We start from the raw sequence: 72089 nt of genomic DNA on the forward strand, positions 1-72089 counted from the left end.
CCAAGTGTGCAAACTTATATCCCAACTTGTATCCACCTCTTCACTAGCTCTCATTATTAATGGGGCTCCATATGATTTCTTCAAACTATTAAGAGAATTAAGGCAAGGAGATCCCTTTTCTCCCATCCTCTTCATCATCATAGAAAATTCTATTGGCAGATTGATTCTAAGAAAAAGATAGGAAGAGTCCTTGAGAGGAATCAGTCCTTCTTCAAGGCATTTATCTTTCACTCACTAATAGTTTGTGGGTGACATTATAATGGGCAGAGAAGCTTTGGTCTTGGAGGCCAAATTGATGAAGAGCCTTCTAGATATGTATACCAAAGGAACTGGCCAGCTTGTTAATTGGGTAAAAAGTTTGGTATTCTTTATCAATACTCCTATAGACAGACAAAGGAAGATTGCAGGAATTCTTGGTTGCAGGGTTGGAAGCCTACCTTCGAGCTATCTAGGACTTCCGTTGGGGAATAAGCCACTAAATTCCTTCTAGAATGGGCTTATTGACAGGTTCAACATGAAGCTAGCAGGTTGGAAAGGAACCACTCTTAGCCAAGCTAGTAAATGCCTTTTGGTGAAGTCCACCCTTCAAAACCTTCCCATGTATGCCTTGAGTCTCTTTGGGATTTTGACCAAATATGCTAAGAAAATGGAAAAGATCCAAAGAGATTTTATGTGGTTTGCATTCGAAGAACATAAAAGATACCCCCTTGTGGCCTGGGATAACGTTTGCCTCCCTAAGTGTTATGGGGGCCTAGGAATTAGAAAACTTAGGCATCTCAATAATGTCCTCCAAGAAAAGTAGGTTTGGCATATATTTAACAGCACTGGAGAATGGAGAGATATTTTGGTGGATAAGTATATTAGAAGACCTTCTCTAAGATATTTTCTCAATGATTCTAATATCCCAACTAGCTTAGTTATATGGAAGGGGATCTTAAAGGCTAGAACCCTAGCTAATTCTAAGGCTAAATGGAAAGTGGGAAATGGAGAGAACATCCTCTTCTAGCATGATAATTGGATAATTTAGGGCACTCTTATTAATAATCAAACCTATGATAACTTGGCCAATACCTGTACAAGGCTATTTAGAATGACTATAGAATATACCAGGGATGGAGAGACCTATCCTTGATATCAAATGATCTCAAACTAATAATGGTGATGCTGAACTCTTTGATTTTGAACAATAACAAGGATGAACCGATATGGGAGAGAAACCCAAGCGGATCCTACTCAGTGGCCTTGAGATATAGCTCCCTCTAGAGTCTAAAGGAGAAACCTCTTTGGGTTAAGGCATGGATGCTTGGCCTTACCCCTAAAATCAACATTTTCTTCAGGTTGATGCTTCAAGATAGAATTCTCACTCTAGACAACTTGGTATAAAGAGGTCTATATATCCCTAACAGATGTATTCTTTGCAACCACAACTTGGAGAGAGTAAACCACATCTTCATCCATTGCCCCTATGCCATGGAGATTTGGGACTATCTCACCAAGAACTATGGTGTCAGTTGGTGTAGGCTAGGGAATATCCTGGACTTCTTCTGCCAGTGGGATAACATGTTCAAAGGCATGAATCTACATAGTATAATCACATGGACTTTGCCCCACTTCTACTGGGGAGTATGGAAAGAGATAAATAATTGAATTTTTAGAGAAAAAGGGGCTCTTGCTAATGTTGTTGTATATAAAATCAACAACAACCCAAGAGAAAATTTTCTTATCAGGTAGGGTGGTGATCCTAATTAAGGGAGTAACAGTAAGGATAGAAAGAAGGATAGGAGAATGAAAAGACAAAGGGTCAAGTGAGGACTCCCCCCTAAAAGTTGGCACAAAGCCAACTTTGATAGAGTGACCAAAGGAAATCCTGGTCCTACTGGATGTGGGGGCATCATTAGAAATAGCCATGGTGTGGGCATAGCTTCTCTCTCCCACCCCTTGGGAAACTAGACAAATCACTATGCTAAAGCCAGTGTTGATCTCCACACTACTAAGTTGGCCCTGGAAGTGGGAGTCAAACACCTGTGGTTGGAAGGGGACTCAAACAATATCATCATATTCATAAAAGGTGATCTCCAACCTACCTAGACCATTGCAAATATAGTGGAAGAAATCTACACTACCCTTGGAAAATTTGATAGTGTACATGTTAGCCATGAGTACAGGAAATCCAACTCGATCACCAACTGGTTTTCTAATGAGGCAATCAAGAATGAGATGGCAAGAATGTGGACCACCAGAGGGAATATTCTATTAGTCATGAAAGGTCTAATTGATCAAGAGAGGATCTAGGGAGGTACGGGTGAAATCCCCAGTTAATTATGGAAGCTAATGAAAAAAATTTCTCAAGCCAATGTATTTATGGAAAGTACGCAGTGAACTAGAAGATGACACATTCAGTGTCTAATTGCCACTCTTTATGGGTTGCTTATTTTCTTTTCCAATTTGGAATTGAAAGAAAAAGAGATCTTGGATAGAGTAAGTAGAGGATTAACAAAGGTGTAAAAAGAACTATGTTTATGCAAAAGGAAACCACCTAGTTGATCAAGATGGTGGGAAAATGGAGCAAAAGGGAACTAGTTGCAGAGCTAGAGAAATGGAAACAAAGAACCAAGTTCTGGGAGAAACTCAACAAGGGAGGCATTGCTAACTACATTGCTAATCTTCACATGTATGACTCAGTAGTTACCAATCTCATGGTTAATTCTTGGAAGGATGGTAGGGTTAAGATTGATGGGGTTTCATATCATGTTGATGTGGGGGTCATCGCCCATGTTACTGAAATCCCTGATGAGGGTTTGAAGTTCTATAGAGATAAAAAAGTTTCTACTAATGTGGTGAAGGATTTTTCCAAGAACATGAAAGAAAACAAGGAACTAATGAAAAGTGAGACATACTATGAGATGGACTCGACCAACAAGCTCCAGAGGTATGTCCTGAGGGCTATCATTGAGTTTATTTCTCTAGATATGTGGTTTGATAGGGTTCCAGAACCTACCATTTTGTACTACTTAACCACTTCCATTATGGAGCTAAAGTCTCTGTTCCTTTTAACCTATACTCTTCTATGAACAAGAATATTTTGGGGTATAAGAGAAAACCCAGTGCCAACCTTGCCCTACACAAGGGTTTACTCCTTTTCTTCTTTGAACATTTTAAAGCCCAGTCTAGGGGTAAGCCTCGGCATCATGTTGTGGCTACTTTTGAGGAGATAGAGAGCTCCAATTTCTCCTTAGACATGAAGGGAACCTTGAGCTTAAGTTTGAAGGAGGAGGAAGACTATCAGTTATTGGGGAAGAAGAGCAAGCAAAGAGATAAGGAAATTCCCACTCATAGTAAAGCTCCTTGCAAAAAAAGCCCTAGGGATCATATGCCCAAAATGACTATTTAAGGGGAAGATGAGTATAATGAGGAAGGAGAAGGTATGGACATAGATGAGGAGACCAAGGGTGTGGAGGTTGAGACAATAGAGGAGTCAGCTGCTAAACCCAAAAAGAAACAGAGGAAGATCAAGGAGGAGGATATACCACTGGAGGAGGAGACCGAGGGTGTGGATGTCGAGTCTAGAGAGGAGTTGGTTGATAACCCAAAAAAGAAGTAGAGGAAGACTAGGGAGGAGGATATGTCACTAGAGGGGGAAAATGATAAGGGGTCAGATCTCTCTATTCTTCCTGCCCTTCCCAAGCCCCCACAGGAGCAAGAAAATGAGAAAATGGAGGGAAACACAAGCAGTGTGGTTGTAATTAAAGACATGCATATGGCTTGGAAGAACTTCAATGCTAGAACCGCTAAAATGGGGATTTTCAGGGGAATTATGAACTCCCAAATCCTTGAAGAAAAAGAGGGGAAAGTCCAATTGGAAGAACTCATAGAACCAGCGTTGGTGGCCATTATTGACAATGTGAGGGAGGTGGGTTTGAACTTGCTCAACAAGGCAAAAAACTACATTATTGTCAACTTTTGTTCTATAAAATGGCTCTTTCATGAGTTGGAGGAAGTAAAAGAAAGAATGATGCGAATGGAAGGCCAAGTGAAGAAGAATGAGCAAAGGAACTCAACTAACTTGGGGGATCGAATCAAGATGGTTAAAGTAAGGATGAAAAATATGGAGAACTTCAACCACAACATCACCAACTAGATGCTCACTATTCTTAAATCTCTCAATGATAACATTGTTAGTCTTAGTGGCAAGTTGAAAGCTAGGGGGTTTGTTACAGAGAAGGATGGGAAGGACAATGATGAAGACAAGATGGAAGAGGACACCATAACTGACATAACCCAAATCCACATGGATCAAAGCTATGAGAAGAACTAGGAGCTCTTGGAGGAGGAGTTTCAGAGAGCCAATGAAGCGTCAGAGACCATCTAGGGCCTTGAGAGGAGGGCAAGGGAGTAAGTGAAGAATATACAAGTACCACCTTTGGCTTTTGTCTCTGTATATTTTTTCTTTTTGTCTTTTTGCCTATCCTTCATTCTGGCCTTTTAGTTGGTCATTGTTCTATTGCTGGGCATTTTCGTTAACTTGTTGCCCCATTTTATGTAAGAACTTTTGGGTTTCAGGATCCCTGTAAAACTTGTTTTTCTTAATGAAAAAGAAGTGTACATATTAGTACCAAAAAAATCATTATTAGTGTAATATTGTTCATTTTTAGGTTAGAGTTTTGTAGAAATAAAGAAAAAAATTATCTTTATAGCTGATAGTGTCCAACTATAGGGTTATTGATTGTTCTTTTGGGTTAATGGTGCATAAATTTAGAGTATGTTATGGAAATTTTAGATTGTAGGATGTAGTAAGACATCGAATAAATTGAAAATGTAAGTGAAAAAAATAGATTATGATTTAAATAGATTTATATATAATAGTGCATTTTAAAAGTCATTTTAAAATTAATTATTATTTGAACATATATTATTATTGATTTCTTTTTGTTTCATATAAAAATAAAATATAACTGAAATAGATGTTATTATAAAATATTACAGAGTCTTAAGAATTCAATAAGTTGAATTATAAGATGTAGTTGAATATATGTTTTCATAAGAGATGATGTATAAAAAATCAACTATTGACAATTTTATTATTAAGTTTTGGTCAAATCTCTAAAAAGTTATTTTTAGGATATGGTAACCTTAACAATATAAAGGTAGTTGGTTTGTGTACATAATTTTTTTAATATGAAATCTAGAAATTATTTTAAAGACACTTTGAACTAATTTTACAAATATGAAATTTAAATAGTTATTTTTAGGACACTTTGAATTAAATTGATTATTTTGATAAGTTTCATGATGAGTGGTAGCTGTTAGAGTAAATAATTAATTATTAATTATTTATTCTATTTACTTAAGCTTACTTAGGTAAATGCATTTCATTTATTAGTTGTAGTCTAGGAGTTTGTTATAAGTTGTTGACAATATGAGAGTTTGTTCTCTCCTAAGTTATACTTATCCTCTCACCTTGTTCAAGGACTTTGCACCTCATGTGAATGTATGCTTAGTTGTCACACTTATCTCCTAGCGTCTTCTAGCTTGTTCTGGGAGATTCCTTGAGCTCTTTATATTCAAGCTCCCTCATTGTATTTCACAACTCATATCTCGTTCAACATATTGTAAATACATATTTTCTTGTGTTTTCATATCTTGTTGTCTCTCATGTCCGTTTAGGGTTTTTCCCTAGCTCCACACTCTTCCTTCCTTGGCTTCTCTTTGACAGGTTATTGCATGTAGGTGATCTTGGGTATCTTCGGAGTTGGATTGCATCAACTCCAACATGGTATCAAAGCCTTCCTGTTGCTTCTTGTTCGAAGGATTTTTGAAGCTATGATTTGGAGTCACAAACCTTAGTTTGTTTATGTATTTTTCTTCAAATCAGGGGGACAACAAATTTTTGGAGCACTTTGGACCCAAACAGTTCCTTCTATTGGATCCAGAAGGCCATTTCTAGTTAGGATTCATATAAAACTTGTCAATTTTGGAGACAGAGCTCCGGGAGGCAAAAAAATTTAGCTCGCAGGGCTTTCTGTATGGACTGTACGGACGATTTGGCAAAAAAAAATTAAAAATATATAAAACCATGTTTCCACCACCGAGCCACTCGCGTATAGCCCCATGCAACTATAGTCGGCAGCGCCATCCCAAGGTCGTCGCGGCCTGGTCGCGGCTCGTCCTCACCTCTCCGTCAACATTTTCCACTAGCGTGTTGCTCCTATAGTGTTCACCCAGCTCCAACTCAGCACCAGTGATAGGTCTTCTACCTGCATGGTGGTTATTCAGAGTCCAGTCAGTAGCTATGGGGGTGACACATGGCACGTATGCCATGTGCACCCTGCCACATCAGCTTGCTGCCACATGGCGTGCTACGTGGCTTCTTTTTTGCGGTGACGGATGACTGGTCATCAATTTTAATGGCGTGAATTGCTGATTTCATCATGACATTAGCACTACATCAATAGACCTTGCTTGCATATCTCTAAGGTCGTTTTGACCTGCCTTTGATTTTTTGGCCATAACTTGAGCATACGGAGGTATTTTTTCAATCTGAAAGAAGTGCCGAAAAGCTGGTTCCAAGACAAAGACATTGGTCAAGTATTTTTAGATTTTGATGCAGTTTTATTTCCCATTTTTTAGTTGAAGTCCAAAGTTTTGTTTTTAACTTCGGCTTTCATATCTTTTGCGTCCCATGTCAATTTTTTGAAAACGTTATATTTTTGAAAAGTTGGTTCTGTCATCTTTTTAGAAATGTAGTCCTTTTCCTTATATTTTGGCCCATGCTCTTTCTATCATATTTTTGGCATTTTTGCTCTATGGTGGATATCTTGGGTGTTTCAGGTCGAAGGATCATTTTCTTGGTATGGTTTCTTTTGTTTTGGGATGTCCTTTCTTTTGTGTTAGCTTTTTCTTTGTTATGATCATTGTAGACATCATTTGTAAGATCTTTTGTATACACACTAAGATAAAATGTCACTTTTGCATTTCGGGTTCATTAATGTTGTTTTGAGTCAGTTGCACATGCACTATTTTTATAAAGCACCATGGGGGGATAGTTGTTTGCTATTTTAGGCCTTCTCCCTTTGTCAAGTGAGTGTCCCTTCCATGATATTAGCCCCATGCAGCGTCGTTGTGACTGTGTCTTTATAGGTGTTTGCACCTCTTCCTCTCTCGTTGTTCTTGGTTCATCTACAAGAGACTTTGGCCCATCTTCTTAGTTACCTATCATCTTACCCCGTCTACATTAAGGGGGGGTTATGCTATTGCTCTAATGCATCCATAGTTTGATGGTTCGATAGTGTGAACTATGTATTCAATGGTTGATCCTATATACAAGGCGATTGCAGTGGCTGGCTACTTATGCATTTCAGTGAGATGGATCATCTACCATATAGACTCACTCGGTTCATGGCTTCTTCTTCTTTGGAGGTTCTTCAGATCAGCTTTTTTCTTTTTGGTGGCAGATTTGTGGCTTCTTCATGCTTCAGTGATGCTCTTCATGATCACTCCTTGTTCCTATTTTAGGGGACATTCCCTTAGTTGGAGGCTTCTTTAGTTCTTCACTAGGCTCTTACCTCTTTTTGGGGGAGGGTTTTTCCCACGTGGTTTTCTCTCTTTCCCCATTTTCAGAGGTTGCATCCTTTGCTTTGTACATGGGTACCTAACATGGCCTTGTTGCCGAGACCCATTTCTACATTTCTTAGTTTTGTGAGCTTAAGGCATTTCCCTAAGTTGCACTTAAGGGGGGGTGTTAGAGTAAATAATTATTTATTTATTATTTATTCTATTTACTTAAGCTTACTTAGGTAAATGCATTTCATTTATTAGCTGTAATTTAGGAGTTTGTTATAAGTTGTTGACAATATGGGAGTTTGTTCTCTCCTAAGTCATACTTATCCTCTCACCTTGTTTGATGACTTCCCACCTCATTTGGATGTATGCGTAGTTGTCACACTTATCTCCTAGCGTCTTCTAGCTTGTTCTAGGAGATTCCTTGCGCTCTTTATATTCGAGCACCCTCATTGTATTTCACAACTCATATCTCATTCAGCATATTGTAAATACATATTTTGTTGTGTTTGCATATCTTGTTGTCTCTCATGTCCGTTTAGGGTTTTTCCCTAGCTCCACACTCTTCCTTCCTTGGCTTCTCTTTGACAGGTTATTGCAGGCAGGTGATCTTGGGCATCTTCAGAGTTGGATTTCATCAACTCCAACAGTAGCTTCATTTTATATATTAAAAAAAAAAAAAACAAAGACATTCCATGCAACAAGTACTTGTTGAGAATTTGGAGACTAGGTTTGATAGTCGCCTATACATATTAGAGCAACAAAATATCATTATCAATATAATTTAGTTTTTCTTTTTATCATATTTGATTATGATTCTATTTGCTATAAATATTTATTAATTTAAAATGTTATATAATTTATTTATTTCAATTATGATTGGCTCAATCAATTTGCTCACCCCTTTTTCCCCACGAGTACTCCATATTCATTATTTTAGCAAGTTTTTAAGAACGGTTAAATCTAGATAAAATTATAAGTGATTATAATTGTCATATAAACTTATTTTATCTTTTTATACTTTAACATTAATTTAGTTATATAATTTACATTGCAATCAATTTATTTTTACATGATAATTTACATTTATCTTTTTTATAATTTTATTTAAAGATAGATAGATAAATAAATATATATATATATAATCAAAACTAAATTAGCCTAATAAAAGTAAATTGCATCTGACATGAATTTGATTTTGAAATGGAAATAAAAAAATACAAGTGAAATAAATAGATTATGATGTAAATAATTTTACATATAATAGTACATTTTTTAAGTCATTTTTAAAATTATAATATAATATTATTCTTTGAACATATATTATTATTGAATAGTTGCATTCATATATATTTTCATAAGAAATGATATTTAAAAAAATAATTATTGACAATTTTATTATTAAGTTTTTATTAAATTTCTAATAAGTTATTTTTAAGATATGGTAACCTTAATAATATAAAAGTGGTTCATTTTGTGTATATCATAATTTTTTAATATGAAATCTAAAAAGTTATTTTTAGAACACTTTGAACTAAATTTTTTAATATAAAATAAACTTTGAAATAATATAAGACTAGGGGGGAGGATATGCCACTGGAGGGGCAAAATGATAAGGGGTCGAAGCTCTCTATTCTTCCTCCCCTTCCCAAGCCCCAATAGGAGTAAGAAAATGAGAAAATGGAGGAGGGCAACATAAGCGGTGTGGTTGTAATAAAAGACAGGCTTATGGCTTGGAAGAAATTCAATGCCAAAACCTCTATAATGTGTATTGTTAAAGAAGTTATGAACCCCCAAATCCTTGAAGAAAAAGAGGGGAACGTTCAATTGGAAGCTCATAGAACCAACGTTGGTGGCCATTACTGACAATGCAAGGGAGGTGGGTTTGAACTTGCTTAACAATGCAAAAAATAACATGATTGACAACTTCTGATCTATAAAATGGCTCTTTCATGAGTTGGAGGGAGTAAAAGAAAGAATGGGGTAGATGGAAGGCCAAGTGAAGAAGAATGAGCAAAGGAACTAGACTGACCTGGGGGATCGAATCAAGGTGGTTGAAGAAAGGATGAAAAATATGGAGAACTTCAACCACAACATGGACAACCAGATGCTCACTATTCTTAAATCTCTCAATGATAACATTGTCAGTCTTAGTGGCAAGCTGAAAGCTAGGGGGTTTGTCGCAGAGAAGAATGGGAAAGACAATGATGAAGATAGGATGGAACAGGACATCATAACAGACATAACTCAAAGTCACATGGAGTAGAGCTGTGAGAAGAACCAAGAGCTCTTGGAGGAGGACTTTCAGAGAGGCAATGAAGTAGCAAAGACCATCCAGGACCTTGAGAGGAGGGCAGGGGAGTAAGTGAAGAATATACAAGTACCGCCTTAAGCTTTTGTCTCTGTAGGTTTTTTTCTTTTTGACCTTTTGCCTTTCCTTCATTCTAGCCTTTCAGTTGGTCATTGTTTTGTTGTTGGGAATTTTTTGTTAACTTGCTGCCCCTTTTTATGTAAGAACTTTTGGATTTCAAGATCCCTGTAAAACCTATTTTTCTTTATAAAAAAACAAGTGTACATATTAGTGCAAAAAAAATCATTATTAGTATAATATTGTTCATTTTTAGGTCAAAGTTTTGTAGAAATAGAGAAATTTTTTATCTTTATATGTGATAGTATCCAACTATAGGGTTATTGATTATTCTTTTGGCTTAATGGTGCATGAATTTAGAGTATTTTACGAAAATTTTAGATTGTAGGATGTAGTAAGACATTAAATAAATTGAAAATGTATGTGGAAAAAATAGATTATGATTTAAATAGATTTATATATAATAGTGCATTTTAAAATTAGTTATTATTTGAACATATATTATTATTGATTTCTTCTTGTTTCATATAAAAATAAAATATAACTAAAATAGATGTTATTATAAAATATTAGGATTCTTAAGAATTCAATAGGTTGCATTATAAGATGTATTTGAATATATGTTTTCATAAGAGATGATGTTTAAAAACTCAATTATTGACAATTTTATTATTAAGTTTTGGTCAAATCTCTAAAAAGCTATTTTTAGGATAAGATAACCTTAACAACATAAAGGTAGTTGGTTTGTGTACATGTGTATCATAATTTTTTAAATATGAAATCTAGAAATTATTTTTAAAACACTTTGAACTAATTTTTTTAATATGAAATTTAAATAGTTATTTTTTGGACACTTTGAATTAAATTGATTATTTTGATCAGTTTCATGATGAATGGTAGCTTTATTTTATATATATATATATATATATATATATATATATATATATATATATATATATATATATATATATATATATATATATATATATATATAAGTACTTGTTGAGAATTGAGAGACTAGGTTTGATCGCCGCCTATACATATTAGGACAACAAAATATCATTATCAATATAATTTATTTTCCCTTTTTATCATTATAGGTGATAGAGTGTCCAACTATAGGAATCATAAATAAGTATTTTTCCATTATTTGATTATGACTCTAGTTGTTTTATAAATATTTATTAATTTAAAATATTATATAATTTATTTATTTGAATTATGATTGGCTCAATAAATTTGCTCATCCTTTTTTCTCCCATGAGTAATTCATATTCATTATTTTCAACAAGATTTTAAGAATGGTTAAACCTTTTAATGAAGATAACATTACAAGTGATTATAAACTTATTTTATCTTTTTGTACTTTAACATTAATCTATTTATATAATTTACATTGCACTCAATTTTTTTTAAATGATAATTTACATTTATCTTTTTTATAATTTTTATTTAAAGATAGATAGATAAATAAATAAATATATAATCAAAACTAAATTAGCCTAATAAAAGTAAATTGCATCTAACATGAATTTGATTTTGAAATAGAAATTAAAAATGCAAGTGAAATAAATAGATTATGATGTAAATAAGTTTACATATAATAGTTCATTTTTAAAGTCATTTTTAAAATTATAATATAATATTATTGTTTGAACATATATTATTATTGAATAGTTGCATTCATATATATTTTCATAAGAAATGATGTTTAAAAAAATAATTATTGACAATTTTATTATTAAGTTTTGATCAAATTTCTAAAAAGTTATTTTTAAGATATAGTAATCTTAATAATATAAAAGTGGTTTTTTTTTGTACACCATAATTTTTTAATATGAAATCTTAAAAGTTATTTTTACAACACTTTGAACTAAATTTTTTAATATAAAATCACAAAAATATTTTTAGAACACTTGAAATAATATTTTTTATATAAAATTTAAACGTTATTTTCAGAACCCTTTGAACAATTGATTATTTTGAAGATGATAAGAATAGCTTCAAACCTTAGTTGAAATTCGTCAAGTGTCTATTTTAAATATTTTTTAAAAAGACATTCCCATGCAACAACTACGTGTTGTCGTTCTCTATTTATTTTCAATAACGGTTCATTCGTGTAACGATTCGTTTGTGTTGTCGACGAACACAATAAAACTAACGACCTGATTCAGGCATCGGGAATCATTACAAATAGTGGAAAACCATGCGAAAAAGCGCAGACCCAAATTTGAGGATTAGAGTTCTTTATCAGCAAGTGAAACTAATTTATATTAGTATTCTTTATCCAATTTATATGAACATTCATTGAAATCACTGTTAGAAATGATAAGCATAGGTCTTAGTGACTCTCTTGTTAAGAAACTACGATTTTCCATTTGTTTCAAGTCCATCTTTAAGAACTCAGAACATTTTGGTCTATTCTATCTGTAGACAGAATTGAGGAATTTAATAATTCTTCGTAGTATCCATTTTAGAACAGAATTCTTGTAATCTTTTGTAACCCAATTTGGGATTTTCTTTCTTGGAAGTTTGACCTAGAAAATAGGATGCATTCATACTATAACATTCAGAAGTTTCTGTTTGTTTTGTACTGTGACCATGGTAGATGGATGAAATTTTAATTAGTTAAATTTTCTTCAATAACGATTCATTCGTGCAACAGAAAAGAACAAAGTTTTCGAGGGGACATTTTTTTTGGTTGGTTGTTCTTGTGCCCAGTTGTGCAGTGGGGTTAGTTATCAAAGCTTTCGGTCTTCTTGCCCAGTAAAATCCTTTCTCTGATTTCAGAAAAATGAATCTGCTTTCAAAAACCCTTGAAAATTTAAATGATAAGCTTTTTAGAATCAGGGCTTCTCTCAAGGAACCCAGGAATGAGAAGAATCACAGCACAGACGACAATTATCCCGACAGGGACTGGGACAGAAACAATTATCATGACAGATACACAAAAAGGAGACCTGAAAAGGTGAGTGAGAATTGGCAGCCCAAGATTCACAGAGGTCTCACAAGGAGACAGCTGATAAAATTAAGCACAAATTTAGTGACAAAGCGGCTGCTGGGAACAAGAGGAAAAGAGAGGCAGTGGAACTGGAAATTGCTGGTGTTACCTCTCCATCTCAGAATGGGAATGGGAAGGGTCTAGGAAGAATTGGGGGTAATTACATTCCCCCATTCAAGCTACCTCGACTGGTGAAAGATGAGCAAGACAAGAGTAGTGTGGAATACCAGCGCATGACATGGGATGCCCTTCGGAAGAGTATCAATGGGTTAGTAAACAAGGTAAATGCATCCAACATCAAGAATATCATTCCGGAGTTGTTTGCAGAGAATATCATCCGCGGAAGGGGTCTATTTTGTAGGTATTGCATGAAATACCAAATGGCATCCCCTGCATTTACAGATGTTTTTTGCTGCCTTGCTTGCTGTGGTAAATACGAAGTATCCAGAACTTGGCAATCTGCTGTTGCGGAGAATTATTTTACAGGTCAAGAGGGCTTACAAACGCAATGAAAAGCAAATGTTGATATCAGCAGCAAAATTCATAGCACATTTAGTGAATCAACAAGTTGCACAAGAGATTATTGCCATGGAAGTTCTTACCCTCTTACTAGAGAATCCTACAGATGATAGCATAGAGGTTGCTGTTGGGTTCATAAAAGAATGTGGGTCTTTGTTGCAAGACCTTTAGTGAATTTAGTGAATCAACAAGTTGCACAAGAGATTATTGCCATGGAAGTTCTTACCCTCTTACTAGAGAATCCTACAGATGATAGCATAGAGGTTGCTGTTGGGTTCATAAAAGAATGTGGGTCTTTGTTGCAAGACATTTAGTGAATCAACAAGTTGCACAAGAGATTATTGCCATGGAAGTTCTTACCCTCTTACTAGAGAATCCTACAGATGATAGCATAGAGGTTGCTGTTGGGTTCATAAAAGAATGTGGGTCTTTGTTGCAAGACCTTTCCCCCAAAGGTCTCTACGGAATTTTTGAAAGACTTAAAGAGGCATTCTCCATGAGGGGGAAATTGACAAACGAGTACAGTTTTTAATTGAAGGTCTTTTTGCAATTCGCAAAGCTAAGTTCGAGGGTCATCCAGCTGTACGTGCAGAATTCGACCTTGTAGAGCAAGAAGATCAGGTAACGCATGAAGTTTCCCTAGAAGATGAACTCGATCAGGAACCCGGTTTGGATGTTTTCAAGCCAGATCCTGAGTTTTTAGAGCACGAGGCAGCATATGAAAAACTGAAGAAAGATATTCTCGGAGATGCTTCTTCCGAGGAAGCGGAACGAGAGAATGATTCAGATGACGATGAGGAGGAAGATGAAGAAAGACTGCGAATACAGGCCAAGACAGAGACAGACTTGGTCAGTTTAAGACGCACAATTTACTTGACAATTATGTCAAGTGTTGATTTTGAGGAAGTTGGTCATAAGCTACTAAAGATCAAGCTTGAAGCTGGTCAAGAGATGGAGAATGCTGCAGTCAAGAGAGAACATACCTCCGTTATTATGGACTTCTTGCGCAAAGATTCTGTATGATCAACAAAATTTATCAGGAATGTTTTGATCAGTGTTTTCTACGACAGTATTCTATGATACACAGGTTAGAGACTAACAAGCTACGCCATGTTGCAAAGTTTTTTGCTCACTTGCTTGGTACAAATGCTATTTCGTGGCATTCTCTTGCCTATATACGGCTGACAGAGGAAGATACTACTTCCTCTACCCGTATTTTTATAAAGATTCTCTTCCAGGAGCTGGCAGAACAGCTGGGTATAATGCTGCTTGAAGAAAAATTGAATGATGCAACACTGCAAGAGTCTTTGGATTCAATTTTCCCAAAGAACAGTTTCAAGAATTCTCGGTTTGCTATCAATTTCTTTACTTCCATTGGTCTTGGCGGTATCACTGAGAGTTTACGTCAGTATTTGAAGAATTTCCCAAAGCTTATAATGCAGCAGCAAAAGTCTTAACCCGCGTCAGATGAATCTACCTTTAATGATGATTCTTCTAGTTCATCAGACTTAGTTTTTGGGTGTGAAATCTACAGCGAGGAGTATGGAGCCACCAAGAAAGAAAAGTCAGTCAAAGGATGAATACTTTTTTGTTTTGACGCTCTTTTTGAGCTTACAGTTGTAAATTCCTGCATCTGGACTTTCAATAGCTTTTATCAGTTATTTTCAAAAATGAGTAAGTATAGTTGACATTATTGTTGATGACACTTATTAATGGCCCAAATGGTTAATCTCTTGTTGAACTGTCTATGAGTTCGGTTTCGAAGGTGATTCAACATGATGCACTGTTTTTTTGAAATTGGATTTCTAGGTATTTAGCAATATAGATGAATGCATAATCTCCTGGCAGGCATAAATATATGTCCTTTCTCATCATTTGTTTAGACTGTTTTGTAGTGTACAATTTCCTGGATAAAACATTTTCGCAATTGTACCTGTATACTGTAAAATTGACACACGGTTCTGATCACTTTTAAAAGTTTGATATTTTGTTGGCATGCTTGGAGCCTTGATTTTGGTTTTAGAAGTGTGCTCAAGGAATTAATCATTGTAGTATATTTCACATTAAAATGAAACTAATAAAATTTGCAGATAAATGTAATCGCATTATGATTTCTTGGTTCATGCACACAACAATATTTGTATCTATTTTTCCTGTGACTTAACTAATTCTTGCAGGAAATGATTGGAAATTCCTGCATACACACTTTTGCTTTTTGCGCTTGATAGCTTGAGAGTCATCCTCTCTGGCTTCTTGGCCACAGTAAAGTGCATGGAATTATTGCAAGAGAAGATTTATAAATTAGAAACAGAGTGTCATCCTCTCATGTGTCTGTACATGAATATTTTGAATTCTGGACAGTAACGAACAAGCTTGGCATATTTTTGAACTAGTACCTGAGTTTATGAAAGCAATGGCCATTGATCTCTAGTTCTACTCTATACACAGACCATGCAAAAGAAAAAGCAACATAGAATCATAGGCAGCATGATGAGGACTCTATGATCCAAGCATTGAAGTGTTGCCATAATACTAGTTGCAACTGTGTAGAAATAATGGTAAGAGCTGTATGAAAAGCAGTATTGTGCTACAATTGATGAAAATGCTGTCTTATCCTCCTTTATGGTTGCCTTCTGTCATCTACATATTGACACCAATTAAACACACTGGCTTTCCTGGGAGAAATGGTGATGAAAGTGATGAAAGCATCATTTCTGGAAGACTGCGTGGAGAAAAGACCTCTTGTGGAGAGAATGTGCTGAGCCTGTGAAGTTAAATTGGAAAATTATTAGCTGATAGGCTTTTTCATTGGGGGCACAGCCCACGGGCTTTTGTCTTGCACTGCCAGCAACCTGCCATGGAATGGTGATTACCAGAGACACCGATGACAGCAGAAATAGAGATTTGCTTCTCACTGCTCCCAAATCTGATAGTTGCAGGCTGTTGTGGTAGACAGAAGAATATGTGGTGAAGACATCTTGCAGAGCCAAGGGGAAGAGATAAGAGGGAAGGCTTGGCTGTGTTCCGAAATACTGCCATAGGCATCTGTATAAAAGATCGGCGTGATTGGTGTCATCTTTGTTGCGGAGGATCATTTCTGCTTCAAAGGATCCGGCACTGCCTTCAGAGTGTTTGAACAGGTGTTTTTGAAACCCTTTTATTTGGTGTCTTCTTCCTCATGCCCCATCTTCTGGCTTGGCTTGTCTCATGCAAAATAGTTTGCACAAATATTGACTACTAACATTATGGCCTTCCACTGTCTTTGCAGGAAGTAAGGTGCCTCTAGCAATTCAAGGGCTCCGTCCTTGCTGTGATGTCAAGCGATAGGTGCTATTCACTATTTCCCACAGAACACTCTTCTTGGTTCTTCTGTTTTAATGTGAGTCTGGACCGTTTGCCTACACACTTCAAACATTTCAATTGCTTTTATATATCAATGATCAAATTTCTTTCTCAATCGAGTTTCCTGCCCACCACTGTTCAAAGTTCAAACCATACCTTCTACCCTTAGCATCTTCTGCATATAATGAGAGACTCTGCCTCTTCAGGACGCCCTCCACTTATATTGGATTCCACATACATTATGCTTTGACGGATGCTGGCAAGTCAAATAGACAAGGAATGATAAAACAAATTAGGATCTACTTTAGCTGGGTTTTCAGATAAGCACAACAAATTAGAATAAATGATTCTTTTGTCCGCTGTTTTCTTCCCCCTTACCAGGGTTTCTCCCCTGTTTATTTGCATGCCTAAGAAATCCAAAGTCGTCTTGATGTTTGATGCGTTCAACTTTCTGTGAGTCAGGACTATAACGGAATATAATGTGCCTCGACAAGGTCATTGAACCTGGCACTTCTGATGATCAATCTCAGGAATGAAAGCCAAAGGCCAAATAGCCACTCAAAGAAAAATTGTCATGCTTTCAAAAGGGCACAAGATAAGGTGTGGGACAGTCAAGCTAATACCGCTTATGAGAAGGATGAACCAGGAATTTTAGTTCTTGCTGCAAGTGATACTATTTCAGAATAATGGGTACTTGATTTCGGGTCATCCTTTCATGCTTCCTCATGCACGGAGTTGTTCACAAATTATCATGAAGGTGAATTTGGGAAAGTTTATTTGGGTGACAATAATGCTTGTGACATTATTGGGAAAGGTGATATTTTATTACCATCACCTGGAGGAGGGCAATGGCTTTTAAAGGATATTCGACATGTTCCGAAATTGAAGAGAAATCTGATTTCTGTTTCTCAACTTCATACTCAAGGCTGTCATACATTCTTCAATTCTGATACATAGAAGATAACAAAGGGATCTTTGATAGTTGCAAGAGGAGATAAAGTTGGGAGTTTATATATTCTAGAAAGTAACGGTGAAGTGGGAGCTGCTATGACAACAGTGGACAACTCGGAGCTTTGGCATCAAAGGCTTGGGCACACGAGTCGGAAAGGACTCGATGTAATGCTGAAAAGAAATCAACTGCTGGGGCTGAAATATATTGATATAGAATTCTGCAAACATTGTCTCTATGGCAAACAGAGGCGGGTCAACTTCTTGAAGACTGGTAGTGAGAAGTAGGGCACACCCTTGGAGCTTGTTCACACGGATGTCTTTGGACCCACTGAAGTAACCTCTTTTGGCGGGGCTAATTATTTCGTTACTTTTCTAGATAATTGTACAAGAAAAATTTGGATTTATATGCTCTCTAGGAAATCAGAAGTTTTCTCTAAATTTCAAGTTTTTAAAGCCCTTGTTGAAAAGCAAAGTGGACACAAGATTAAGTGTCTAAAAAGTGATAATGGAGGAGAATTCTGCTCCTCGAAATTTGATTCTTTTTGTCCATTTAGTCCACAAGAAAATGGAGCGTCAGAAAGGTTGAATAGAACAATTCTTGAGAAAGCAGCAAGCAGAAATCACCAAGCAAGCAGCAAGCAGGGTGATGCAACATTTCTAAGGAGAAAGATGATTCATTTAATGCACGTCTCACCCAAACCAATATCACTTGGGTGGCAAATTTTTCTGTAAAAGGGCTATGTCTGCTTGCTGCTTGCTGCTTGGGTGGCAAATTCTTGTAAAAGGGCAGCCTATCACTGTAAAAGGGCTATGTCTGCTTGCTGATGCCTATCACTGTAAATCCAGCTGAATAAGATAGAGCAGAAAAGGAGGACAAAATAATACATATGTTTGAAACCGATCACGGGGAATAATATGGAGAAAAGGCCAAGGGAAGGAACACACACCATACTCCATCAAAGACCATTGGAAACATAATAATCGTCTAGCCCATTATGACACGATTATTAGTTGCATTCCTTATTACTCCTTTTGAAAAAAATTGAAAATGAGTATAATTGACTTGTTGCTGTCTTGGTCCCCTTTTCTTAGTTGGCAGTCTTGCTTGGCCTTCCCAAAGCTGTCACAGAGTTACGAACTTCCTTAAAACCACTGATCCCCCGACAATGTGTGAACTATTATCGACCACAAGGTTAGAGGTTTTAGTAAGTTTAGAAGCCCTGATTACTAGTTGTAAGTTTAGGATAATAGATGACCAATGGATCCCTAACCTTAGTGTAACTTTGCATTAGGTGTCCTTCCTTTGAGATATCAATCCTCTATTTCTTTGCCTATAGTTCAGTACGAGATTTGGACAATTTCTAAGAAGAAAGATGATTCATTTAATGCACGTCTCACCCAAACCAATATGTCACTTGGGTGGCAAATTTTTTAGTATTGTTCTTTAACAACTTTAGTACGCTACTTGCATGAGCTTCCTTGCCAGCATGAAGTTTGCAATTCAGAGCAAATTATTGAAGGTGAGGGATACTGACACAAAACACGATGATTTTTATGAGTTCATGGAGAAGTATGAGCACACAGAATTGGACTCTTGGGAACTTGATTCTTCAGAGTGGTCTGATACATGCATGAACATTTCCTTCTGCCTTGCTATGTCCTAAGTTGGTGGCCCTTTGTATGAGATTTTATAACTATGTTGAGTGGGAAATTTGAACTGCTGACTGGAAGGTCTTGGTGAAAATCAATTCTGAAAGCATTACCTAGGCTTTAGGTATTCCCTATGACTTAGTGATGGAGAGGCTCTTTATGGATGTCGGGTGAGAATATTTCAAGGTGCATGAAGAGTTTTGTCTTAGTAGTATTGTCAATTTGATGTAGAAGTTGTTGATGTTTGATAGTTTTAGTTAATTATATATGAGATGTTTGTAAATTATATTTGAGATATAAATTTATTGTTACATGAGAGAAATTAATATAATAATGATATATATATGATTAAAATTTGTTATTATACTGATCAGTTGATTAATGAAGAGATACGTCCATTCAATAGACATGGTCCATGAATGGACGTATCTCTTCATGACTTATTTTCAATATAAACAAGAGATTGCTACCATTTGGCAAACATATACCAAACACTATGGAAGTGCTATTACATATGCAAGCAATCTATGAAAATCAAAATGGTATAAGAGCCCGATTGCAAATGTAATGAAACAAAGGATAGAATTGCAATGCGACGGAGGGAAATCAAATATAGAAGGAAAAAAAGTGAAGAAGTTTGAGAACTCATGTTGAGTGCATTTAGAAATGGAGTTTATTTTTCAATGATAAACAATACATATGTTGTAGAGTCTGCTAATATACAGTCATATTGCTTCAGTAAAGCATTAATAGGGACAGTCTATGAAAGAGTGAGCTACAAACATACTCAGACATTCCATGGGAAATAAGAGGGTGACATCTGTATCAGCAGGAAAATATCCTTGAGATTTCCGCATCTATTATGTGGTTTGGTTAAAATTATTACAAATAGTATATTATACAATGTTCTTGCGATCACAAAACCTATATCAGATTTTTAGTCACAAATAACAATAGAATGTATAGAGAAGTGGATGATGGGAATTAAAAAACAATAAAGAGAAGTTGACGTAGAAGTGAAATTCAATAAACACTACACCATTGCATATTGTCAAAGAAACCACTAACACTAACAACTACTATAACCATCCTTCTACGACGATACATAGAATGAATAATGCCAAATAACTTCACATCGACAAGAGGGAAGGAAATAAAATCTACACGGATAAGAATCAACAAATGGGAATCAAATCACACAATTGGATTGTGATAAATAGTGAAACAAACTTGGGAGAAGAGTCGTCAATCGCCATTGTTTAGAAGGAGAAAAAGTATCACAATGCAATGGGGATCATAGTGGCATTAAAAGAAAAGACTCGATTAATCTCTTGAAACCAACCCACATGCCACACACGTTGTGTCAATAAATACAATAGAGTAACGAGCAACAGATACATATCGATAAAAATACAAAGGGCATCCAAGCTTGAATATGGGGTGTATTTAGGTTGTTTGGGCACACATTAGGGTGTATTCACAAGTGTGGCGCCACCGATCACCAAAATTTGGGGAAGACATTGGACATTATTTTTGAAACCAGATATTTTAGGGCCCATTTGGCAAGCAGAATAGGAATACCTATTTCAGGTTTGTTATTCCGGGAATACAAATATGGAATACATATTCCTATTCTCTGTTTGGTTCGCCTAGAATTTGATAGGAAATATGGATAATCTATGTTTGGTTGTGCAAAAGTTTGCTAATATCCCTTTGTAATTTAGAGAGAGGAAATTACCCGCGAGAGCCAGTGAAGGCTGGTGGAGGAATGGACGAAATGGAGACTGCGGGAGGGGAAAAGCCGATTATGAAAGAAGCTAGGGACTCCTGCCACCAAATAACACATTTCTGCCGACAGGGCAGCGAATATCAGTTTGAAAAGCGTATTGAAATCTGTAGATGGAAGGTCGTTGATGAAGATTTGAAGCTCAGGAACCCTAAATCCTTTGTGGGTATATTTGTTTCGGATTTCTAATGTGATTATTTGAGTGGTGAGGAGCGCATTGGGCCTTGATGAACAACCTAGATTTGCAATACACAATGTCTCGCACTTGAATATGGTTTTTCAGAGAGAACAAATCGCTACCTCCAAACAAGAGAAGCTGTGCAAAAAATGAGCTACAACAGTTCTATTTTGAGTGCCCAAAAAAATGAGCGGGCAGATTTTTGACAAGTCCGAAATTTTATAGTTTTTAACAAAGTATCTAGGTGCAATAGGAATAGTATTCCAATTCCATCTATTTAGGTGGAATTGAAATACTCTCTTTTTTGGCATAAAATGGAATACGTATTCCCATTGTATGCATATTCCTAATTCCTCTGTTGTAGCCAAACAGAGAATATAGAGATTTCAAGAATAGGCAAATGCCTATTCTAGTCATATTCCGCTTGTCAAATGGGCCCTTAGGGTTTCCCGCACACTGGACATGTGTAACTCCAAATTGCATATAAATAGGGGCATGTTATTGACAACATTATTTAGGCAGTTTTGAATTCATTATATGGAGATATTTGAATTATCTTTTTTTATGACATTAGTTACTTGTTTTGAGGGGATGCAACATTGTTTGCAATTGTTCCATCGAGCCCATTATGGATTTGGCATGTCTTACATGGGAAGATTATTGGTCCGCACAAGCAAATAAGGTATGCTTTATAGTGTTGTATTGGATCCCTTATCCCTACTATATAATATGTTATATTCTCGAATGTGCTAAATGCTAAACTTTTATGTAGTTAGAATATGAGAATTGTGTTAATAACTAATAAAATTGTTAAGTGATAAACTTATAATAGACAACAAATATGAAATAAGTTACTATAACGTTAAGCATATGTGATTATGATATATCTATGGATATATAATATGCTTATGGAAATAAATTATAATAAATATATTAATAACTACATTGAATATTGGTATAAAATGAATTCATCATGAATTAAGTATATAATCAAATTTATAATGTTCTTATAATTAATAAAATTATTTTTGAGAATAATTATTAAAGGTGATTTTTTATTATTGTAAGAGCTATTTGCCTTGATCTTTCCCTTTCTCTCCAAGTATGGTTTTGTAGAATAAGGGAGATTAATTTCAGACTCGGAGGGAGTGACACTTTTTCAAACATAAAGGAGCTCAGAAGATTGATGACCAAAGGGAGTCTAACACATTTGTCTGAAGGAGCGGATAATGGATATGTTTCAATTAATCTTTGAAGATCTTGATCATATCAGAACCAGAAGAAGTTTTGACTTCATGTAAACTTTGGTATCATGCATATGATTGCATGATTTAATAGGCCTGTACATCATGAGGAAGTGACGACTTCCAAATGATCATCACTTGTATTTGCAAAAGTTATTGAAAGGTGATAATCTTACAATAACATAATTTTCTAGTATAACGGATATCTTGTGATGTCTATGCAGGTCATGATATATTGTACTTTGCATGGTGGATGTTTATATGGTACACATTATGAAAATGCATGTGCACATACCTTATAAACATATATTGAGTACATGTGAATGTTATGCAAATTGATGATTTGGACGCGATTATGTACAAAGTACTTGGTGAATAGGTTTTATCTTGATGTTATGGAGGTCATTATTCAAAGAGTATTTGGTGAATATCATGTGTTGATATTTTTGAAAACCAATACTCATGATATCATATGTGATATCGAACTTTATTTGAGTACTTGATGAATATCATGTGTTGATATTTTGGAAGATCAATACTCATGATATCAAAATGTTACTTAGAGTATTTGGTGAATATCATGTGTTGATATTTTGGAAGACAAATACTGATGATATCAAAATTGTGGATATCTTCTGATTAATAGTATCCTTAAAATTTGTCATTTCTAATATTACTAATAGTGTAATATATGTCTTGTGTTTATTCTCCCTAGTTAAGAGGGAGTGTTGATGTTTGATAGCTTAAGTCAGATAAACCTATTTATAATTATATATTAGATATAACTTATATTTGTATGTGTTCATTGAATTTGAGTAATAAATGTATTGTTATATATATATATACTAGACAATGGCAAGAATCCCTTTGAAGATCTCGATCAAGATTGGAAACAAAGAAGATAATCTTTGCATTCTAGTAGAAATTGACTTCGTTATGAACAAACTCAGAGTAGTAGAAGCAAAAGTTCAAGAAAATTTCAAGACAACATCATCAGAGAAAGATTATGATTCGGAAAATAATCAAACCTAGAAAGAATTTGGAGTTCTAGAAACCTTTGAACATGACATTTTAAATGACACGAATCTTGAATTTGTAAATCAACAAGTAGAGGGAAGCACTCCAATTTTACCAGAAATAGAGATTGGAGATCAGATAATCAAAGAATTGGAGGTTGAAGAAGACAGATCAAAGAACAGTTTCTCTCATCAATTAAGGGAAAAATTCAAGCAAGCATAAACAATCTAGGCATTTCAATGAACCAAGAAGGTCTTAAGACTCCAAATTGCGGAAAACAAAATATGAAGCAAGGAAGAAAGTCCCTAAAAGATTTGAGAAATGCATTAGGACAAGCAAAAAACCAGATGAAGATCAACGATGTTCTAAATGTAGGGAAGGGGAAGGTCATTCCCATAGAGAAATGAAGGATACTACATGGAACACTAGGGGTTTCAATCTCCCTAGCAAAAAGCACTTGTTAAAGCATACTTTAACTCTATTCAATTCAAAATTAATGCTAATTCAAGAAACCAAACTAAACAAAGAGGAAGGAACTAAATTAAAAAATAAATTAAGAAATTGGAAAATAGACTTATTGAATTGAATGACGCTTCAAAAGGAATCGGGATCATACGAAATCCTAGAAAAATAGAATACAACAAATTAATAACAGCCAAAAACTAGATGGGGAAAAAACTTAAAAGCTTCAGGCACAATATCTAATTAACACTCATTAATGTATATGGACTTATGATGTGGCCTAAACCCCTTTAAACACACAACATGGATTTTCAAAATACCAAATTCTTCATTCAACTTCTCCAACTTTATTTTACCTTACAATGAAAGAAAACACCTACTTATTACAATTCTAAAAATTACCATATTCAGTAGATTTTTGGTAATTTCCAAAATCCATCCTACAAATCTCAATTTTTCTCAAGAAAATCCCCCAACTAAGGCAAGATGAATTGCCAACTAATCTACAAAATCAAGAGTATGATTTTGGATTTATTAAAAAAATAACTTTATAAAAAACTCGAAAAAACACAAAAACTCAATTTCGGAGGTCAAGAAAAAATTTCAAGCTCTTGAAAAAATGTCAAAATGGCCACCTATCAAGATATGCTCCATTGGTAATCCAAATAACTCCTCATGCAACTGTCTATAAAATTTCAGCCAAAACCCATATCTGAGTCAAAAGTAATGGCTCCTGGAAGTTGATGCATCAACCTATACATACAATAGACAAAAAATTATGGTAAGAAATTAGTAAATTCATGGAAGATAACCCTAGGGATAACTTCTTAATTGGAAGTGATTTTAATGCAATTATAAACTTGGAGGAAAAATCTGGGGGATCTCAAACTGTATCTCAAGCATCTATTGACTTTGGAGAGTGGATACAAACTTATAATTTAATGGATATCCCCACCAATAATAGTACGTATACTTAGAACAATAAGAGATTAGGCTTATGTAATATAATTGAAAGATTAGATAGATTTATATTTAAAGGAGACCTTAGCACGATGGAATTAATGCTTTAAGCTTCCATTCTCCCCCACGCAAGCTAAGATCATTATTCTGTCAAACTAGAATTTTTGGATTTAGTTAGGCAATCTAGAAATCCTACTAGATTTGAAAAAAAAAAGATTATTGGATAATAAATTTATGGAAAATATTAAAAAAAGGTGGAATGAAGACTTATTCAAAGGATCCAAGTTGTATTGTTTCATGTCAAAACTAAAAAGGCTCAAAGAAAAATCACTAAAATGGAAAAAATAAAATTTAATAACATCTTTTTTTTAAAACCTAGACAAGTAAGAAGAACTTAAGAAACGAAATGAAGACATAATAAGAAATGGCATGGATAACAACAAATATTTAAAAGAGAAAGCATTATTAGGAAAACAGGAAAATATTTTAGCAAAAGAAGAAACTTATTGGAAACAAAAATCAAGTGAGACTTGGTTATCAGAGGGGGATCGAGATACTAAATACTTATATAATAGTACACTAAACAATGAGAATGCAAATAGAATAGCTAAAATAAAAAAATGTTAAGGGAATCTACAAAGAAAATCCAAAAAGAATAGTTCAAATTTTGGTAGAATATTATAAAAATATTCTCAACAATGTTGAGAGTTCAAATACCAAATGGAGCCTTATTAATTGGGATACTGTTTGCCAGCCAAAAAAAGGAGGCGGCCTCGGCCTTCGTTCTGCTATCTTGTGCAGTCAAGCTCTCGCTGCCAAACTCTATTGGCGCTAGTGCTCCAGTCCGTCTCAGCTTTGGGCCCGTATCCTGTCATACAAGTATTATCTTGGTGTTGGTCCCTCTGATTTCTCCAGGCTTCCTCTTGAGGGAAGAGGCTCTATGGTGCGGAACACCCTCAAGCTTGGTGCTCACCTGGTGAAGCGCAATCTTTTTTGGATCTGCAACAATGGCACTATGGCCCTCTTTTCGAGTGACTCTTGGGATGGGTATTCTCCTCTCTTATTCTCTCATCCACACTTGCAGTCTCTTTGTGATCTTTTCCTTTTTGCTGGATGGAATACGGTGGCTCATTATAAGGAGGCCTTTAACCTGGGCATGACTGTGGGTTATAGATGGAAGAATTATTCTGATTGGTCGTCGGGTGGCTCTCTGGGGGATCAGTTGGAGTTATCTCAGATTTTGGCTTCTAGAGAATGCAGCTCTTCGCAAGAACCTGATGTTTTGGCTTGGGGAGGTGCTTCTTCTAGGAAGTATTCTGTCTCTTCTAGGTACGTTGCATTGACAAAGCAACTTTTTGGTGAAGTGGAGGTCTCTTGGTGGAAGAAAGTTTGGAATAGTTTTTCATAGCCTAAGTGTAATTTTTTCCTCTAGGTTCTGGTTTAAAATAGGTATCTTACTTGGGACAATCTCTATAAACGAGGCTTCCAGGGGCCTTCCATCACTAATACATTTGGAGTGAAATTGCGACGGCGGGAAAATGTTGTGTGTTTTTGGCTTTTTTTTTTTCAATTATAACTCGACGACATTGCAATTGCAACACTAACGGGATATAAGAAAAAAAAGAGAGCAAAAAACGTTGCTCATTTGAAATTTGTCATGTTTAGAATCGACACAGCTCTGTGCGTGGCGAAAAGGCCAAGGTAACATTTAGAGGACTCTTGCCATTGTAGTTTTTATTTTTGTTTTTAAGGGCTTTTGTGAATCAGATGGAATAATCTATGACATTACCCATTCCACTCCTCAGACCCAGAGCTAGCCCCTAACGAGCATCGTTTCATCCCTCTCCTCTCCGGGTCGGTAATAGAGAATCGCCACCAAAGGAGAGTACCGGTCAGTTGAAATGGATTTATTGATTCCGGGCTAGTGTAGAAAGATTATTTCGCATGCTCAATAGCTAGTCGGAGTGTACTATTCTAAGGCAGCCCTACTTATTATTGTTCGAGATGTGCCTATAGAAATGCGAAAACTTTTGCACAGCCATTCTCCGTTCGTGAAGCATTTGTGTAGTATAGTCTTGTGATAAAACAGATTATTAATATCATGAATTGTGAGGGAACCATCTCGGGCTCCTCACTCATACAAATGCATTGAATAACTCAAGACGTATTTAATATTGTAAAGGAAAAGGGTCAAACCATTGTTATACTGAATACCACTCACATTGTGCATAACAACTGATGACTGGCAGTCCTTATCTATACTAGTGTTAATTCTGAATGCTAAAATGCATTTCACCCGTGAATGTCAACAAATAATAATGTACGATTCTAAGTGGCCTCACAACTTAGTGGTGATATTTTGTCATATGAAGAAATGAATAATACCATGCTACCACAAAAAGGCCATGGCAGAAAACATGTGGTTCAACAGTACACAGTAATCAGTTATAATTATGTCAGTCCACTACAAGCAACATTCATTGTATGCCACTGCAAGTATAGGAAATGCCCTTATATAAGGTGCTGTCACTACTAACACAGAGCTTGCTCTCAATATAGAAAAGGAAATGTTAGAAGACGGTATGAACTTGGTCTATTTTTTGGTGTATATTCATAATGCCATTGCCTGTTTAAGACAAGGATTCCGAATATACAACTACTACCGTACATAAGTGATGTTTATATACGGAACTTTTTCATTGAATGCATGGGTGAAGGATGGGTGGTGGGTTAGATTAAAATGGTACAAATGAAGCAAAAATGGACTAAGGATATCTTGAGCCATTGAACAAGTGTGTATGGACCCACTTTCGGCTCCTATGCTTCAGATGTAAAGGGTAAGATCTTTGGCTGTCTTCGAAACCCCCACACAAAAATAATAATAATGCAGAAAACCAAAATCAATTATATAAAATGACTGACACAATTTTAGTTTGATTTGCTCAAGCAAATGTGCACCTCTATTAGTAATGAAAATATCATATGATGACAACAAGAATGATAGAACTACCAGCGCTCTCGACATACAAGTTAGGATCTGAAAGACTCCTTTGAAAGCCATGTGCATCCAAGAACTATCAGTCTTGGTGTACCATGCCATTATGAGGAGAACTGTTAAGTATGTGAGTAGCACTGCTAATGGCTTCAACTTCAAGTGTTGGATCAAGAGACTTGTCTTTAATCATGCAACTTACCATGGTTTTGAGAGTCCTAATCCTCATAGCTGCAACATTTGTCTTATGCGGACTAAATGCTGGTGGATTCTGAAGATCGATTCCCTCATGTTTGCGAAAGTCTCTAAGTCTTCTATACACATATCTGTTCTCATTGTCCACCTGTAGAACCTTGATGGCTTTCCTTGATTTGTGTTCAACATGAGTCTTAAAGACTTGAAGCTTATGAACCACTTCATTCTTGTGATGAAGAAAGTAGACCCATGTGAATCTTGAAAAGTCATCAACAAAAGTAATGATGTAGCAACTTTGGCTGACTGAAGTCACTACAAAAGGTCCAGCTAAAATCATGTGAACCAACTGGAGAACAACAACTGCTTTGGAAGACTTCCTTTTATCATACTTCTCTTCGAGATGCATATCCACTGAACATGACAAACACTCTCCCTTAGAAAAGTCGATGTTAGGTAGACCTTTGACCATGTGTTTGAAGCAAAGTTGCTAAAGATAGCAAAAGTCAAGATGACCAAACTGCTCATGACATAGGTTAATGTGTGAATTAGAGTGAGTTAACAAGGCTTGAGAAGGAGACTTAGGCACAAAGTGGGAGAAGGAATAAAGCCTCTTGTCATCATTGAATTTTCCCATTGCAACCAATGAATCATCTCTAAGACTGTGCACCATTATTGAATCTGGAAGGAACTCAACTTTGTGACCATTTCCAAGGTGATTGATTTGGTAAACTGATAGGAGATTGGAGCTAAGGTTTGGAATGTAGAGAACATCTTTTAATTCCCCATTGTCCATTTCCACATGTCCTTTTCCTTCAACTTCCATTTTAGTATCATCTCCCACGAAGATGTGTGGTACCTTTGACTACTTCAATGAAGAAAAATCTCCCTTTGAAGAACTCATATGATAGGAGGCACCTAAGTTGAGTATCCATTCCAAAGAAAAACTTGAATTTGCCATAAGTGCTTGCCCTTTACCCTTTGAAGAGGTTGGAGTAGAATCCTTAGAAGTACCTAGCACTTGCATTTTGTTCTTCCTAAGTAGGTTTTCCAACTCATCGATTCACTTAGTCTTGCAATGATGCTCATCATGATTTGGCTTTTTGCAATATGCACAAAAAAGTTTGTCCTTCTTTTCATTACTTCCCTTCTTGTTGGAAGAAGAATTGCCTTGCTGTGAGGAGGACTGTTGTGTCTCAGATTGTGATTTCTGCTTCCACTACTTCTTGTTGTTGTTGCTAGAACTTTCCCCCTTGACTTGATTGGTGCTCATCACTGGCCATCAAGGCTTTGGTCTTTGATGTTGTGAGAAGTCCTAAGTCTATCAAGTGAGATTGTTCAACAATCAACGTCTCTACAAATGCATCAAATGTGGGCTTTTGGTAAGCAGTTCCCATGGTTAACTTGTGAGTGTTAAAACTTGAAACAAAGGAAGCATACTCTGAAGGTAGCCTCTCTAGGATGTGATGAATCAACTTGTCATCCTTCATGGGATTTCCACAATCTTTAAGTAGTGCCCTATACTCATTGGCTTTGTTGATGTAATCCTAAATTGTGTCAAAGTTCTTTGGGTCGAAGAGAAGTAGATCATCCTCACTCTGAAATCCCTTTTCTTCATCCACCTTACCATATAATGATTCAAGTTTGTCCCATACAGGTTTGGATTCAGTACAACTAGCAATGTGAAAGAAGAGATCTCTATGTACACAACTCATGATAATTCCTAAAGCCTACTGGTCTTATTTTTTTCCATTCAATGAGTTCTTTAGCATCAGTAGGTTTGGTAATTGTAAAATCAACATAAAGACTGTAACCTTTTTCCACTAATATACTCCATGCAATATATTTCCATGTAGAATAATTGTGTGAAGTTAGAGATGGACATTTAAATGAACCCATGATGTAGAAAATGAAAAGAGCACAAAAGAGAGACACAAGAACAAAGTACACCCACCCCCCCTTTCACTCAATCAAAAGACCCCCAAAAAAAGATGCTTTTGGCACTTTATAAGTAGTGCATGTACAATGAGCCACTTGTCAAAATGAACAAAGTGGACTTTTCAATTTTTCTTTTACAACTACCTTTTGAGGCCCAAATTTGTGACTGAGCACTATAGCTCAATTCTGTAAAGTAATCAAAGCTTTACAATACAGAAAAACCCTAGTTCTAAAAGTGAGATTTTGGTCCAAACAACCTAGAATTTGACTATAGATCTGGAAAGTAAATGAAAAATAATGCACTTTCAAAAAAAATAGAACTTGAAAAAGGTGACTAGATGAGCCCGTATGGAGTGTTTGAAGTTGCAAAATATAGGATTAAGCAAGTACAGTTGCCAAAAAATCCAATTTCTAAAAAATCCTTGCACCAAAACTAAAAAAGAATACCATCACTAGAAAATTTAGGAAATTATACCCAATTTCAAAAAAAATTGCACCTGAATTGGAGTCCGGATGACCAAGTTATGGACTTTCAAAGTTAGGCTGCCAAATCAAAAAGCAATCTAGAGAGGGGTCTAGCAGGAAAACTGCTATCTTAAAATTGATGGTCAAATGGCCATCACAACAATTATAATAGACCTAGTTTTGATGGTCATACGACCCTTAATTTTTTTCTCGTGAAATGATGATGTCAGCAAAAAATCAAACTCCTTGGGTGACGTGGCAACTGATTGGGTTGTTCATACAGTACAGTATGAACATGTGTCATATAGATACAGTACGAACTTGTTGATGTGTTAGGAATAGTGCATAATTGTCTATGTGGCTGTACGAATAGTGTTGTCTGTGTCGTATGGCTTATGGACATGGCAGATGTGTTAGTTGAATAAGCGTTGACTAGATTCTATGCGCAGTTGTGGGGCAAATGTGTGTCCACTTGTTAGTGTTCTGTGTGTCATGCAGAGGGTGGCAAAACAATGTGCCAGGAATCACAAATGTTGTTGGACATTCAACGCTATGGGCCATAACTTTACACCATGGCCAAAAATTTTTGACAGCGGCCGGAGATCACTTTCCAATGGACAAAAATTGCGTGCCGGGAAGACTGTTCAGCGGCCAGAGAATTTAAAAACACTGCCAATAGAAGATTTGGTAGGTGCCAGACTTTTACAATCTTTTGTCCCACATGCGTGGGAGAGTTGGATGCAAAGTTTATAAAATACTATGCAAGTAATGTTTAAACACAAAGCAAGCCACGATTGAGGAAAAGGTTGTCGCAGTGTGTTTGGCCGTCTGCCATAAAGTTTGAGACTTGGCCACAGTATGGTGAAGGCTTGCTCGGCCAAAAATTGATGCCAAATTATGGTGAAGCCCCTAGATTTAATATTGAAGATGCCTGCTAAATATTCCTCTATGCAGGGTTGGGATCTGACAACCCAGTACCTACAAAAGTTTCTCTACTACCTGCCCAGAGGATTAATTTATTTTTGAAAATTGAAATAATTACAGAGATTAAATAAAAATACCATATCTGAATTAAAAAATTGCAGATCTAAAGATCATACCTATGTTGCAAATCGGGGCCTTCGGATGCCAATTTGCAAAAAAATTTGCCTCACGGTTGACTTTTGGCTAAGGTAGTTGAGTTTATAGTCGATCTTCACCGAATTAGCATTTCGAACGCAATGGCAAGTTTAGATCTGGCTCTAGACGCTCCCAATTTTTGCAATATTCTGGATTCAAACTGAGGTGTTGAAGCAACGATCTCGAACAACTATGTGATGAGAAAATCTCAAAGCTCTGATACCATGTAAGAATTTGCCTTAGGGCAAAATTCACCTAAGAACTAAGAACTCAAACACAAGCACAATTGTAGACCAGAAAGAGAGAGTATGATCAAAATGACAATATATTCATTCAATATGCATTGTGTGAGTACATTAGGAGTGCCTGTATATAAAAGCCTCTAAGATACATCTAGAATGCATCGAAATCAGCTACATGATAAGTCATACAACCAGGCACATGTCCACTAGATATAGGTTAACTCCATTAAGCACACAAGTAAGTGCGATGATGAGAGGATAAGCCTACAAGGGTGTGACATGCAAATCAGTGTTGTAGACAACATGAGCTAAAAAGGGAGTGCAAATAACTATGTTGTCAACATGACAACTCGGTGAATGATGCAAACTCTAGTGTTGTGGACACCATGTGCTGAAATAGAGTTGTGTACTTCTATGTTGTCAACATGAAAACTCAAAAAGGTACACAAACTCCTAAGTGTCTCACAAAATAAAATAATAAAATAATGCAAAATAATAGAATAATGCATTGACTTAAGTAAACTTAAGTGTAAATAGTAAATACATATTTACACCAATAGGATGTTTTTATACATCAATACCATAACTATCAGAAAACAGTTTATTGATTGGGGGGAAATGATTTGATGTAACACCCCAACCTTGCTTCCAAAACCCAAGCTTGCTCAAGGCTTCCTTAGGTCATTCACCTGACCCACTAGGGCTTCTACACACCCTATGCTTCCTAGGATCTTGCTCAAGAGATCCTATTCCTTCAGTTGGAGGTACACCAACAAAGTATCATCATTGCTCACTAGCCTTCCCCAGTTCACCATCAACCCTCAAATCCACCTAGACCTCCAAGGGTGCTAACTAGTCATCTATGGTTTCTTTGGACTCCTTCTAACATCCAAGATCCCAAACAATTCTGATTTAATGGGTACATTCAACCCACAAGGATTCAAACACCAAAATGCTCCAAAAAGGCTACTAGGAATTAGCCCTCCTAAATAGCCAGCAACAAGATTTCTTGGAAAACTTCTTAACAACCCTGCAAACAAATTATATTTATGGATACCCTTTTCAGAGTACCTCAAGATTCTGTAATTTTCCAACCCTCAAACTGTCCGTACAACCAAATTACAAAATTTGGCTAAAATGAGGGTTTCGAAGGCTTTATCGCTATTGTGATAGAAAACCACCTTAGACACCTTTCCAAGACCTCTCCTTTGGACCGGAGCAAGGTTAGACCTTCTCCTTAATCGCTGTGTGGTCAAAGTGAGGCATTTGAACTCTCAATCCCCTCCATAGCTTGTTTTTCCGATTGTGATCCTTAACCAAGTTGCATTTGGCTTGCCTAGGGCATCACTTTAAAAATGCTTTATGTGCTTCCCATGGGCTCTCCTTTGCTGTACATAATTTACAAGGAGTCTAGTTACAAATTCAAAGAGGCCGTACATTTTATACGGTGGGAAAAAGCCCTAAGATTCCATTTTTTATTCGCTGCCCAATTCAGAACAACAACTTGCTAACTTACAAAATAATTTATTCAACCACACACAACTCTCTATAACAACACAAAAACTAAAAACAGAATTGAAGGACACCTAATACTAACACTTCAAACTTAGAACAACGTAAGTCTGATTTGTACAAAGCATGAAAAACACTCCAAAGCAAGAAACTGTTGTAACGTAGTAAAAATGTTGATTACAATTCTTAAACTCTCATTTCTCCTTCCTCCAACCTCTTGAAAAGGTTGAGTTCGACCTAATATAGGCTTGGCATGGACGTTTCTAACTACTTTAAGTGGTTAAAGGTCTCCCACAAAGAAGTTCCTCTTTTTGCATAAAAGTTACAAAAGTTGTCAATGACAACTTTGCAAAAAAATGAGCAATTTTTGCAATTTTGCAAATTATCTATCCAAACTTTCTCTACTTGCTACCAAACTTTCCAAAAGGCTTAAGATGGATCCAAAACACCTAATAAGGACCCTAAAACACTTGCTTTCCCTATTTGGCCCTCAAAAACCAAAAATTCTCTATTGAGCCAAATGAGCAATTTTTAGCAATTAGGAGCAATATTACATTGTGGGGCTCTTCTAACCTATCTAACCTCACCTTAGGACCTAGTTGATCCTATTATTAGACTAGTGATGTGGCTAGCATCACTACAAGCCAAAAATAAGAAAATACCTAAGTTTCACGCTTACCCAACCTAGGTGCTCCTGCACCATACTACCCTCCAGCAAAGAACTCAAGGTGGATCAATTTGCAACAAATCTAGAAGTATGCCAACCTTCTTGAACTCTGTCTCAGCAACCCATGTAGCCTCTGAAACTGGTTTTTCCTTCCATTTGATGAGGTGTTCCATGTACACCTTGTGCCTTGTAGTCTTCTTTACCCTTGAGTCTAATACCTTTTCTACCTCCAACTTGTTGTTTGTAGGTGCTGCAGCAGGTTCAAGATCTTCATGACCATTTGGACTGATCTGAGATGAGTCACCTTTGTATGGTACCAAATCTTGCACATTAAAAATAGGGGATATGACCATACTCCTTAGTTAGGCACCTAAGAAGGTTACCTAAAGTCCTATTAACCACCCCAGTTTGACCATCAGTTTGAGGATGGTAAGCTGAACCAAAAGACATGTTAGTGCCAAGCTTATTCCATAAAGTCTTCCAAAAGTGACTCGTGAATTTCACATCTCGATCTGACACAATGCTTAATGGAAGTCCATGAATCCTTACAACCTCTTTGAAAAACAAATGAGCTATATGACTTGCATCATTAGTTGTCTAACATGGAATGAAATGCCCCATTTTACTGAATCTATCAACAACAACATAGATGCTATCATATCCTTGCTTAGTTTTAGGCAAACCTACAACAAAATCCATACTTAACAATGCCATGACCGGTTGGGAATTGGTAGAGGCTGATAAAGACCTGCATTGCTCATTCCTCCTTTTGCCTTCATACACACCATGCATTGCTCCACATACTTGGTTACATCTTTGACCAATTTAGGCCAATAATAGAACCTTTGCACTAGTTCTATTGTCTTGCTAATACCAAAATGCCCACTCAAGCTGCCATTATGCTTCTCTTGTATTAGGTTCTCTCTCATCGAACCTCTTGGAATACACAACTGATTAACCTTGAAAAGTAATCCATTTTGCAATGTGAATTTTGAAAATTTGCTATGGAAGTGATTCTCAAAATCAGTACATACCTTGTATGCATCAGCAAAGTCACTGTCTTCTTTATAGAGGTCCTCAAAACACTCTATTCCAATGCTTTGGAGCTGAATCTCTCGAACAGTCAAGACTCTTCTACTTAAGGCATCGACAACCTTATTTAATTGCCCCTTTTTATGCCTTATGGTTAAGGTGAAAGCTTGCAAATACTCCATCCATTTCAAGTGCTTGTTACTTGGCTTCTCTTGTGTATTATCATAACTAAGGGCTTGGTTATCAATAAAAACAACAAACTCTTTAGGCAGCAAATGGTGTCTCCACTTCCTAAGACACTGGACTAAGGCATACAATTCTAGATCATAGGATGAGTATTTCTTCTTAGCTTCATTTAGCTTCTCACTATAGAAGGCAACTGGTCTACCTTCTTGACTCAACACCCCACCCACTGCTAGGCCTGCATCACACTCTAAGGCGAACAACTTTTCAAAGCTAGGCAATTGTAGGATGGGTTGAGTGGCTAGTTGCTTCTTCAACATATCAAAGGACTTTTCAACTTCTAAGGTCCACCTAAACTTAGACTTAACTCCCCCCTTTATGGTATCAAGTAAGGGTGCACAAATACCACTGAAATTTCTAATGAATTTCCTATAAAATTGGGACAATCCATGGAAGCTTCTTACCTTAGTGGTAGTGGTAGGTGTAGGCCAACTTAGGATAGCAGCAACTTTCTCCTTATCCATCTTCAAGGTTCCTTTAGACACCACAAAGCCTAGATACACCAACTCTTGCTTGAAGAAGTCACACTTCTCAAGGTTGATAGCTAGCTTCTCCTCATGAAGCCTCTTCAAAACCGCTTCTACATGCCTGACATGTTCCTCTTTGGTCTTGCTATAGATGAGGATATCATCCAAGTACACCACCACAAATCTGCCTGTGAAGTCTTTGAGCACTTCATTCATGAGCCTCATGAATGTGCTAGGGGCATTGGAAAGACCAAATGGCATCACAAGCCATTCATAAAGACCATCAGTAGTCTTAAATGCTGTCTTCCATTATGCTGTCTTAAATGAATGTTATTGCAGTTTCTACAGAAGGTGCAATGTTTTTGAAAGTTGTGGATTGTGAAAGAGAGGTAAAGGACAATCCTTTCATTGCAAACATTCTCATCCAAGCCATTGAGCAAGTTGGCCCTTAGAATGTTGTTCAAGTAGTAACTGACAATGCCAAGAATTGTAGAGCTGCCACCTGATTGGTTGAAGAGCGGTAGGAAGATATTTTTTGGACACTTTGTGTAGTGCACTCACTCAACCTAATGCAGCAAAATATTGGCACTAAGATTAAGTGGATAAAAAAATGGTATGAAGAGGCATAGGATATCCAAATGTTTGTCATGAACCACCGTATGACACAAACCATATATAGACAATTCTTAAAATTGGAGCTCTTGAAGGTAAGTTCAATTGTTGAGACCCACTTTGCCTCCAACACTATTGTTTTGAGACGCCTTGTCAAGATTAAAGAGGCATTGTCTAGAATGATAACCAATGCTAATTGGAGCATATGGAGGCAATCTAATAGTGGCAAGGAAGCTGCTATTAAGACATTGATCCTAGATAACTCTTGGTGGGATCATCTTAAATACCTTTTGAAGTTCACCAAGACTATATTGAGCATGATCTATTACATTGACATGGATAGGCCTTGCTTGCGGTGAGGTATATGATGGCATTAACTCCATGATAGAGGATACTAGAAATATTATAAATGAGAGAGAAAGATCATAACGAAAAGTTCTTCAAGGAGCTACGAGTAATCATGGTAGAGAGATGGAACAAAATGACTAACCCTTTGCATCTACTTGCCTTTGCATTGAGCCTCGAGTTCTATGCAAATCGGTCCTCAAGGGGGGTACGACAAGAGTTGCCCCACTTAAGAGATTCTGAAGTTGCTAAAAGGTACAAGGGAGCCCTTCAAAGACTCTTTCCCAAGCACCTATGACATGCAGTGAGGTCTGAATTTAAGAGTTTCGAGAGCACTGATGATTGTGGTCTTGAAGCTCTTAAAGCCAAGAACAATGTTGATGCTCATAAATGGGGGTGCTTCCATGGACAAATATACCAGCACTTGCAACCTATTGCCATCAAAATTTTATCACAAGTTCTTTAATCTTAAAATTATAATTTCTAATTTCTTGTTGAAAAATATTCAAAACTCTCCATGCTATAATTTCAAATTTGTAAATCTTGATAGGTTGTTAGTTCATCATCATCCGAGAGGAATTGGAACACATACTCCTCCATCCACTCAATAAAACGCAACCAACTAAAATCCAAGAAGGCAGATAACTTGGTCTTTGTGCATTCAAACTTGAAGCTCACAACTCACAAAGAGAATACCTACAAAAAAGGGGAGGCAAAACATTGGGATGTTAAACCCTAGACTGCAGAGTTGTTAATCCACTTTGATGCACTTGCAATTGATGATGGTGCTCATGAGATACTTAATGATGTTGAAGCTGATCATGAACCTGAAGAAGTGATATTTAAGCTGATCCTGAGGCTGCAGATGAGAATACTGATGCTAGTGACACAATTGTGCTTCTAACCAGCAACTACCTAATGATGATGATTTCGTTGATGAGTTTTGATAATATTTGATCGCATGACTGATTAATAATGTTGGCATTACTGTTTTTACACTGAAACATTGATATGGTGTATTCTGACATTTTGTCATGCCATTCCAATTAAATCATTAATATATGTGGCGGTGTATTTTGCTAAGTTGCTTTAATATTAGCATAGTGGTGTATGAACTTATTTGCTGCAGCATATATATATAAAAGAAAAAAAATCTTGGACAAACGAACCCAAAAAAAATTAAGTGAATTTCGAAGCCAAATATCGAACCCGCATCGGAACCGGAATCCGAACCAGCAGCTTAGTATTATTTCACTTAACACATAAAGTTACATCACTGGGCATCTAAATGTTACTTCTAGACTCCATCTTTGTCTCACTAACTTTGCAAAGAGGAATTTCTGTTTGTTGGTTGCATTCTTGACATAGTGATGGTGATGACAGCTACTCATTGTTGCAGAGTTAGTTTGGGGCTATTTTGTTGAGTGGCAACTTTGACAACGGTGTAGAAGCTCAACAAAGAGAAATAACCTCGAATCCATTTCTTTCCTACATATTTTGATAACTTTGCTCTGTGAATAATGGTGGTCAATTCATATAATTAGCTTGTCACCTTGATTTTATGTTATTTTTAAAAAATTTAATACATTCATTTTGAAAATGTTTTGATTGTCTTTCTAATATTAACATTTAATATTTTTAAATAATTGATTTAGATTTAAATCATTTTTCACCAAATTTTGGGACAGGGGAATGAGGGGACAAGATGGGGGGGCAAAAGGCCTAAATTTGGGGATGGCAGGATGATTGATGGGGCTTGGAGCAGAGCTAATATAGATATAGTACTTCAAAAACTAGTTATGAAGAATGTATAAGAATCGCATTTCAAATGAAACTGTGGTAAATTAGTAAAATAACAAAATTGCAAATACTAAATAGTAAATAGTAAAATACTAAGATATGAATTGTATGTGTCAAATATGACTGCTGATCGTGACTGATATTTTATGAACAGTGATAGAGTCATTTACCACTGTTTATATGAAACCCTTATACACTGAGATTAACCATATATGAAAATGGAATTGGATAATCCAATAATCAACTCTTGTGCAAGTTTTTTTTTCTATTCTTGCATTCTCTCATCCTGATGATGGATCATGGAGTGTGATCCGAAACGTTGATGCTAAAAATACTTACACAATAAAATCCAGATATAAATTCACACATTTCAAATGAACTGTGGAAATCCGATAATGTTAACCAACTGTTGGATAAATATGACAGTAGCAATAAAAATGGAAACACCAACATAGAAACCCCAGTTCTGATTTTTATTTTATTTAGGGTAGCTAGTGTAATCACTAATCAGCAATAATGTATGCAACAGCAGCTGCAAACCTTCATAAAGCTAAAAGTGCTTTTCAGAAATGTGAAATTTCAAGTCTGGGGGCATGCCAAGGGATGTAACAGTTTGACTAAACTTCTTTATCGATAACTTAACAGTAGAGTGAATCTCATTTAAAGCAAAATGCTAACTAATAATTTTACAGACTGTCATATAAGCTTGAAAGGGCAGAACTAGAAATCTTGATATTATTCACATCCCATTACACTGCAAATGTTTTCAGTTTTCACTGGTTTTCCGTCCTTTTAGATTAAGCTAAACACCAAAGATTCACTAGTATGGTTTTTAAAGTTCCCAAACAACAGGTGCAAAAAGTACAGTTCTTTTCATTTGGGGTTTAGATTAAGAGAAACCACTATCAATATCTCACAAAAAGTTTCCAGGTTTCACAGCCATCAAGAGCTTTTAGGATCCATTTCACAACCAAAGAAATATCCTTAATATACAAAATTTGTAGGGTATATTCTCCCCTGAATTCTAGGTTTGCAACTTCACTCTCAACTGACCGCAAGCCTCCTACCTAGGTTACCATCTGATCGAAGGAAAGCTCTAACCATTTTTTTTTAAATTAATTCATATGTGAAGAACAATACCAACCTTAAGGCAAACTTGAAATTTCCAGCAATAGACATGAAATTATTATGCCACTTATTCATTTGTTTAACCATCTTCTTCATCACCAGTGACCACATGTCCCTTTAGTGAGAACATAAGCAATTTGGATTTAAAGGTACACCACTTGTTTGGACTACCTGAGTTTGCACAGGAAACAACACCATGTCACTAGCAAAATGGTGTTCTAACAGGACTTTATTATTTGGTAAAGACAAACCTCTATGGGGTGGCCCTAAACAATTATGCCTTAGTGAAGAATTTCAGCTTCAATAGCAAAGGAAGGGTCAAAGAACTACCCTATCTAATAAATCTTTGAAGCTCAAAAGCTGAGGGCAACATGTAATATTCCTGAGGGTAAAATAAAGAACCCCCAAGGACAGTGAATAGAAACTGGTTAGGGTTCCACTCAGGTACGTATGGGGTTTTCAAATGCAGATTCTAGATTTTTGGGGTTTCCAAAAAATTCCTGCCATAGCCAAATTTTAAGAATCAGCATGCCTTCGATAGTGTTATCTCCCACAACTTGTCCTAGCTTTTGACGTCAAATTAAAGCTGGAACAAGGATTTTCTCATGATTCTAACTCTTCCTCACAAAACACTTGGTTTCAATTCTATATTTCTAACAAACTTGGCTCAACCACTTGGTCACACCCAGGACAGACATTCCTTTCTAGCAAGCCAAAATTGCTCAAACTCACTCTCAGACTCAAATATTTAAAATTGCTACGACCTAAGACTACCTCAAACATGTTGCCAAGAGAAAAATCTTTAAAAGGGAACTGAAGATTAAGAGATGATGAAGAAGAAGAATACCAATAAACTTTTAGTCCATTAGTTGAACTTCAAAGAATGATACTTGAACTTGACGTTATGATTAATTTGAATGGTTTGAATCTTTGATATTCAACTTTAAGTATATGATGCTATGGTGGTATGATTATGATCCATGATGCTATAATTATAAGTATATGGTGTTTTTGTTGTTTACATGTTTTCGTACTAACTAAACCAAACCCCTTCCCAAAATTTCTCCATACCAGAAAACCGATCCTTTGTGCCCAAACTTGGAACCAAACTCGAACTGGTAACTTAGATCAAAACTAATGTTGGGCTACCATTCAGTTCTATCGTAGATTTTTTTGAAATTCAAATCAATTGACGCTATAGAAACGGTTTGATGGTGTATTCCTGAGACATTGAAATATGGTGGATGGAGATGTAACATTTTGCCGAGCAAAAAGAGACATATACATCATCCTAACTGACAAGGATGGGTAGAGATCTCTGTGTAATATTATTTCTTGCATCATACCACACAACCAAAAGCAAAAGACAACCAAAAATAAGAGAAAAAGTCTAGCTAATGAATAATACAAACATGCTAAATTTAGCACCAGACCTAACCTGGTACTGGTGTCCGTAAATGGATATTGATAGCAATTGCAGCAATGGGCTCAATATACACAGAAAGAAGATTGAGCAAACCAATAAATTAAATTATTTTCAATCATCAAATTTATATTATTGAAAACACAAAGCATCATTAAAGATCCAAATATACCAACCATTTCACCACAGGTCTACGGCTATTAAACAGAGTTATAAAAGAAGCTACTTTTACCTTTTCATAAAAGAACTCGGAAGCTTACTTAAGATCTAGTAGCAGCAGGCCAAAATATCATTTTAATAAACAAAATTCAAAAACTCAATTAAACAGCTTCAGAAGATAGAGAGCCTCAACTGTTCCAAAGTAACAACTGATAAATATTATTTAAAGCCCAGATGCAGGATTTTAATTCCTCTTCCTTTTCCTTCCATTTTTTTCACGGTCACTCTCATCCTCTGAGTCAGACATCCTCACCCTTTTCTTTCTTCTCGTTTTTTCATATTTACTCTGATGCCTTGAATCACTTTTCTTTCTTGGTGGCTCCTTACTTCTCTCACTATCAGTCGCACTCTCAAAATCTGAGTCTGATGTATCAGAATCTGACGAGCCTGATGAGCTAGAAGAATCATCATTAGATGTAGATACATCTAACTCCGCTATAGACTTTTGCTGCTGCATTATCAGCTTTGGCATATTCTTCAGATACTCACGTAAACTCTCAGTGATACCACCAAGACCAATTGAAGTAAAGAAATTAATAGCAAACCGAGAATTTTTAGGATTGTCCTTTGGAAAAATTGAATCAAAGGACTCTTGCATTGTTGGATCATTCAGCCTTTCATTCAGCAGCAAAATACCAAGCTGCTCTGCCAATTCCTGGAAGAGAATCTTTATAAAAATTCGAGAAGACGAAGTGGTATCTTCCTCGGTCAGACGTATATAAGCCAGACAATGCCAAGGTAAGGCATCTGTGCCAAGTAAATGGGCAAAAAACTTTGCAACATTTCTTAATTTGTTTGTCTCTAACCTATGTATCATAGAATACTGTTGCACAAAACACTTATCAAAAAATTCCTGATAAATTTTATTGATCATACAGAATCTTTGCCCAAGAAGACCATAATAACGGAGGTATGTTCTTTCTTGACTGCAGCATTCTAAGAGCATGATGCATAGCTCCATCTCTTGACCAGGTTCAAGCTTGATCTTTAATAGCTTATGACCGGCTTCCTCAAAATCAACACTGGACATGATTGTCAAGTAAATTGTGCGCCTTAAATTGACCAAGTTTGTCTCTGTCTCATCCTGTATTCTTAGTGCTTCCTCAACTTCCTCTTCGTCATCATCATCATCATCTGAATCATCACCTGAATCATTCTCCTCTTCTGCTTCATCTGAAGAAGCATCTCCAAGAATATCTTTCTTCAGTTTTTCATAGGTTGCCTCATGCTCTATGAAATCAGGATCTGGTTTAAAAACATCCAGACCAGCTTCTTGATCAAGTTTATCTTCTAGGAAAACTTCATGTGTTAACTGATCCTCTTGCTCTACAAGATCCAATTCTGGACGCACAGCTGGATGACCCTCAAACTTTGTTTTGCGAATTGCAAAAAGACCTTCAATTAAAAACTGCACTCGTTTGTCAATTTCCCCCTCATGGAGAATACCTCTAAATCTTTCAAAAATCCCATAGAGACCCTTGGGTGAAAGGTCTTGCAACAAAGATCCACATTCTTTAACAAACCCAACAGCAACCTCTACACTATCATCTGTAGGATTCTCAAGTAAAAGAGTAAGCAGTTCCAAGGCAATGATCTCATGTGCAACTTGTTGATTCACTAAATGAGCTATGAATTTTGCTGCTGCTATCAACAGGTGCTTGTCATTGCGCTTGTATGCCCTTTTGAGCTGTAATATAGTCCTTCGCAAGAGCAGATTACCAACTTCAGGAAACTTGGTGTTAACTACAGCAACCAAGGCAGCAAAAACATCTGTGAATCCAGGGGATGCCATTTGGGATTTCATACAGGACCTACAAAATAGACCCCTTCCACGGATCAGATTCTCTGCAAACAATTCTGGAATGATGTTCTTGATGTTGGATGCATTTACCTTATTTACCAACCCATTGATACTCTTTCGAAGGGCATCCCATGTCATCCGCTGGTATTCCACACTACTCTTATCTTCGACATCGCGCATCATTTGCGCCAGCTTGAATGGGGGAATGTAAACCCCCCCACTTCTTCCAGTACCTTTCTCCGTTCCTCGTACAGGACCCTCGCCATTCCCATTATGAGATGGAGCGGGCACACCAGAAATTTTCATTTCCACTGCCTGTCTGTCCCGCTTGTTTGTATTGCCTGTCTCCTTATGAGACCTAGTTTTCTCATAACCATCTTTTTCTTCAGGCTTCTCTTTTATGTGACTCCTCGTTTCCCTATATCTGTCAGGATCTTCGCGTCTTCTCTTGTTTATGTCCCTGTCCTTGTCCATCTCCCTGTCTCTATCCCTGTCTTTGCCCCTCTCTTTCTCTTTGTCCCTGTTCCTGTCTCCACCTAGGTCATGCCTATTAGTGTGGCCATCAACACCTTTATCCCTCGATTTAGTTCTGCCTTCATTGTCATCAGATAGTTGCCATTTACTGTCAGAATGTTTTTCATCCCTAATTCTGTGCAAGAGCTGCCGGTTGATCTTTTCTTTGCTGGAATCGACAAGCTTTTCTTTTTCCCGGGATTTTCTTTCATCTGATCGGTGCCTTCTGCTTCGATGCCTTTCATTCCTGCGTTCCTCGGGAGAAACCCTAATTCTAGAATTATCTTCCACGATCTTCTGCTTATTTCTCCTGCCTGTTTCAAACTTCTCATCCTCGCTATCCTCTCCCTTTCTGTCTTCTTCCGAGGAAATTTCACCCTCTGAGAACTGCTTCCCTCTTTCACCGTGTCTGCTCATGTTTGATGTCTCGGTTTGAATGGCCAATTCAGATTCACGCCTACAACAAAATTTAAAATAATTACCCCCTAAATTTTCAAGCGTTTACAATAGCAGATTCAGTTTTTTTTCAGATTTCACACAAACCAGAGAAGATGCTGTGAACTTACCTGGCAAGGAGAGCCTCAATCAAACAAACAAATCAAGAAAACTGGCTTTCGAACTCCTGCAGCTCAACTTGAAACTATCAAAAAAAACTATTAAAAATTAATTAAAATTGAAATATAAATCAAAGTAGAATATTATAACTAATTTTGAATTTCAATTTACAGCTACATCTAAATCTAAATGAAAATGTAAATAAAAAATAGAAATCTCACCTGCAAAAATATTACTCCAAAACTTCAATTTACCTATTCAAAAACTCCAATCTAATTTTCTAATAACCTCCACTTCTTCCTTCTTGCAAAACATAAAATGAAAATGAAATGAGGAGCCTTGGTTTTATAACTTCTGAGAGGCTCCTCATATCCCCCAACAAACGTCTCTTCACATTCCACAAATTTGTTTCAAATTCTCCCACTCCCCGCAAAAAAAAAAAAGAATGTGCATGCAAAATTATATTTAACAAAAAAAAATCATATTGAAATTATTTCGCCCCTATTTTTTCAGGCCCTATTTTTTCGGGTCCTACTTTTTCGAGCCCTACTTTTTCGGGCCTATTATTTTGGCCTCCATTTGGCTTCCTATTATTTCGGCCAGCAATTATTTCAAGAATTCTTTTTTAATATTTAATTTGGAAGTTTGTAATCGCTCCCAATTCTTTTTTATTGACAAAGAATCTTGGCATATTCTCGTGCTGGGCATTTGTGCTACCATTGTATAGAAGGCCTCTCGACGTAAACATCCTTAATACGTTTTTCGTCTAACTTTAAATAAATAATAAAACAAGTGTCATAGAGTGGCTTAATATCTTTAGTTTTTATAAATCTAATTTTAATTTAATAAATTAATTATAATATTATAATATATTGAAAAATTTATATATAAATATAATTATTTATATATTATAAATAAATTATAATATGAAAGCAGTAATATTTTCATAATAATAATATTAAATAATATTTCTTAAATAATTATATAATATAAATAATATAATTTTTTAATTTTTTGAGCAACAAAAATTATATTATAATAAAATATAATATTAAAATATTAAAATTTAAATCAACTCACTTACATCTAAAAAATTTGCATATATAATATGCAATGTAATAGTTTGATAAGAAAATTTAAAGAATGATTATTTGGAACAATAGAAAAAAACCTAAAATTCAAAAAATATCTAATAATAACATACATTATAAGAGAGCATATGTCGACTGTGGTATTTAGTTCAATGTCTAAATTTAGATAATATCTTTCTATTTGAATATTTAAGAATGATGTACAAAAAATTAATTAATTGAAATAGATAATATATAATTAATATTTAAATGGTATATTTTGAGTTAAATTATTTTTGAATAAAAATTAAATAAATAGTTATATAAAAAATAAAATTTAACATTAAGAATATACTATTTTTAATTATTATAATTTAACAAATAAATCTATAATATATTTACATTTTGTAATTATTTCAATTTTATTCATGACTTTATATGTTAAATAATTATATTATTAAAATTATAATGCATTACATATATTTTTAATAGAAATAAAAATTCAATAAATCATAAATCATATCCAAGTGTGATTAAAAATAAAAATCATAGAATATTTTTCAATATTTTTGTTAAAAACTATACTGACAATTTTACTTATTTAATATCGTATAGTATACTAGCAGTCGCATGCTTTTGTACATGCAACAGTGGGCCGATAGGACATGGGATTTAAGAGAAAAATGTAGAATGAACATTAAATAATGTAAATATAGGTTTTTTTAAAATAAAAATACAAAAATAAAAAAATTTAAAGATTAAAACATAGATATAAAATTTACAATATTTAAGAAATTTGAATATTGCTTAAGAAACGTATTCAATAATTTCAATATTTTACAATTAAATTCAATTTATCAAATATGAAAAAAAAAAATCAAAAAATTTATTACAAAAAATTAATAAGAAAAATACAAAAATAATAATATGAAAAATAGCGACATCTTGACAAATATTTTATTGACTAAATAAATTATAGAAATTGAAAAAATAATATTTAACCAAAAAATTAAATTAATTAAAAAAAAGTAATTTAAAAACTAAAACTTAAATTAATTTAAAAAAATGAACAGTTTAATAAATAGAGATCACAACATAATCTAATGTGAGATCACAAGTAATTATTTTTTAAATAAATAAGAGAAAAAAAAAACTTAAAAGTGGATATTTAAATCATAATCTTATGTGAAAAAATTAGATTATTAATAATTTTTAATTTAAATAACAAAATATTTACTAAAATATTTTAAATAGATTAATAAATATTATTTATTTAAATTAAATTTATTAAATATGAAAAAAAAATCATTTAAAAAACCCATCAAAAACTTTATTATGAAAAATTAACAAGAGAAATTCAAAAAAAATGTTAACTTTAGAAATATCATATTCATACTTATTTAATGGTTAACTTTAATTATATAATTAATTAAAGTTTCAATTTTATATGAAAATCTAATTATAATCTTAGTAAAATATCAACTACTATTTCTTTTCAATCTTAATCTTAATTTTAATTAAATATAATTGAATTGATTATTGTTGCTATGGATCCTTCACCTGCTAAATTGTAATAATTCCATCTATATTTTGAGTGAAAACAAGTTTGAACATATCAAACTTCAAGCTTTGAAAGGGCCAATTATCTATTGTATTTTTAATGACTTCCTGATCTTGAAACATTTGTTTTGTCTCCGGCTTGTCCAACACTTTGAATTTTTTAAATCTGGTTCCCGAGTCTTAAGTTATCAAAGGTTAATGACGCCTCCCAAAACACGAATTTCATCTCAAAATCTTAACCTCTCCATCAAAAAAAGGTTAAGATAAGTTTCCAAAATACCTGTTTTTAAACAAATTTTCAACCATTGACCTCATCTAAAAAGGTTAAGGTTTGGGATCCAAAACATGTGTTTCATCTTAAAATCTTAACCTCTCCATCAAAAAGGGGTTAAGATAAATTTCCAAAACACGTATTTTGAACCATTAACTTTAACCTCTCATCCAAAAAGGTTAAGGCTAGAGGCTAAAAACACGTATTTCAAAAACAATTATTAACCTCATTTTTTTGAATGTTGAAAGATAAGATTCGAAAGAGGAGTCATCTCAAAGGCCTCTCTATGATAGAAAATTCATCTCAATCATGAAAGAAAGAAGATATTTCTTCAAGGTATTCGATAGAGGCTTCAAAAATCTAAAAGCAAGATAATGTGCAAAGAAATCATTGGGGAGAGAAATGTTGAAATCCTAAGAGCTCTCTTGGAAACAGATTTCCTCCTCAAGAAAAATTAGTAGGTGAAGATTATTGATTTACAAGGGAAAGTGATATTACTTCTCCATACAAAACCCATGATGTGCATGATTCCAAGTTATTTGGCATTGGATGACATGTACACAAAGATGCAAGGTAGCCATGAAGATCATGAAGAAGTGGTTTGGGTTGGGTTGTGTGATGAAGGAGAAAGAACAATGTTTGAAAGAGTTGTTGCAGATACTCCTTGTCCCATGCTCCCTAATCCATGATTGATTAAATAGTCATTGGAACATTTTTTTTTTACTTCACTAAATTTACCATCGTCGCATGCGAGGGTGATGGTGGTGGATGGCAAAGGAAGAATCTCCAACAAGAATGCTTTGGAGATGATAGAAAGGTGGCAGCTTCAATGGTAAGAAACAGTTGTGAGAGAACCTCAAGGAGGAAGCTCAAGTAGGAGTTAGGGTGTAGCCCGATATGTAGGAGGCATGATAGTAAAGCGTGAAGTTGGTTATTGAAGAGTCAGCTATGTAAATCAATGAAGGAGACTAGAATTGGGTGCTTATGTATAGGAAGTCGGTTATTATTAACCTTTGATAATAAGAGAATGGTGGTGGCTTTCTTGCCTATGTAGAAAAGGTTGTATGGAAACCAAACCCCATACTTTTTATTTGATTTCAAATATCAACATGAGAAAAACTTGGTGAAGCCATATGTTGGTCTAAGGAAAGCGTTGGCCAAAGTATGAATTTTATGACCTATTTAACAAAATGCACTAGGATACAGACTTTCTACTCATGATCGGACACTCCACGTGACATGCTAATTATGTGGAAACATAAAGAAGACATGGAAACTAGTTGATCGATTGTCTCAAAATGATGTTATCCTTGCAGCTTGGGCAGTATAAACAAGGCAGGTGAATTGTTTGACCAAATTCCACACTAAAGAGTGTTCATCATGATTACAAATTTTGTATACATTTGGCAAAATAGATGCAACTGCAGGTATTCAGATGGATTTCATGATCAATAGTTGTCAATATTCTACTAAGCAAAGCTACTAACTTGTTTGATAAAGTACCAAGGCAATATACATCATTACACCAATGCAATGGATGTTTCTTGATGTTGATAGGTTATTGTTAATCTAAGAATGTAATCTATTTGACATAATGACCATGCACATATGATAGACTCCATAAGACATCTTTAGTAGATAATGGAAACATGGAGGTGTTTGATGTGGAGTTCATTATTACGACCGGCAAGTTGATGGGTGCCAAGAAAGCATCATTTGACAGTGGTAGACCAGGCTTCAACTAGATTCATCAAGAGTGATAAATGGGGTATGGTGGGTCACGGTTACAAATCTTCATAAGAAGACCAACACTATACATACACATCGGGAGGTGGAGGATAGAAACAAATATAAAAGTATTTACCAATCTCCCTTTTCTTATAGGTGAGCCTCTACATAGCATTTCTAGAGCACCACAATATCAATCTTCATATACAGTTGAGGGATTACTTGATTCACAAAGTGATTCAGCATTCGTCTCACAAATTTGTGAGAAGACAAATGTAGAGTAGATATAAGCACAATTGGAGAGATCATTAACCTAAAGTCAGTATTCGGTGCACTCATGTATGCCTCATGCTCTTGATCTCTTCACGAAAAGAGGATATATATTCATTAATAAAGTGATATAACTCAAGAATAAATCATTCAAATATCAAAAGGAGATCTATAAGGATTGATTATTCAATCTTCCTCTCGAAAGATGTAAGATTTGAGTTTTAGGTTATATTGGGTTAATTTTGTAGAGGTTAATTAACCTCACCCAAATCACGTATTTGGGAAGTAGTTATTAACCACAGAAGGGTAGTTCTTAACCTCCATCTCTATATAAGGAATCTTCTTACCTTTGTCTGGGGACTTCTTTTCTAATTTTTGAATAGGAGAAGACTTAGATTAGAATTTTGGTGATAAGATGATATTTGGAAAGTGTGTACAAATTTTATCTTTGTAATTGAAAATTCCTCTTAGGTTCTTGGTGCAAGAAAATAAAGGAAAATGTTATTTGAGTTATTTTCTTTCAAAATATAAATTGTTAAAAATATTGGTTCTCTTTGCAGTGATCATTTTCATGGTATTGTGCAAATTTTTATGAATCTTTTCATCAACATTGTGCTGGTGGTAATTCTCAAACATAGATCTTGATTGTTGTTATTAGCGGTTTAAGTTAGTCCAAGAAAGCTTTGAAGTTGTGTGGTGCATTTGTCATCAATGGCTTTCTATTGATCTTTTAAAGTTTGATTTCATCTTTTTTTTGAAAACTTCAAAATTATATCTACGAGGGAGTTGCCCCTCTAAACACGAAGGAAGGCAGCATATCAAGGGGCTATCCAACTATTGTGAATAGTTTGCCACATACACTCCGTTGGGCTATTTTCAAGTGACAAATCTATTTATCAACAATTATAAAATGAATAGGTATGTTTAATATAGTTATAATTGTAATAAAATTAAATTTTAAAAAAAAAGTTTTTAGCTTAAATGTATCTTAAGGTACATTTTTAAATATATATGTGATTAGTAATATTACATATTTTATATCATGGTAACTTTCATATTATATAAATTATAATTTTTTATATAATACTTATTTTCAAATATGACACAATTATATATTGTTTTTTAATCTAAAAATATAATTCCATGCAAAAATTAAATTTAAAATAAAATAATAGAATCTAAAATTTTAATTACAATAAGATAAAAATACAATGAAGAATAGTTTTAGGGAACTATACTAGTTAAAAATTGTAATTTTATAGTGTTTCCTATACAAGGTTAAATGGTTTAGTAAAAATAGTAAAAACGGAAAAGTTATTAAATGATGCAATAGTGCTAGCATAGGGCAAGTAAGAATAAGACCTAAATAAATTAATAAAACTAAATAAAAGATATTTCTACATGTAATCCTAAATTGTCAAATAGAAAATTTGAATCTATAATTTTTTATTTGAATATTTAAAAATGACATTTTAGAAAATATTTAAACCTATCCTTTTGAAAATAAAAGCCACAATTAGTTACTCTCTCCCCAAACTAATTCTCACTCTCTCCACTGCACTCAAACTTTTCAAAAAAGTTAGGTTAGACAGTTAGAGTTGGAGTTAAGTTGGAGAGTTTGAGTTAATGATCAGCCTTCTCACTCTCTCTCCTTGAACCCATACTCACTCTCTCTCCCCAAACCTTAACTTTTCAAAAGTTTGAGTTAAGATTTGAATTTCACTCCAAATTTGTTTTTGCCACCTCTCAATATTTCCAACAATCCCAACTCAAACTTTATTTAAGAGTATTTACCTCTCAACTTCTCTTCTGAGTAGAGTACACAAATGACAATGAGCTATTGACAAATATTTTGGAGAGAGATTTATATGGCCTCATGAAACAAAAGCACGAGGAGTTTGAAAAATAACTCCCATAAAGGTTCATATTCTTAATGTTAAACCACAATATGAAATAATGTAAAATGTGCAATTCAAAGTTCATTAAAATTTTGTAGAAAATGGTCAAGCAATTCCAAATGTGAGTGTGAATGCCCTAAATTTGACAAAAAAAATAGGCACATAGAGAGAGTGGTCCCCTCAAGGAGAATTCCAAATTTGAATAGGAAATACATATGCAACAATGATGGATTTGGTGGGTTATTGAGAATGAAAGAGAGACACATTGTACGGTAAGATAATAATGGTGAACATGCTCAAAGGAAAAATCAAATGGAATGCTCACTATTTGATGGCCTCCATTAATAGAAAGTTTGACACCTAGAATGCATAGTGGAAAAATAATAAAAGAAGCATCAACCTGTATGGTGAAATGCCCAAAGATAGTTTGGTATACCAAACTGATATGCATGCAAAATATGGAATCATAGGCATGACATCAACCATATGTTTGACATAATGCATGCAAAGAATATGACGGGTCTGGGGTTCTACGCATGAGGGAAATGTTTAAAATCCCCATGGAGGCCCTCGGGTAGATCAAGATATAGTTCTAGACATTTCCCTACTCTTGCAACAATCCCACAAGTAGTTGTCAGCAATTTATCCATACATGCAATCAAGAAACTCAAAAATTTGTCCACTATGACACATTCATGATGTCTAGGCATGATTTATCCACTATTACCCATAGGGAAATGTCCACTATGAACCTGGGGACTTTCAAATCTGTCCACTATGACCCATTCATGATGTCTAGGCATGATTTATCCTTTACAAAATCATTTCACATAATTTTGACCATTTTTTACCTATTTGGCAACTTTTGCACAATTGACATCTTTTCGACATCGTTCCCAAACTTTTGCCAATTGACAAGGTATAGTCTTCAACCTATGCACAAGCATGTAAAAACATCATAGAGGACAAGATAACTCAAAAACACACCTTTCTTGGGTTGCCAGGGTAAGACCCACAACCCTTAACACCCAAAACATAAACAACCTAAAGCAAGAAAACAAAACCACCTAGAGTGAATTGAACCTAATCAAATCTAGCTAGGAGCAAACCCAACAATGACCTTCTGAGGCCAAAACACACCAAATTGACTTGGCTAGGGTCAATGCAAGCCAAAAACCCAAAGGGTAGAGTCAGGACTACAAGTTAGCCTAGGTGCTCCTCCACCATACTCCCCTAAAAATAAAAAGTTCAATCCCCCCTTAGATTAAGCAAGTTGGAGTCTATGCCCAACTTCTTAAAGTCTACTTCCTTGATCCAAGTAACCTCTACATCTACTTGGCCATGCCACTTGACAATATGTTTCAAATAAGTTGTGGTCCTAGTCTTCTTTTAGACCTTTGAATCAAGTACTATGCTAGTTATTTATGGTGGGGGAGGAGTCAAATTTAGGTCTTCAACTGCTTAGGTGACTTCCTTAAGTCACTGATCAGCATCTAGAACTGGACCTTTATACATAATTAGGTCTACCACATTGAAGATAGGTGACAACCCAACTTCCTCGAGAAGTTCTGCCTTGTAGGCATTGTTGCCATATTTGGCCAATATCTTGCATGGTCCGAACCTCCTCATTTGAAAGCTTGTGAGGGACTCCCTTCTACAACTTGGCTTTCTATAAATGGACCATCACAAGGTGCCCAACTATGAACTATACTTCCCTCTTACTATCATCCATTTTATGTTTAAATTTCTTAGTGTTCTTAATGAGAGTCTTCCTCACTGTTTCATGGAGCTCCCTCATGGAATGTGTAAAGTCTTCAACATAACCATTGCCTTGTCTCCCATCCTTCAACTCTCTTAATTCACACACACCTCTAGGGTGTAACCCATAAATGGTTTCAAAAGGGCTTTTACGATTTGACCTATTGAATGTGTCATTATATGCATACTCTGCCTGTCCAATGAGTTGGTCCCTAGACTGTCCATATTCCTTAGTAAGAGACCTCAGAAGGTTTCCAATACTTCTATTGATAACCTCATTTTGTACATCTATATGAATATGGCAGGTAGATCCAAAGGACAAATTTGAGCCTAACTTGTGCCACAAGGCCTTCCAAAAATGACTCATGAATTTGTGTCCCTATTTGAAAAAATACTTAAGGGTAGGCCATGGATCCTTACCACCTCTTTAAAGAATGAGTATGCAATTTGGAAAGCATCATGTACTATCCTACAAGGAACAACGTGTGTCATTTTACTAAATCCGTCCACCACGACATAAATTTTATCAAAGTCGTGCTTGGTCCTTGGTAATCCTACTACAAAATCCATGCTTAAACACTCCCATGGTCTGCTAAGAATTGGTAAGGACTGCTAGGAATTGGTAAAGACCTGCATTGGAAGATGTACCTTTTGCCTTTTGATACACTAGACAACACTCCACATATTTTCTAATATCCCTGTTCATTTTAGGCCAAAAGTAAAACATAACAACTAGTTCTTGTGTCTTATTGACCCCAAAGTGACCACTAAGTGCCCCATTATGCTTTTCTTGAATCAATTTTTCCCTCATTGATCTCTTAGGAACACATAATTGTTAGAAATAGGGATTACTGGGAGGGAGGTGAATCAGTAATCTATAAACTTTAGTCACCAACTAGATATTATTTCTTAATTTAAACCATACATAACAAAGTAATAAAGTAATGTTGAATAGTAATAGTAACCATGCACAAAGATAACTCATAACACCATATTTTGTTAACTAGGGAAACCCTGGCCAAGGGAAAACCCCAGTGGGGATGATACCCACTAGATAATATACTGATATATAAGTTCCTTGTTAGAGGTTGGACCCAGTTAGGAGTCAATGAGAAAATTTAGTATAAGGAGTCCTTGTTAGGATACTATGAATCCCTGTTAGAAGATTCTAACCCTATTAGGAGTTATGCCAACCCTGTTAGGAGTTGTAGTACAATAAATGCAAGATGAGCCCACTGCCCAAACATGCACTTCCAATTACAAGAAGAGTGCACTGGCCAAATGAGTAATTAGACCTCTAGAATAGGTACTGTAACTTCTTTCTCAACTAATCTCTGATCTTCAGCTCGATCCAAGATCATGAAATAGCTTTTACAAAACTTTGCATATATCGCTTTCACAAAAGTTCTCATCCAATTACTCAACATAACAATTACAAGATAACACATACAATCACACTCTCATTGCGAGATGTCCTTTACATAAATGTCATGCCTTTACACAAATTTCTGCTAGGTTGGCTAAGACCACAATACACTTTTGCAACTTAGAGTAAACATCTAGGATGTCGGTCGTAATTGGACAAGTAATTATTTTGTAAACAAAATAATCCTTTCCTTCAATTCTATTGTCCTGTTTCGCTAAAACATGAATATCTCTTTTTCATACAGTTTGTATTGACTTCCAAGGTTATACACATCACCGTCAACATGTATACAATTTCCATCTAATTTTGCTTGTCATAATTTGACATCAACAACAAGTTATAAACAAAACAATACACTATTGTATACCAAATTCATACTTAGACAAATTTTTGAGTCCTAAAAGCTAAGTATCTTTATTTATGAGGTTTCATGTAATCATGTACATCATCTATTGCCATAAATGATAATAATTACATATCTCCATTAGCCAATTGTCAACAATCTCCCCCTTTGGCATTGATGGCAACAAAATAAGGAAAATTGGCTAAGTAACAAAAACTCAAAGATAATAATACAGTAACATTACATCTTTTACAAATTGTCCATCTTTACATATGTTCCCCCTTATAATATACTTTCATAATTTTATCTTCTCTTTATCTTTATTTACAATTTTCTCATGTACTTCTCCCCCTTTGACATCAATGACAAGGTCAAAATGTCAAAATTGTTCAAAAATTGTCCATCTGCTATCAAAAATGTTGTCCTTCTACCTTAAGCTGATAGAATCTTCATCCAATATGTTGGAAATATTCAAGACTACGCTAAGTTACTGAGAGGGGAGGGGTGAATCAATAACTTCTAAAACTTTAACAATTTCAATTCTTAATCCAATAATTAATTAACACTTAATTCATCACATCTGATCTAATTGCATACATGAGAAACTGAAAACATAAAAGCATCCATAACACTTTGACACAAAGATTTGGTGACCCGGAAACCTTCCAAATAGAAAGTAAAATTGGGGTGGGGATGATGCCCACAAACTTTAGTATTGCAACATTAATTTGGCCTATTAAGGCTTACATTGATCACTTATAATTATGTGCCCTATTAGGAGCAATTAGAACTACTAGGTCCACCTTGTGAGAGGATTTACAAACATACAATGAAGCATGCACTTAGTAAAGAGATTTATGAAAGACTGTTAGGTCTACCTTGCTAAAGGATTTTGACTGGTTCACCTATTAGGATGAAGCAGTAGTAGATCTCTGATTTACAATTGGGTTTTTTAAAAGAGATTTCGTTATGTACAAATCACCTTTCTATGATAGATATGTCTCTGCTCCTCCTTATGCTTTTATGGCCTTTACAATTCACTCTTTTTCTACTACATTCATAACTTGAACTTTCACATACACATACACATTCACATTCACATTACATTGATATGATACAATATATTACATATATATACCAATCCAAAATTACACAATTACAAAGTCGGCCCCCATGAAGACACTCGGGTTCTAAAGACTGACTCGATGAGGTTCTGATACTCGACATCCACTGTCAATGCTCAACATCATCATGCACTTGGTAGACATAGAAGCTTGGTCCATACTAATCACTTTCAAGTAGTCTTCAACTTGTAATACCCCAAAATTGGCTCATTGCCATTATACCAATTCTGGTCTATTTCTGATAATTTCAAAGTCCTATTCTAATAGGCAATTCTCATTCTCCTATTCGCTACTTGACTTAATTGTCAGATGCAAAAAACCTAAATCTACATTCATCATGCTTATTATTTAATCCCTATAGTATTTACTCATATTAGTCACATTAAACCTATTGATTAATATTTAATTTAATTATTAACTATTTATACTTAAATTAAATTAAATTATATCCTAAGGCTAATGTACTATGGAATTAAATTTATTTAATTTAATAAATATGCCTATCTTGATTAATTAAATGTAATTATTTAATTAAATGGGAAAGGTATTTCTAATTAATTAAAAGAAATTATCTAATTAAATGGAGTACTTACTTCTACATAATTAAACAAAGTTATTTAATTAAATGGGAAGCCATTCCTAATTAATTAAATGAAGTTATTTAATTAAACAAAAGTGTCTCTAATTAATTAAAGATTATTTAATTAAATAGAAAAAGTAATTATGAGAGCATATCTCATTTTATTAAATTAAATATCTCAACAAAATCTCTCTTCAGTTCAAAAAGGGAAATTTCCAGTTCATTATTGATAAAAAACGAGTTAAATCAGTTAACTCCTTTTTCTACTCAAATTAAAACAGTTAACTCCTTATTTTACTCAAATTAAGTTGTTAACTCCCTTTAATTTGGGAATCTCCCTTTTTGACTGAACCTCATCTTCAATCCTGACCGTTGATTTGAATCGATCTCAACCGTTGATGGATTCCAAGAGAGTCTATTTAAGAAACCCTCATCTCTTCATTTTGAGAGGATGAATTTGGAGAATTTACATCGAATCGTTGCTAAAATTCATGCTCATATTTACTTACATTTCTTGCATACATTCTCATTCTTAGTTTAATCTCATTTTAGTTTAATCATGCATATGCTCTTTCTTAGCTTAATTTCATTGTCAAATCCTTCGTTCCTAGAGGGTCTGGTTTCTTGCACCTTGATTCTGAGGATATTAACAGGCAAAATCCCTTTAGATAGAAGGCAATAGGTCACTTTGCAGGGCAAATTTCGAATGAACAATCCAATGTTCATTCCGAGATGAATCCGCATGCAATGACTGTGTTGAAGTGTGTGTGTGTTAACATAGGCCGCATTTTCACATATACATTTCTGGCGCCCACCATGGGGCTTGAAAATCAAATTTTCTGGCCTCTTTCTATATTTTTTAAATCTTTTTTTTGTTCTTTGTCCATACTGTTCTGTACAGATTCGAGAATCTTCGTGCGAAACTGTTCATTTTCGCACGAGGATTTAGAATCGTCGCACAAAGATTCTTTCCACATCACGCGAGAAAGTTCTTTGGCACGCGAAACTTCGCGCGAGACCTGTTTCTTCGCACGAGCTGAATTTAATTTCGCACGAGCAAAATTTTATTTCGCACGGACTGCCAGGAATTTCGCACGAAACTCTGTCGACAGGCATTTTTTTTGCATTAATTTGCGTGTTTTATGATTTTTCTGCTGACTGTTTGCAGTTTCTAGTGTTTCTGTGTTTTCTGATTTTTTTTTAACAACATAGCAGCGATTTGTGGGACAATGGGAAAAGCATGCTAAAGTTGCCAGAAATAGGTAAAAATCTACTAAGCGCATTGCGAAGATCACTAGGTAATCTTCCTTAGCTGATAACACTTCATTTGGATCTAAAACAAACATCTTTCGTGTTGAGCTTGTGTGCTTCCTTCTGTATTTTCATTTTACAACACATGCATAAATTGATACTAGGGTGTGATCTCTGTTAGTATTCATTTAGCAAGCTTAGTCTTTAGTGATAGTTCTAATTAGCTATCTTGGGTTATTGGACTCGCTAATCCATCGGCCCCTCGTTCCACCCTGTGGTTGTATGCTCAGCACCACGTTAAATAGGGGAGGGGTCTACAAGACATAAGCGTTAAAGGCTCCACAAGGCAACCCTTTTGTGCTTTCTAGAACTCACTAATTTCTGAGTTGTGGACTCGTTTTGGCTTGTGTGAGGGGTTAAATGTTCCACATCTTTGGACTCACCTCACATTAGTTAAACCGTTAAGTATACCACCTTGTGCTTTTTGATTGCTTTTAGATAGATTTGTTTTCAGGAATTAACATCTGTACACACATAGTAATTAAGCCCCCATGAACACTATTCATGGATCTTGAGGGAGTGGGTTCCTAGTGAAACTCCTCTCTAAGACGAATTCCTTATGGGTGGGGAGGATACTTTGAGCATCTCATAGATAGATGAATCTTCGACTTGTTGATTAAGGCATCCTTTCTCCGGAGAGGTTGATAGATCACGGGGAGATGATATCATAGATCTTTAAGAGATAATCTTAGTTTAGCGTGTTAGATTAATCTATCTATTTTGATTGGGCTAAAGGTGAAAAGGTGTCAAAACCTTGAATCTAGAAGCTAAGTCCCTTCGTGGTACACTATTGTGAGTCGGTCACCTTTAGAGAGGGTTAACTGTAGCAGACAATCCCTCTACAGGGAAAACTGCGTTGACGGAACCTCGAGTGGTAATAGCCATTTTCGCCATGGTAGTGACAACCGCTATATAAATGTCCTTGTCGAAGAAATCTCCACGGGTGTGGTTCATTGTGGGTTTTTAGATCTCCCTAGCAGCTCTTGAAGATTAAGTTCTCAGACTGTGTCAAAACCTCGATGCGCCGAGATTGGAGGTCACCCCTGTGAGTCATAAAAGTTGCAGAGTCAAACCATTACTAAATACCTTAGAGAAGCCAACTTTTATTTTCTAGGAATGTGTGCAATGATTGCAAAACTCTTTGAAAACGTACACAAATAGCTCTCTTAGGGATTAGCACAAACTAAGTCACTTGATTATTTATGCGCAAGGTTGCTTTTGCCCTTGCTCATTGTTTTCAGACGTGCTTGAAATCACTTGCTTGTTGTTCTACATGCCTATTTATTTTCCTAGTTATTGGAACGATCAAATTTTTTGTCAAAATCAGTCACTGTTGTGAAATTGTTATGTCCTTTCGCGCGAAATCATTTTGGTCTCACGCGAAATCATTTGGCTCTCGTGCGAAGCCATTTTGGTCTCATGCGAAATCATTTAGCTCTCGCGCGAAGCCATTTTGTCCTCGCACGAAATTAAAGTTTTGGTACGCATCTTCGCGCAATCCAAAAACATTCTCGTGCAAAATTAAAAACTATTACTGACCTTCACGCGAGATAGAAACATCTTCGCGCGGCCCGTAAAACTTCTTCATGCGACCCGTAAAGGTTTTTTGTGCGAGACTTTGTATCAACATTTACAATCTGGGTCTGTTCTAGCTATCTGCAGCCTACACGCTATCCTTTTTTGCGTCCGTTTATCGCTCTCTATTTGCAAACAGTCCTGAAACAGCGACACTTCGCTTAACTGAAAACTTATGTCTTATACCTTGACTAGTCTCGTCTCATACATAATCTTGGTCCTCGTCTTAATGCTTGTCATACTTTGTGTCGCAATGGTCATAATCTCTGGCTGTTCTAGCCTTTAAATCAGACCATTTGTGCCTTAGTGAACAACATTCTTGCTACTATCTTGTTCTTTTTGAGACTCAGTTTTAGTATAGTCCTTATCCAAGTTCTAGCTTCTTGTCCTTCTCGATGACTGTCACAACCAGAAGTGGCAACGTGTTTTATCCTGATAACATTAGATGTGGTCGTGCTAGGGGTTGTAATCATGGCAGAGGTAGCTTACCTTTCGCTATGCAATCTATATCCAGTTTGGCTAGTGAGTCATCTTCACGGTCTTCCTCACCTGCAAGGTCATCTCAAGTTCAACAAACATTTTCCAATTTGCAACAAATTAGGAATCCTTTTTACCAAAAGGATACTGAGATAGGTAGGAGTCCTGCATTCTCAAACACAATGTATGATCCTTTCTCCACGGACCCTTTTGAAACACAACATATGGAAACTGAACAAGTTCCTATAATGACTAATCATGAACCTGAACGGGGTAGTCATAGTCGATATCAAGAACAACCTAGGGATGACAAGGAGAAAGAGAAAGAAAATGACACTGATGAAGAACAAGAAGAGGTGAAAATCCTTCCTGAACACATAGCAAGATGTCGAAGAGACAAAAACTTTCAGAAGGTCATGGGAATCCTACTCAATGAAGAGAAAGAAAAGTACTTTCTCAAACTTGCCCAAGAGGGAGCTAAACTGCCCACACATTTCGATGTGGAGACCATTATCACACGTGAAGAAGAAACTGAGACCACTAAACTCCAAAAACAACTGAAAATTATGTAAGACCAATTGGCTCAGATGATGCATGAGAAAGAGAAACCCAAAAAGACATACACATTGGACGCTCTTTGTCCATTTCCATTTGACAAAAGTATAAACATGCCACCTTTCCCAAGAGGAGTAGAACTACCCAAATATGACAAGTACTTTGGTACTACTGATCCCCAAGATCACTTGCGAGAATTTGGTGCTTTGTCTATGGAGTTCATACACAATCAAACATACCTCATGTGTTTATTCCCTAGAAGCCTAGGTGGTCAAGCTTTGGAGTGGTTCTCACATTTACCTCCTGGTATCAAGACGTTTGACAAAATTGCTAATTCATTTGTTCAGCAATATTCTCATAACATTCAACATCCTGTAAATATCCGAGATCTATGAAACCTTAAACAGAAGGTTGGTGAGCCTTTTCTCACTTTCCTCTAATGATGGAGACAACTTTATACTAAGTACTCCCGTAAAATCCCAAAAACGGAGAAGCTCGACATTTTCATTGATAACCTCTTACCTGATTTCGGGTATAGAGCCAACTACAAGGTCCACGTACCTTTGAAGACATGATTACACAAGCTATCCGTATCGAAGAATTTATGGTCAAGAAAGGTGAGCTCACTCTTTAGAGAGACACAAAACAAGGTTCCACTTCCAACAGGGATAAAACCAAACATGTCAACAAGAACCGAGAAATTGTACATGATGGGGTTGTTGATAATGTCACACCAAAACCTGCTAAAGCAGCATTTAATCTCACAGACTTCTTTAAAGCGACCAAAAGTGCTGAGAAGCCCCCTCCTAACAATAAGGTGTCTGGGAACAAATCGAGAAATTCATGGGCAGCACGACCCAAGCGAGAGTATACGCCTTTAGGAGAACCTTTGGATGTGGTTTACAAAACATTGCTACAACATAAGCTTATCTCACCAATGGATAACCCTCGTCCCTATGATCCACAACCACGTCCACCATGGTGGAATGAGACCTCATTTTGTGAGTATCACCAAAACAAGGGACATAAAACCAGCAATTGTATAAACTTACATCATAAAGTCCAGGACATGATTGATGCTGGTGAACTTGTGGTAGATGGACATAACAAAAATTCAGACCACAAGGCATTCAAAGAACCTTTCCCAGCCTATGAAAAAGGAGAGACTTCGAAACCAGAACCCTACAATAAGGTCAACTATACGTATTCCAATGATGACAATGTCATTCACATGGTTGAACCTGTAGATTCTGAATACTGCGACGTTATTACCATAAAGGGCAAGCAAGATAATGATAAACCCATGACACCATTTGTCTTGAGAGGCCCTACTTCCAATAACATGGATAATGCGTCTTCACAACATTGTGCTAACGATGTTACTCGCTCTCATGCAAAATTGGTGCTTAAAGGCCCTACACCTCCTACTTCAAATCTTGAACAACAAAAGGACAAAGCCCTTGCTGGTCCATCTGATAAAGGTGCAAAACACACGACAAACTTGACTCCAACCAGTTATAGTGTTCTAGATCAATTGAAATGAGCCAATGTTCACATTTCCATATTTGAGCTGCTTAAAATCTCGCCTGCTCATAGGCAAATTATGGACAAAACCCTCACTGAGGCAAACGTTCCTCAAGATCTTGATCTTGAGCGATTTCAATCCATGGTAGATCACTTGACCTCACCTCATCTTATGAACTTCTCCAAGGAGGATGACAACTCACTGAATCACCCACACAATCAGCCTCTACACATTGAGGTTATGATCCACCAGACACGTGTTCGTCGGGTAGTCATTGACAATGGCGCTAGCCTAAATATTGTTTCTGCAGCTCTGCTTAGACAATTGGATTATTCTGAGGACTCTGTTGATCCTCGATGAAAGATCACTATTAAAGTGTACGATGAAGTAGAACGAAAGTCACTAGGTCTTGTGACTTTACCAATTCACGTCGGTCCTATCGAAAGGGATGTCACCTGTCAGGTACTTGACATTCCCTTAGCCTACAACATTCTGTTGGGATGACCATGGATACATGAGATGCGCGTTGTGCCATCCACATACCACCAGTGCATTAAATTCCCATTTCATGGCTCCAAAGTTACTATTCTTGCTACTACTAGCTACACTTGCAATATCCTCAAAGCTATTGATTCTTTCGTCCCTGCTAATCGTGAGTCTACTGATTGTCACAACATTAAGCTGAAACAAATTGAGCAGTCATTTAAATTGAAAGAAACTGGTATGGGAGAGTACCACATGGAACCAGTGCTGTCATTAACATCTATTCCAGAGTCCCCTCGACATTTTGGGAGACCCTCAGTAGAAAAGAAGCCATTCGTGTTGACACCTCAGACCAAGTTTAATGGCTCTTTTGTCAAAGCTACAGTTCCCTTAGAAGATGAAAGTGAAAATAGAGCCATTGTTGCATGGCTTTACAAAGAAGAGTCTCAAGTAGACCTAACAGAACAAGCTCGAGAAATCACTCTTAAGAAGTATGGACCTGGTCTTAAGCTTATGAAGCGTTTTGGCTACAAGGGAACCAACCCTATTGGGTGCAATAACAATGGTTTAATAGATCCTATCAAAGCAACAGCTCGAAGCAACAATGACACAACTGGCCTAGGGTTCAAGAAGGTCCCTTTCCATTTGGGATCCAATAAATTCATACCCGTACCTGAGAGTTCATCTAAAAGTGAGTCACAATCTGAGTTAGGTACTCGAGAGGAAGAATCTGATGATGAGGATTCTTACCCTCATCCTATTCCTTATGATCTTGCTAAATTCTTTGTTGAGCCAGATGACTTTGTGCCACGTGTTAGCACTGTGGATGATACTAGTGATTCTTCTGAGGACAATGCTGAGCAACTCAAATATCATTCAGAAAAGGGAGAATCTAGTCAATCATGCCATATTGAATATTTGTGTAAGAATCCAGAGGCTGAAGGAGAGTATGTCCTTATCACTGTTGGGGAGTTCTATAGTCTCTCACCGTGTAGCACCGATTCTCATGAATATGAATTTGACAATCTTTCAGAAGCGAGTATTGATAAAGACATTGACCAATTGCATGTCTATGAAAATCAAATCGAAGTGAGTGAAACGTCTAGGGATAGGTCACGGGGGTCTGATCCAATTAATGTCCTAGAGTCATCAATTACTAATGTTCGTACTCCGAGGCATTTGAATACACCTGTGGGTGAGGTCTCCATAGGTCTTGAATTGCTGGTCCATGCATTTAATGACTATACTATGAACGCAATTGAACCAGCCACTACTCTCTCACTCGCACATCCTGAGCTTATAGACTGGAACCCCAATGCATCTAACGAAGTCCCCACGTTCCAGAATGACTATGCTCTTGCCTGTTACCTAAACGCTATTGAACCTGTAATGTCTTCCACCAATGAGCAGAGCATCAACATGACTGAGGCCGACATCAAATATCTCAGTCACATAATTAAAAAGAAAAAATGCAAGAGGTCTGATGGTGAAAACCACATTGTGGCAGTGTCAGATCCAAAAAAAGTACAAACAAAAGACGTATCCAAGGGTGAAAACCTCTTTGAGGTGCCCATGGATGAGATATTTGATGTCCTTCCCAATCACTTTTAGGAGAGATCATTAGTGTTAATAGAGCCAACACAGCCGATTAACCTGGGCATAGAAGAACATCCTCATGTGATACATCTGGCTCAGTCATTATCAACTGAAGAAAAGGAACAATTCATTGCCTTTTTCAAGGAGAAGAAAATAAATTTTTCCTAGACATATTCTGACATGCCAGGATTGGATCCTGATCTTATCATGCATCACTTGTCCATAGCACCAAGCATCAAACCAGTTAAACAGAAGCTTCAAAAAATGTATCCTCATGTTGCATTGCTAGTCAAAGCCGAATTGGAGAAACTTCTAAAGGCTAGTTTCATCAGTGCAATTGATTATGCTGAATGGATATCCAATATTGTCCCTATGTCCAAGCACGATAAGTCTATCAGAGTTTGTACAAACTTTCGTGATCTTAACTTGGCATGTCCTAAAGATGACTTTTTGCTCCCTAATATTGATATGATCGTGGACATGACAGCTGGCTATGAGATGTACTCACTTATGGATGGTTTTTCTGGATACAATCAGATAAAAATTGCGCCAGAAGATCAAGAGAAAATAGCTCTCACATGTGCATGGGGAACCTTTTGTTGGAATGTGATGCCATTTGGTTTAAAGAATGCTGGAGCTACATATCAACGGGCTGTTACTACAATTTTCCATGACATGATGCATAGAACTATGGAGGACTATGTTGATGATACCTTGGTCAAAAGCGCTAAACGCAATACTCATTTGCACGATTTGGGACCAATCCTAGATCGTATGGAAAAGTTTAGTCTTCGGCTCAATCTTAAGAAGTGCGCATTTGGCATCACATCAGGAAAATTGTTAGGATATATTGTTTCTGCAAAAGGAATTGAAGTAGATCTAGAAAAAGTATAAGCAATAATGGACATGCCACCACCTCGAAACATCAGTCAGATGAGAGGACCACAGGGAAGGCTTCAATCTATTCGCAGGTTTATTTCACAATTGGCTGATAAATCACAACCCTTCACAAAGACCTTACATAAGGGTGTGAAATTCAATTGGAGGCAGGATTGTGAGCAAAGCTTAACACAGATTAAACAATATCTTGTCAATCCACCAATCCTGATGCCTCTTATGCATGGGAAGCCTTTGCTTTTATACATTTCAGCCACTGAAACATCTTTGGGAATCCTGTTGGCTCAGGAAGACAATGACAACAAAGAAAGAGCTATTTATTACTTAAGCTGAACATTGGTCTCTTATGAGAAAAACTACAGTATTATTGAGAAAGCTTGCTTGGCAGTTGTCTTTGCTTCCCAAAAGTTGAGACATTGCATGCTTGCCCACACTACATGGCTTGTGGCTAAAATAGATCCATTAAAGTACTTGCTCAGTAAGGAAGCTCTCAAAGGAAGATTAGCTAAATGGGTCATGATACTAAGTGAGTTTGACATCCAATATGTTGAATGCAAAGCCATAAAGGGATAGGCAATTGCAGACCAACTGGCCGAGGCACCCATACAGAGTCTTCTACCAATAAACATTGATTTTCCAGATGAGTCAATTCTAACACTCACTCACCATACATGGGTTATGTTCTTCGATGGATCCTTCACACAACAAGGATCAGGTGTTGGATTACTTTTCATCACACCACAGAGATACTCATTGCCCAAAGCATACAAGATTTTGTTTCCTTGTACAAATAACATTGTTGAATATGAAGCTTTGATCAATGGTATGAAAATTGCAGCTGAATGGAGAGTAGATTAGTTGGATATCTTCGGTGACTCTTAGCTTGTCATCAACCAAGTAAATGATGTGTATCAAACAAAGGATGAAAAACTAATTCCTTACAAATGCATGGTTGATGACTTGACAAAATATTTTGCACGCATCACCTTCCAACAAGTTCCACATGCAGATAATAAAGTGGCTGACACCATGGCCACTCTGGCCTCCCTTCTACAAATGCCAAAAAATGATCTACGACACGAGTTCTTGGTGGAAGCGTTACACTACCCAGCCTATGAAACACCTGATTCCAAGATGATATGTTCTATTATAGGAAAAGAATCTTTCTGCTACCATCACATCTATTCCTACCTTTGTAATTAAACCATTCCAGAAGGGCTGACCCGGAATGAGAAACGTTACCTAATCTGTAACGCTTCACATTATGTCATTATTGCTGACAATCTATATAGGAGAGGTCTCAATGGAACACTCCTTAGGTGTTTAGAACTCGACGAGTCCAAACGCGCACTAATTGACGTCCACGAAGGCATTTGCAGATCTCATTCCAATGGCCTAACACTAGCTCGCAAACTCCTTCGTGTTGGTTACTACAGGCCTAAAATGGAGCAAGAAGCTATTAAATATGCTAGGTCTTGCAAACAGTGTCAACTACACGGGAATCTCATTCACGCTCCAGCTAGAGAGTTGATTCCCTCTACTACAACATGGCCATTTCAACAATGGGCCTTTGACTTGGTGGGATAGATTCACCCAACCTCTTCTAATGGAAATAAGTTCATTATCACCGCTATAGATTATTTCACAAAATGGGTAGAGGCAGTCCCTCTCACAATTGCTGATGGCAAAACTGTAGCGCTTTTTATCACAAACTACATCGTCTGTAGATATGGTATACCGTCCTCAATCATTACTGACAATGAAGGACAGTTAAAAAATAAAGACCTTAAGGAACTGTGCAAGAAATTCAAGATTACACAACATTGGTCTTCCATTTATTACCCCCAGGGTAATGGCCAAGCTAAGGCATCCAATAAGGTGATCCTCAAAATTCTTCATCGCACAGTCAGTAAGTCAGGGAGAGACTGGCATCTCCAAATCAATCCATCCCTGTGGGCATATAGAACAAGCATTAGAACTCCAACGGGCATGACTCCTTTTGTGTTGGTATATGGGGCGGATGTTGTGCTTCCAATAGAGGTCGAGAATCCTACCTTGAGAATCTCTATGAAAGGTCTTATCACAGATGATGACTATAGGATAGCTCGGCTTCAAGAGCTTGTGTTGCTGGATGAACGACGAAAAGTGGCCTGTGATCATCTACGAGCATATCAACAATGAATGGCACGAAGCTACAATAGGAGAATTAGGCCACCTGACTTCTAGCTGGGTAATCTCGTCTTGAGAGATAATCCTAAGAATCAACAACAATGAATGCAAAAGGGAAAGTTTGAACCAAACTGGCTAGGTCCTTACATCATTACTGCAGCATATCGATCTGGCGCCTATCAACTTTCCACAACCGAAGGAGAAGTGCTTAAAGAGCCTATGAACACTCTCCACTTGAAGCGGTTTTACAGTTGATTCAATCTCAGCAAGCTCTCTGTACATATCTAAATGTCCTGAAAAAAATCCTAAAAATCAGAAAAGGTCCTGAAAAAATTGTTTCCCTGGTGAAAACCTAGCAATAGGTGCCTTCGTAACACCAAAAAAATTGAAAAATCTCAAAAATAACAAAAAAAAAATCAAAAAGAGAAAAATACAAAAAAATTGAAAAACAAAAAAAGTGCCATTGATGAAAACCTAGAAATAGGCATCATGGTAGCAAAAAAAAAAAAAAAGAGGAAAATCCTGCCAAGAAGGTGAAAACCTGGTAAACAGGCACCTCTTGCTCCCAATGCTCCATCTTGCAGCGCATCTTCTGGCTACTCTGTATAGTCGCTTTCATGCTTTTGCTTTCCTGCTTTTCCTACTCATGTATCCATGGATTGAGTCTTGTCATAGCTCGAGGGCATTCCCCCTCAGTGTCACTTTTTTTTGAGATTCTCCTTATAGAATCTCCTTCATGACAGTCACCAGTCATTCTGACTGCGTCTACCTACTGTCGCCAGTGTCACTCTTTTTGAAATTATCCTCATAGAATTTCCTTTGTGATAGTCACCAGTCATTCTGACTGTGTCTGCCTACTGTCACTCTTTTCGAGATTCTCCTCATAGAATCTCTTTCGCAATGGTCACTAGTTGTTACAGCTATGTTTGCCTATCGTTGCTTAGGTCATGTCTCAAGATTCCTTTATGGAAGATCTCTTTTGCATCAATTACCAGTCGTCTTGGCTGTGTCTGTCTACTGTCGCTTAGTCCTTCTTAGGTTCTTCATCGTGAAGATTCCTCTTTGACCTCAGTCACCAATCGTTCTGACTGGGTTTGCCTACTGTTATCACCCTACCAAAGAGATTTCTTTCTTACATGTTCTGGACATTGACACTTGACATCAATCCCGAAAACATTGAACTCAAAAAAAGAATGATATACTTGTTTGGATATGCTGAGCATTTTCTTTGTTTGCTTTGTTTTGCTTTATCATATCTCCTCGAGCAACTCGATGATGTCATCTTCGACTAGAGAAGTAATGACTAGGGGCATGATCTTTTTCTTTGCTTTTTGTTTGCGATTTAGTTCTAATAAGTTGATCTATTCCTATAAGAGGGGTGTCCACTATAAGAGCCTCCATCTTGTATTGGGTGGCTGTGTGTACCTCGACTCCTTTTATACAGATATGTCAATGACATTGGTTCTTCTCCTTGTTTGTTGGAGTGAACTCTTCATGCTATAGTGCATACTGATCCTTGTCCTATTAAGTGAACGTACGGGTCACTGCGAGTATATCTAGCACACTTCTGTCTCAGGTTACGAATGCAAGGGTCATTGCGGACAGAATGAATACTGAATACTTAGCATAAGAGGAATCTCCCGTGTGTTTGGTGTGCCTGTCATGCAAGCAACATTTAGGTCATCCTAGCATTTATGCTTTGATGCTTATGTTAACTTGCTACATTAAAAGGGACAAATGTTCTAGTCATTCTGGCTTCTTGTGCCTCGAATGCTTACATTTAATCCCAACATCCCAATAACGTATGTTATATTCATATTTTCATGATTGCAATGTTAGTGGGAATTGTATAACATACAAGCCTTATTTTATACCCAATGATGATAAATCGTCGAAGCTTGGTAACCAGACCTAGGGTTGCATTTAACATAGTCTTGCATTACATACTCCATTTGCATTAGCATGCAATTCGATGGTAATTCTGTTCATACTCCACATGCATCAAATTCTTCCATGGTTGCACAAGCATTTGATTCGTCGATTCTCGCTCCTCAATGGAATACCTGTGACTATCAAACAAAAACACACAACACTACGTCAGATGTCAGTTCATACATATGCATTCTATCTAAACATACATCTCATGTACATCAGAGAAAAACAAAATAGACAATGACGTGTACATAGGAATACTCGGCTCAAAATCTCGTATATATATATATATCAAAGAATGGGTCAATACAAAAATGGGCGCTACTCAAGTGCAATCGATCAAAAATGATACATGTGGTGTTGGCACACGAATCGATACATAGCCAGAGATCAAAATCAAAAATCAGGCACAGAGCGTCTAACTCTGTCCCAAACTCTCACCTCCAGGAGGAGCAGGGGCAGTAGGTGGTGGAGGCAATGGTGGCATATCCAGCCTGACAGGAGGTCGTGCACCTCTAGACTCTTGTGCATACTGCAAAAATTGTTGCACCTGCAATGTCTCATCTGGCATGGCGCTGGTGTATGCAGCATAATAATATGCAGCTCGAGCAGACTGGAAGTAGATCTCATCCTGTGCCAGCTCCAGCCTGCGCTCTGCAGTCTCTGCGCGCTCTCTCTGAGGGTCTGTCTCTCACTGTCGCTTTACCAGCTACACATCCTTGACTGCCAATGCAATTTGCAACTCTCCCAACTGTCGGGAGGTTGCATGAACCCGCTCTCGGTACCGTTGTACCGCATCTTGTATCCCACTTGTCAGCTGATCCGACATATCCTCATCAACCATCTCTGGTGGAGGTACCTGTGGCTGTGGAGGCACCTACTGCTGTGGGACCTCCTGTTGAGGGGCCTGCTCCTCTCTCCTCTGCCTCGTCTACCGACTATGTCCTACCCCACTACCCCCAGCACCTAGGTCTAATCCCATCTGACGTGGAGGAATAGGTATCTGTTGTACTCGGTGCTGGACCTGTGGTGGCACCTATGGCTGTGCCTGCTACTATTGAGGCACCTGTCCTTGCCCCTGTACCTGCCCTGCCATCCCTAGTGGATCTGTGAAGTGTCGGAATGGATGGCTCATAAAAAATGCCTGATATGCAGGCGTCATCCCTGCATCTACTACCTCTGGTAGGTAGTCCCACTGAACAACAACCAAACTACGAATATCTATCATGGATCGTCCTAGATCCATCTGTGGCAGCCATCCCTGCTCAATATCCCTCTGCACCCTGGCATAGGCACAATATTCAGCTGAAATGTCCTGTGGTCGGCCATACTGCCACCACACTCGTGAGATCATGAATCTCTCTATAACTGATGTCGTCCTGCCTGCCAGTGGTCGAGAACTAAACATCCAGGGTAGCTCTCTCGAGGCATCATCCCAATCCTCTATCTCTCTCCAGGGTCGCCATATAACAGACACCAGGTCATCAAGATGTGTTCGCTAGTGCTCAGTCTTACCCAGGTGGGCCTGGGTAATATGCCCTCGATATCTGCAGATGTAGGGCTCCATGGGCTCTTGAGAATCCTCAAAAATCAGCCTACATACAGGGAGATGCTCCCAGGCCCAGATCTATAGGACATAAACACCCGCTGCCATGGTCTTCTTCTCGTGGAAGACAACCTCATGCATCTCATGAAAAATATGGGCCAACATGCACTGACCCCACCCAAAGATCTCAGGTGCCTCAACCATCCTACGGAGCATGACACCCCATCCACACTCCAATCCATGTTGTCCCCTGTCAGGACATAGGAAGCAGGTCAAGAAAATACCCAACACAGATGCCAACCTGTGTGTGGGTCCATATGTATGCATCAACTCATCCCAACTGATGGCTTTGCCTCTCAGTAGCTCTCTCCCAAATACAATGGAAAGTGCCTCTGTCCCTAATCGAGGCACTGTATCATAGATGACTCGGACACCGTGAAATGGGATCCTCAGTATCCTCCATATATCCTCCAGGGTAATCATCATCTCACCCATCGACAAATGAAATGTGTTCATCTCCGAATGGAAATGCTCTACCAATGCAATGAGAAAGTCGTGATTCACCATCACGGTTGGAATTCGACATAGTGAAGACAAACCCAATTGGGCAATGTGTGTCCGATCTATATCATCCAAACTTCGCAATAACTCTCCATACGGCGGATAATGAGATCTGAATGACACATCCCCAAAAACCTCCTGCACGCACAACAAAAAAATGACAAACAAACGATCAGTATCAAGTCAAAATGATGCATCAAAACGAAATAAAATGCAATTTCTAAATGCGCAAATCATAACATTGTCACAGAATTTCATGCGAGATTCATGAAATCTCGTGTGAAGACATACAGTTTCGTGTGAAATAGTTCTTTCTTCATGCAAAGAATCTAGCCTTCAAGAAAAAAAAAATCTCCTCACGCAAAGATAGATCTTCTCGCATGAAAAAAGAGGTTCTCGCGCGAAACACGAATTGCCTCGCGCAAAGAATATCCACTTTCGCACGAAACCAAAATTGCCTCGCGCGAAGATCCTCCGACCTTGCGCGAAGAAACAACGCATCTTGTTTCTTCATGTGAAGAAAGAATATCTTCGCGTGAGAAGAGATCGGTCTCGCGCAAAGAAAGATTTCACAAACCTAAAACATGCTAAAAATGTGCATAAATGAACTCGAAAAGCATGAAAATGAAAGTACGAAGATGGGAAATCGATGACTCACCGGTGTTCTGTAGTTTGCTGGCCGACTGTGTCATCTGGAGTGCTCAAAACGATGATATCTCATGTTCACTGCCATGTCTCTATCAGAGCTCAAAATCACTACAAGACAAAAGCACAAATGAATTGAAAATGACCCTTCGAGCCGTTATATAGGCGTTGACCAAAATTTTCAAAGTGCTTAGATTTGCGCAAAAATCACACCCTTGGCTAATTGGACCGTTCTGCATCCATTTTCAGGATCAAATTTGAAATCTGACACACTTAAGAGCCTTAAAAATGCGTTTTAAAATTTTGGGGACTGACGTGATCAAACGCTTGTGCAGCCCAAATCTTTCTGATACTTTATGATTCTTGGAATCCTTTCAATTTTACATTCTCTATATTTTCAAAATTCATTTTGAAAATAGTCAACTTAAGTCAACTGTGGCTGAATCTGGTCAAATTTTGGTCAAACTTGGTTTTTGCGACTTCGCAATC

At 36.4% G+C, this 72089-nt stretch overlaps 2 pseudogenes across 6 annotated transcripts; one reads left to right on the top strand and one right to left on the bottom strand.

Moving 5' to 3' along the window:
- Nucleotides 1-12711: 12711 nt before the first annotated feature.
- Nucleotides 12712-15292, top strand: LOC149559558 (pre-mRNA-splicing factor cwc22-like; annotated as a pseudogene).
- A 430-nt stretch (nucleotides 15293-15722) lies between these two features.
- On the bottom strand, nucleotides 15723-44615 carry LOC149559559 (uncharacterized; annotated as a pseudogene). 6 transcript variants are annotated; one of them, XR_016365200.1, is made up of 4 exons: nucleotides 44522-44615; nucleotides 44312-44385; nucleotides 41565-44202; nucleotides 15723-17043 (listed from the first exon to the last, which is right to left on the bottom strand). The product of XR_016365200.1 is annotated as an uncharacterized LOC149559559, transcript variant X2 (transcript). The 6 variants fall into 6 exon arrangements; XR_016365202.1 differs by lacking the exon at nucleotides 44522-44615 and having other exon boundaries at nucleotides 15723-16843; nucleotides 16944-17043; nucleotides 44312-44408; XR_016365201.1 differs by lacking the exon at nucleotides 44522-44615 and having other exon boundaries at nucleotides 15723-16850; nucleotides 16944-17043; nucleotides 44312-44408.
- Nucleotides 44616-72089: the final 27474 nt, after the last annotated feature.

The sequence above is a fragment of the Cupressus sempervirens genome, chromosome 5 (genome assembly GCF_028749045.1).
Source record: "Cupressus sempervirens isolate cs-2001-9-10 chromosome 5, ASM2874904v1, whole genome shotgun sequence".
NCBI classification, from domain to species: domain Eukaryota; kingdom Viridiplantae; phylum Streptophyta; class Pinopsida; order Cupressales; family Cupressaceae; genus Cupressus; species Cupressus sempervirens.